Below are 72089 nucleotides of genomic sequence, written 5' to 3'. Positions count from 1 at the left end.
AAAATACACTTTAAAGACTTTTATTACAATTACATTATGAGCCTGTTTCTTTCTCATTTTTAGGAAGAACAAATAATCTGAATGTTGGAAAACATTCTACCTTCACTGAAATTTGGCTTTCTGAGGAGGCATGTCTTTCCCTACTGTTCTCTTAAGGCAGGATTGTTTTTGCTCTTATTTCATATGTAGGTCAAGGACAAAAAAGTTGGAGTTGATGGTCTCTTTGTTGTTCTAGTGACTTCCAGACCATTACTATCATTACTATTTCTGCTTGAGTTCTTGAGACAACTACCCTATCTATGTCCATACGCCCTTCTTCCCTACTGTAATCTTCAGCACACTTAATTATCCATTACATATTTTATCTTTAACCTCACTGTCTAATTGGAGAAGGGAATGGGAACCTAGTCCCATATTCTTGCCTGGAGAATTCCACGGACACAAGAGCCTGGCAGGCTACTGTCCATGGGTTGCAAAGAGTCAGACACAACTGAGTACCTAATACATTCATTGTCTAATACTATTCCCAAAAGTCTGCTATTGTTCTTGGTGACTTGAAAATCCACAGAGATGAGTACACCAACAGTTTAGAGGTCAAGTTCCTCAGCCTCATCTTCTCTACCTTTTGCTTCATTTTGCCTAAGTAGTTCCCACATTTGTATCTTGCACTTAGCCATAAATAGATACTTAACTTCCAAAATCTGTGTTTCAAAAATTCAATTTCTAGCCCATTTGCTCAAGCACTTTCACTATAACTGTCCCGTTACCTCATGATCCTCCCAATGCTTTCTCACTAGTCTCTGCTTTTCCCCATTCCATATTCACCCCTATTTAGCCTAAATTCTAAGACTTATCATTCTAACGTAACCTTGAAAATACTCTCTACTTCCTGATTTCTCTCCCTTGATTGTTCTTGTCTTGCAAAGCCTCAATTTTGAAAAAAACCTACCATCAACCTTCTCTATGTCTTCATTGGAGCAGCTATACATTGCTATACATTGCAAGGAGATCAAACCAGTCAATCCTAAAGGAAATCAGTCCTGAATATTCTTTGGAAGGGCTGATGCTGAAGCTGAAATTCCAATACTTTGGCCCCTTGATACAAAGAACTGACTCATTGGAAAGGCCTCGATGCTAGGAAAGATTGAAGGCAGGAGGAGAAGGGGACGACAGAGGATGAGATGGTTTGATGGCATCACCGACTCGATGGACATGAGTTTGAGCAAGCTCCAGGAGTTTGTGACGGACAGGGAGGCCTGGCATGCTGCAGTCCATGGGCTCACAAAGAGTCAGACATGATTGAGCAACTGAACTGAACTGATACACTGCTAGAAGAAACCACCCTGTCAAAGCTGGCTGGTTTCACTTTAAAACTCAAAGATCAAAGTGCCATGCAATAACATCCAGTCATCTTATCATGTTTCTACAGAAGGCATACTCTTCCTATACCCTAGGAAGACTACACATTCTCTCCTCTCTTCAAACATTCCTCACCCCTATTCTACTCATTATAGCCTGATAAATTCATCTCATATTTTATTGAGAAAACAGAAGGCATTTGATAGGAAATGCTTCATGTTTTCCCCACCATCTCTAAAATCCCAACTATGCTGAAATCTACCTTCTTTTGTTTCCCTCTTATTTCAGTTGAGGGTGATTGCTCCCTGTCCCCTCAGCATCAAATGAAAACTCTTTCTCTGGACCTCAGTCCCTCTTCTCACAGTATTCGTGACTCTAGCTTATTTAGTTTTCTCTTCCTTTCTACTAGATCATTCCCATCAGCATATAAACACAGTCTAGAATCTTCCATCATAAATAAAAATGCATCCTTTTTCCTTATCTATCATTCCATTTCTCTGGACCCCTTCAAAGTTAAGCTTAAAAGCTGTATACAACAGTTGTTTACATATCTTCACCTCCCACTACAGAGTGATTTTTTTACCCAATAATTCCACTGAAACTGCTTTATCAAGATCACACTGACATTGTGTGACCTATTGTAATAGACCATTTTCTGATTTACATTTCTTAGCCTTTCAGCAATCTTCACCAGAGTCAACCACTCCCTCCTTCTTAAAATATTGCCCTCTTTGAACTTTCCCAACAATGCCTTCCTGGTTTTCCTCAATTCAGTGCCTACTCCCTTTTTCTCTGCTTCTCTTCTTTTTCTTTTTGCTTCAAAATGCTTAAATTCCTTACTGCTCATTATTGAGTGTTTTTTTTTTTTCCTTACATGTTTTTCTTGGAGATTTTACCCATTTTCATGAGTTTAAATGTATCTTCATGCTTATGACACTCTATGATTCATCCTCAGCCCATATTTCTCCTCCAAGGAAGACTGGAGTTTCCCCAGTGGCTCAGTGGTAAAGAATCTGCCTGCAATGCAGGAGATGTAGGAGACACAGTTTCCATCCCCTGGTCAGGAAGATCGCTGGAAGAGGACACGGCAACTCACTCCAGTATTTTTTCCTGGAGAATCCCATGGATAGAGGAGCCTGATGGGTTATGGTCCATGGAGTCACAAAGTCAGACACAGACTGAAGTCACTTAGAACGCATGCGTGCACAATAGCAATATTTCTTGAAAATGCTACCGGCAATGACAGTTGCAAAATGAAGACAACCACAACTTTTGAGGCTTCTTACAAAAATACTCTTAGCTTTAGGATTAAAAAGCCCAAATGAGAATTAAGAATTTTAGAATTCAAATTTCTAGAAACAGAGCAGATGTTTCCGGCACAGTTCCTAAGAGTGACACCAGGCAAGACTACAGGGCAAGACCCCTTTTTCTCTTACATTTAAGAAAAATGGCTGGATATTAGGATAACTGTGGCTGACTGCAATACCCAGTGCCCAAGGGTTTGGAGCACTGGCTGGCACTTCAGCAATAATGACAATGATGGAATCACAGTGGCAAGAAGTTGGAGGTGAGTCATGACCTGCAGTATCCCCCTTATTAATAAAAGTATAGAAATACCAAATATGATTTGGTGCTGTAATAGACAAAAGATTTATATTTGAAAAAACTTTCCACCAATTTTGGGTAGGGTGGAGGTTAAAGTAAAACAGGAGGCAAAGAAATTGGAGATGAATTTGATACAACAAATTAGCTAAATTCCACTTGGAAAAACATTTATTTAAACTTTAGTATAAACTACAAATATATTTAATTGACAATTCAGTTACATATTTGATAGCTGAGGTCCAAAACAGATTTTCTACAATCTATGTCTAAGGAAAAGACATGAGTAATGTATCTGTCATCATTTCTTTGGTGTTTGTTTAGTCACATTCATAAAAGGGCAGAAGTATCCCTATTTATTTAGAATCTTTTGTTCAAAGTCATTTTTCCATAAAATATCTTTATATTAAAAGATAACTAAAGTTGAAAAAGACACATTAAGTATATAATAATTTTAGAAAATATTATTTATCTTTTTCTGACCTCCTTAAAAATGGATTCTACTACACAAAGGAGAATAGCAACTATATTTAGCAAGGAAAGATTCATCACTTTATGCTCAGTAACAGATTCAATATTCTCTTTTCCCAGATTAAAAATTAATCTTTTTCACTTTTATGACCTGCACATTACAGATTGCATAGTATTTTAAAATACTGTGCAATACTAGTGAAAGTTTTTATTTTTTATGTTTGGAATTATGTCTTAAATTACAAAGTACAACATTATTTATTAAAGGAATAGTTTCCATAAATGTGGCTATGACTCTTTTGCAACAGTAATTTTGAAGCAATAATTTTTAGCTGTTCTAAAGTAAGAATATTTTTAATAGAATGCTTTATTGCTAATGCATTATATTGTATGTTGATTGATAAATTAATGTGCCAAATCCATAAATTCAAACTTTTCTGAAGATAAAATTTTAGGGTAAATTATATAATCAAAATGTTTTTTTATCCAGAATAATGTCCAGAAAATAAATCTGTTAGAGGGGAAAGAAGATTGGATTTTGCTTCTCTTTTTTTAAACTCCAGCTCTTACCAACAATATATGTGAAGATGTATTATCCAATATAATAGAAGGTTAATGTACTAAACCACAGAGCCAACATATTAATTTACCAGTGGGGCCAAAGTTATCTGCAGAAAATGAGCACCCCTCATTTGTATGCCACAATCCACCTCATAGTTTCCAGCCATGCTTGTGAATTTGGAATTAGGGCTAAGAAATTTGTGTCATCCCAATGTCAATTTTTTACAAAGCCTCAGGGGTCTGTTGTCCTTTTTTACTATGGCGATTTTGCTGTTTAAATGACTCAATCTAAGATCTGAGATCATTTTTCACAAGCACTTTTTGTGTTCTCCAACACTTGCATTTCTGGATTCCTCTCCCTTGGAAGCATTATTTTGCCTGCGTTTTTTTTCTTCATGGCACAAAATAATCCCCCAAATTACAAAGTACTTTGTTTTATTATATTTTATAGACATTGTTTATTGATGTCTTCAAATGTATTGAACATTTATTCAAGTCGCAAAATAGGTAGGGTGCAACAGCCAATTCTGTTCAAGATGTGTTGATGTGAATATAGAATAGCTATTTTGGAATAAATGGAGTAAAATCAAAGCTAGGTAATGAGGTAGTAAGTCTATTATATTAAACTTATTATTTAAAAATTATAGTTAATTCTCAGACATCCTGCAATATATGTGATAGTCACTCAGTCATGTCCAACTCTTTGCGACCCCATGGGCTGTAGCCCACCAGGCTCCTCTGTCCATGGAATTCTCCAGGCAAGTATACTGGAAAGGGTAGCCATTCCCTTTTCCAGGAGATCTTATTGTCAGTGATCAAACCCGAGTCTCCTATATTATGGGTGGATTCTTTACCATCTGAGCCATCAGGGAAGCCCATACTACAAGCATCCCCCTTAATTTCTTTCTGAAAAGAAAACTTAAAGCCTCATATCTAGAGTGACATCTAGCTGCAAATGTGATCTTAGAGGCTCAGTGTATAATCTCTAAGATGTTTCAGTAACAGAAGAAAGGGATAGGTATCAAAAGATGAAAAATGTCACAATATTTTAAAAATTAGACAAGTTTAAATGATAGAATTTTATGCTGTTTGTTAATACATTTATTCCCATGTGTGCTTGCTAAGTTGTTTCAGTCATGTCCAACTCTTTGTGACCCTATGGACCATAGCATGCTAGGCTCCTCTGTCTATGGGATTCTCCAGGCAAAAACATTGGACTGGGTTGCCAGGCCATCCTCCAAGGGATGTTTACTTTCAATCCACTATTAAATTAACACCTAGTTCATCTTTTCCTCCCATTTTTGGTGTTGTCTTTCTTCTGACAGTACCTCCATGATGCCTTCATACTTCCCAGCCCCTCAGTTCTACCACCTCATGTTCCCCTTCCTTACTTAAGTCTGTGAGACTTTTAGTCTTATCTGTTTCCAAGGATGAGTCTGTATCTCCTTTAACATGGTTGTTGTCTCTCACCAAAATGTATTCAAGCTGAGGATATGGCATTGCAAATGAGTGAGTTTGTGTGCATGCTCATTCATGTCGAACTGTAGCCCACCAGATTCTCTGTCTGTGGAGTCTTCCAGGCAAGAATACTGGAGTGGGTTGCCATTTCTTTCTTCAGGGTATCTTGCTGACCCTGGGATAGAACCTGCATCACTTATATTTCCTACATTGGCAAGCAGGTTCTTTACCAGCTGAGCCCCACCTCTGAGGGCCTGGCACCACGAATCAAAATGTAAGGCTAAAATTTAAATAAGAGGTGAGGCTAAATATACAGAGCTATGATACAGCAATTATGAAGGTAATGATTGAAGCACTAAATCATGATAATTTCCTAAGTGAGAAACAGAGATGAGCCTATAAGTTAAGTATGGAGGTTTAAGTAATTCTTACATTTATGGGCACATTTAAATTTCCTCTAAAACGATCTTGAATGAATTTGCTAGGAAAAGAAGAAAATGAGCTTATCATGTTCTAGCTAAGGAAGAAAAATATTTCTGCAAAACTTATTCCAGTAGTGCAGCAAATATAGTGGAAATATTCAACCACAGTGGTAATCCAAGAAAAATTAAAAAAAATAGATATATACTATACTGACATATTCAGATATTTTTTTCACTTTATTTTTACTTATTTTATTTTTGGCTGTGCTGGGTCTTTGTCTCTGTGCATGGGTTTTCTCTAGTTGTGGGGAGCAGGTGCTACTCTTTGTTGATGTGTGTGGGCTCATCATGGTAGTTGCTTCATAGGTGTGTGGGCTCAGTAGTTGTGGCACTTGGGTTTTGTTCCTCCGAAGCACTTGAGCTCTTCCCAGAGCAGGGTTGAAACCCCTGTTCTCTGCATTTTCAGGGGGATTCTTAACCAGTGACCCACCAGGGAAGTCACCAGTTGTTTATTAAAGGAGATTTTCTAATGTTGGTAAAGGGGAGAGATATATTTATTAGAAAAAAAATCACTGGGGATTATATTCTTAAAACAGATATTAATATCTATGAAGAGTTCATATTCTTTGGTCAAACCTAAAAGAACACTTAAATTTTTTGATAAGTTATTAATAAAGTTATTCATAACTTTGTTATTTAAAATAGCCCTAAACTGGGAAAAATCTAGTTTCCACCAAAAGTGAATTTTTAAAGATTGTATCACTATAATGATAAATACAAAAAAGATCTTCAATATCCAGATTACCATGATTGTGTGATCACCCACCTAGAGCCAGACATCCTGGAATGCGAAGTCAAGAGACCTTGGGAAGCATCAATATGAACAAAGTTAGTGGAAGTAATGGAATTCCAGTTGAACTATTTCAAATCCTAAACAATGATGCTGTGAAAGTGCTGTACTCAAAATCCCAGCAAATTTGGAAAACTCAGCAGTGACCACAGAACTGGAAAATGTCAGTTTTCATTCCAATCACAAAGACAGGCAATGACAAAGAATGTTCAAACCACCGCACAATTACACTCATCTCACATGCTAGCAAATTAATGCTCAAAATTCTCCAAGCCAGGCTTCAACAGTATGTGAACTGTGAACTTCCAGATGTTCAAGCTGGATTTAGAAAAGACAGAGAAGCCAGAGATCAGATTGCCAACATCCGTTGGATCATTGCAAAAGCAAGAAAGTTCCAGAAAACATCTACTTTCGCTTTACTGACTATGCCAAAGCCTTTGACCATGTGTATCACAATAAACTGCAGAAAATTCTTACAGAGATGGGAATTCCAGACCACCTTACCTGCCTCCTGAGAAATCTGTATGCAGGTCAAGAAGCAACAGTTATAACTAGACATGGAACGAAAGACTGGTTGCAAATTGGGAAACGAGTACATCAAGGCTGTATATTGTCACCCTGCTTATTTAACTTATATGCAGAGTACAGCATGCAAAATGCCAGGCTGGATGATTCACAAGCTGGAATCAAGATTTCTGGGAGAAATATCAATAAGCTCAGATATGCAGATGACACCACCCTGATGACAGAAAGCAAAGAACTCAAGTGCCTCTTGATGAAAGTGAAAGAAGAGAGTGAAAAAGTTGGCTTAAAGCTCAACATGAAGAAAACTAAGATCATGGCATCTGGTCCCATCACTTCATGGCAAATAGATGGAGAAACAGTGGAAACAGTGGCTGACTTCATTTTTTTGGGCTCCAAAAATCACTGCAGATGATGACTGCAGCCATGAAATTAAAAGACGCTTGCACCTTGGGAGAAAAGCTATGACAAACCTAGACAGCATATTAAAAAGCAGAGACATTACTTTGTCAACAAGGTCCCATCTAGTCAAAGCTATGGTTTTTCCAGTAGTTATGTATGGATGTGAAAGTTGGAGTATAAAGAAAGCTGATTGCCAAAGAATTGATGCTTTTGAACTGTGATGTTGGAGAAGAATCTTGAGAGTCCCTCAGACTGCAAGGAGATCCAACCAATCTATCCTAAAGGAAATCAGTCCTGAATATTCATTGAAAGGATTGATGATGAAGCTGAAACTCCAATACTTTGGCCACTTAATGTGAAGAACTGACTCAGTGGAAAAGACCCTGGTGCTAGGAAAGATTGAAGGCAGGAGGAGAAGGGAATGACAGAGGATGAGATGGTTGGATATCATCACCGACTTGATAGACATGAGGTTGAGCAAGCTCTGGGGGTTGGTGAAGGACAGGGAAGCCTGGCATGCTGCAGCCCATGGGGTCACAAAGAGTCAGACATGACTGAGCGACTGAACTGAACTGAATCAGAAATTACATAGTCTAAAACTATGCTTAAAATAACAACAATTAGAAGCCTATTTAACCATAATCCTTGATTGCTACACATTATCACACAAGTGGACACATTACAAACCATGTAAACATGCCATCTCCCACCTGTTCTGGGTTTTCTCCAATGCCTGGCAGTATTTCTCTCTCATGTTACCCTCAGTGACTGTATAGCAATTCTTAAATGTCTTGACAGTTCTGACCTACAGCCTCTCAGAACCTTCCCACACAATTTGCTTGCTTTCTGTTTCACGAAGCAAATGGAAGCAGTCAGATTTCTTCAACTTGTTTTCCCAAAGCATCCACAATTTTTCAGCGGCTGTACTGGATCTTTTCCTTCTTATTTCAAGTTAGTCTAGAAAAGAATCCCACTGTCTAGCCTAAAGTTAGTCCTTTCCCAACTCTGAATTTTGCCACTTCCTTTCTATTTAGCATCCTCACTTCTCTTCTTCTCATCCTCCTTCCTCCAATTGTTTTCTCCAATAACACAATGCTATCAGTTTTAAAAATGCTCATCTCTCCAATTTTAAAAACGGTAAAAAAAAAATTTGAAGATTCTTAAAATTTCTTTATAGTCAGACTTGAAAGAATTGAACATTCCTTCAACTCCCAACCTGCTGCAATCTGGCATCCAGTCTTTCTTTTTGCATCTCAGTAGCACTAAGAGCTCCCACCTCCCTCTTGGGTTGCTCTTTCCCTGGTTCCTATGATAATGCTCAATTCTACCTTCCCTCCTCTCATTCTAACCACCCCTGTTAATTGTCTCTGTTTCCTCCTCTTCCTATGATTGGCCCTTAACAAAAGCAGAGACATCATTTTGCCCATAAAGGTCTGTATAATCAAAGGTATGGTTTTTCCCGTAGCTGTGTATGGATGTGAGAACTGGACCATAAAGAAGGCTGAATGCCAAAGAATTCATGCTTTTGAATTGTGCTGGTGAAGGTTCTTGAGAGTCCCTTGGACTGTAAGGAGATCAAACCAGTCAATCCTAAAGGAAATCAACCCTGAATATTCATTGAAAGGACTGATGCTGAAGGTGAAACTCCAATACTCTGGCCACCTGATGCGAAGAGTCAACTCATTGGAAAGGATCCTGATGGTGGGAAAGACTGAGAGCAAGAGAAGGGGGTGAAAGAAGATGAGATGAGATGGTTGGATGGCATCATCGATCCAGAGGACATAAGTTTGAGTAAACTCCTGGAAATAGTGAAGGATAAGGAAGCCTGGTGTGCTGCAGTCTATTGGGTCGCAAAGAGTCGGACATAACTTGGCCACTGAACAACAATAAAGTGTTTCTCTGGGGCTTTCTGGAACACCTTCTTCTCTTACTCTGTGTACTCTGCCTAGGTGATCTTTTCTATTGCATTCACTTCAAACATAATTTGTAAAAAGATGAGACTCAGGTCACTACCTCCAGCCCCAATCTCTTTCTCCTGTTAAGATGATATCTAAGTAGTTAGCAGACATTTCCAAATAGATATTCCACAGGCACTTCAGACTCAGTATATTACAACTTCTCTTCCTACTTCCTCTCTGTTCAGTTCAGTTGCTCAGTCGTGTCAGATTCTTTGCAACCCCATGAACTGCAGCACTCCAGGCCTCCCTGTCCATCACCAACTCCCAGAGTTCACCCAAACCCATGTCCATCGAGTTGGTGATGCCATCCAACCATCTCATCCACCGTTGTCCCCTTCTCCTCCTGCCCTCAATCTTTCCCAGCATCAGGGTGTTTTCAAATGAGTCAGCTCTATGCATCAGGTGGCCAAAGTATTGGAGTTTCAGCTTCAATATCAGTTCTTCCAATGAACACCCAGGACTGATTTTCTTTAGGATGGACTGGTTGGATCTCCTTGCAGTCCAAGGGCCTCTGAAGAGTCTTCTCCAACACCACAGTTCGAAAGCATCAATTCTTCGGTGCTCAGCTTTCTTTATAGTCCAACTCTCACATCCATACATGACTACTGGAAAAACCTTTACTTCCAGCTAAATGAGCTTCTTTTTTCATGTGTTTGTTGTTATAATAACACTGTGCATTGGGTTATCCAAGTCAAAAGTTTGAGAGTAGTTTTAACTTCTTTCATTCCCTTAATCCAATATCCTTTCAATCACCAAATTCTGTGTCTCTGTAACCTAAATATTTCACATGCCTCTTCATCTTTAGTCTGACTAAAGTCAGATCTAACTGGCTTCTCTACATTAGTCCTTTCTCCTTTTTCTATCAGTGCTGTGCAAGTTAATGTCTTACAATCACTTCTGAAGAAAGAATAAAAGCCTTTATGTGTAGGCCAGTTTCCATGTGGTAGATAGTCACAGCACAACTAGTTCTAAACCGCTAAAGTGATGTCAGTGAATACTGAGTTAAGTTAAACTACTCTTTGACTCTCTTGAGACTATGAGTTAGTTTTAGCACTCAACACTTTCTTTTGTTTTGTTTTAATTAATTTATTTTAATTTTAGGATAATTGCTTTACAATATTGTGATGTTTTTGACATACATTGACATGAATCAGCCACAGGTGCACGTGCGTCCCCCCATCCTGAACCCTCCACCCTCCCCACCCTATCCCTCTGGGTTGTCCAAGAGCACCAGCTTTGAGTGCCCTGCTTCATGAATCAAACTTGCACTGGTCGTCTGTTTTACATATGGTAATATACAAGTTTCAATGCCAATCTTTCAAATCAACACACCTTGCCTTCTCCCACAGAGTCCACAGATGTTATTTACATCTATGTCTCTTTTGCTACCTTGCAAATAAGATTCTTGTTACTGTCTTTAAATTCCATATATATGTGTTAATATACAGTATTGGTATTTCCCTTTCTGACTTATCAGTTTCATCCACCTCATTAGAACTGACTCAAATGTATTGCTTTTTATAGCTGAGTAATATTCTATAGTGTGTATGTCCCATAAACTTCCTTATCTGTTCATCTGCCGATGGACATTAAGGTTGCTTCCATGTCCTAGCTATTGTAAACAGTGTTGCAATGAACATTGAGGTACATGTTCCTCTTTCAATTCTGGTTTCGTCAATGTGTATGCCCAGCAGTGGAATTGCTGGGTCATATGGCAATTCTAATCCCAGTTTTTTAAGGAATCTCCACACTGTTCTCCATAGAGCACACAACTCTTTCTCATCAAGTGTTTCTCCATCTTGGCTGCATAAAAATAACCCAGTATTTACTTCCCAGGTGGCACTGGTGATAAAGAATCTGCCTGTAAATGCAAAATCCCCAGGTCAGGAAGGTCCCTTGGATGAGGGGCATGGCAACCTACTCTAGCATTCTTGCCTGGAGAATCCCATGGACAGAGCCTGGTGGGCTACAGTCCATGGGGTTGCAAAATGTCAGATATGACTGAAGCGTCTCAGCATATGCATTTGCATATATAGTATATGTGTATGTAAACACACAAACAAACACACAGATCTTGTTCCAGAGTTGAATCAGTTTGACTCCCAATCAGTGTGGAGCCAAAATATATAAATACTGATATATATAAAACTTCCACAAGTCTTTGAATGTGCAACTGTTAGTGTCAATTCTGTGCACCTAAGTAATATTCCTAAAATCAAATATGATTATGACCTTTAATCATTCCACCACTGTATGTGCATACATATTCAGTCACATCAGACTCTTTGAGACTCCATGAACTACAGCCCACCAGGCTCCTCTGTACATGGGATTTCCCAGGCAAGAATACTGGAGTGGGTGCCATTTCCTCCTCAGGGGATCTTCCCAACCCGGGAATCGAACCTAGGTCTCCTGCATTGGCAGGCAGACTCTTTGCCACTGAGTCACCTTGGAAGCTGATGCCCACTTAAATCAATTAATTGCCTTCAAAATAGCAGATTCTTAATAAAACTTTTAACACCATATGATCTGGCCATATTTTTGTTTTCTATGCCTAAAAGTATCCCCTCCTTCCACCTGGTTGACTTTCCCTAAGTTGTCGAGCCTAAATTTCAATAACACTTCTTTCAGGGTGCCAATCGAGGCTGGATTTGGTTCTCTCGTTGCACCACAGTACTTCAGATCCTTTGCTAGTTCCATGAAGGCCATGACCAGGTGTGTTTTATTTATCACTGTATCCTCAGAGAAGAACCTCATACTTAAATGAAATTTCAATAATAGATTTTGAGTGAAATAATTAAGTCTTATTTTCTCATTTACCTATTAGTGTATTTATTAAAAATAATATAACATAAAAATTAGAATATGTAGAAAGTCTGAAAGAAGGTTACCTGTAGACCTACCTTCTACAAATCTATCCACTCAAAGATATATTAGTATATATTTCTTCAATTTTTTTTCTTGCCATTGATAATTTATCAATATTTATCTCTAACGTGCATGCATGCTAAGTCACTTCAGTCATATCTGACTCTTTGTGACACTTTGGACTGGCACTTTGGACTGTAGCCCACCAGACTCCTCTGTCCATGGGATTCTCCAGGTAAGAATACTGAAAGGGTTGCCATCCCTTCCTCCAAAGGATCTTCCCAACCCAGGGATCATATTATCTCTAATATATCTTAACAAAGATTATCATCAATACTTACATCCAGTGTGTTTAGGTTAACTTCTAACTTTATAGAAATAAAATAATCAGAATGGAATACATACACTAAATCTCCCCTATTCTTTGCTTTTGTAGGGAAGCTATGATTCTTTGCTTTTGAAAATTAAAGTGACCTAGTAGAAAAAGTTGAATTCAAATGTGGTCCCACTTCTTCTGTGCTGTCATTTAATTCCTGTGAACGTCACTTTTCAGAAGTGAATAAATGGGGTTAATAACACAAACTTTAAAAGTTTATTGTGAGACTTATAAGAAATGACAACTGTACAAGATATAGTTTTATGGTTTGATAATGTTGAATGCTACAAAAGTTTGGGGAGAATCAGGATTGAGAAAAAATGAGTGTACCAGAAGAGGATCAGTCACTGCAGTCCTTCTAGAGTGTGGTTCCATGAGGGGGTGGAGGTCAAAGCCAGGCTGTTAGTTCAGTTCAGTTGCTCAGTCGTGTCCTACTCTTTGAGACCCCATGGACTGCAGCACGACAGGCTTCCCTGTCCATCACCAGCTCCTGGAGCTTGCTCAAACCTCATGTCCGTCCAGTCAGTGATGCCATCCAACCATTTCATCCTCTGTCATCCCCTTCACCTCCTGCCTTCAATCTTTCCCAGCATCAGGGTCTTTTCAAATGAGTCAGTTCTTCCCATCAGGTGGCCAAAGTATTGGAGCTTCAGCTTCAGCATCAGTCCTTCCAACGAATATTCAGGACTGATTTCCTTTAGGATTGGATCTCCTTGCTGTCCAAGGGGCTCTCAAGAGTCTTCTTGAACACCACAGTTAAAAAGCATCAATTCTTCGATGCTCAGCTTTCTTTATGGTCCAACTGTCACATCCATACATGACTACTGGAAAAACCATAGCTCTGAAAAGACGGACCTTTGTCAGTAAAGCAATGTCTCTGCTTTTTAATGTGCTGTCTAGGTTTGTCATAGTTTTTCCTCCAAGGAACAAGCATCTTTTAATTTCATGTCTGCAGTCACCATCTGCAGTGATTTTGGAGCCCGACAAAATAAAGTCTGCCACTGTTTCCATTGTTCCCCCATCTCTTTGCCATGAAGTGATGGAACTGGATGTCATGTTGTGAGGACTAATAAAGTAAATACGGGCCATCACGGTGGACCACTCTTTAGAGCACTTTGACAAAGAAAGAGAGAGAGAAATATGTGATATCTAGAGGGGGCAGCAGAGTCAAGTGAAAGATTTTCAAGTTATATGACAGTAAAGAAATCAGTGGCAGGGAAGAATGCGAGGAAGAAGGAGAAACTCACCTCAAGCAGGAGGTTGGAAAGGTCCCAGTATGGGAGCCAGTGTTAGGCTTGGTACCCAAACTTCATCATGGGAAGGATAACTTTCCTTTAGACTTGAGGAAATTCAGATTAAAATCAGTACAATTGATATTATTTTTAAAACCTGCGTTTCATCTCAGAAAAAGAAATACTTATATTAAAATGTACCACAAAGCAATTGTTGATTATTTAAAAACATTTGATGGCATAGATGCTAATGTTTCCAGTTACTGGCAATTAGCTGCTATATCATCTCAGCAGTTATTGATCATTGGTCAAGTTTAAGCACACAAACACTTGGCAGCCAGATTTCATATCCTCAAAATCATTGTTATTGTTTTTGCTCAAAATAAGTTTGAGAAATCAAACAGTAATTTATATTAAAAGATTTGACATAAGGGAGACCTGGAAAACATCACACTTCAAACCTAAGTGTTTTGGTGACTTTTTGTTTACCTTCACTCAGCTTGCTTTTCATGGCAAGTGGACAAGGTTTCTGCTCTCATGGAATTTATTTGTTTATTTTTTTTTATTTTTTAACTTTTTGGTTTTATGTTGACGTATAGTTGATTTATTTTGGTTGTGAGTTCTAAAAGATCTTGTAAGTCTTCATAGAACCATTCAACTTCAGCTTCTTCAGCGTTACCGATTGGGGCATAGACTTGGATTACTGTGATATTAAATGGTTTGCCTTGGAAACAAACAGAGATCATTCGGTCATTTTTCAGATTGCATCCAAGTATGGCATTTCGGACTCTTTTGTTGACCATGATGGCTACTCCATTTCTTCTGAGGGATTCCTGCCCGCAGTAGTAGATATAATGGTCATCTGAGTTAAATTCACCCATTCCAGTCCATTTTAGTTTGCTGATTCCTAGAATGTCGACGTTCACTATTGCCATCTCTTGTTTGACCACTTCCAATTTGCCTTGATTCATGGACCTGACATTCCAGGTTCCTATGCAATATTGCTCTTTACAGCATCAGACCTTGCTTCTATCACCAGTCACATCCACAACTGGGTATTGTTTTTGCTTTGGCTCCATCCCTTCATTCTTTCTGGAGTTATTTCTCCACTGATCTCCAGTAGTGTGTTGGGCACCTACTGACCTGGGGAATTCCTCTTTCAGTATCATATCATTTTGCCTTTTCATACTGTTCATGGGGTTCTCAAGGCAAGAATACTGAAGTGGTTTGCTATTCCCTTCTCCAGTGGACCATATTCTGTCAGACCTCTCCACCATGACCCACCCGTCTTGGATTGCCCTGGGGGCATGGCTTAGTTTTACTGAGTTAGACAAGGCTGTGGTCCTAGTATGATAGAATTGACTAGTTTTCTGTGAGTATGGTTTCAGTATGTCTGCCCTCTGATGCCCTCTTGCAATACCTACCATCTTACTTGGGTTTCTCTTACCTTGGGCATGGGGTATCGCTTCACGGCTGCTCCAGGAAAGCGCAGCTGCTGCTCCTTACCTTGGATGAAGGGTATCTCCTCACCGCCACCCTTCCTGACCCTCAACGTGGGATAGCTCTTCTAGGCCCTCCTGTGCCCACACAGCCACCGCCCAAAAAAGATGTCTTTTTCATTATAGGGGACTGGAATGCAAAAGTAGGAAGTCAAGAAACATCTGGAGTAACAGGCAAATTTGGTTTTGGAGTGAGGAATGAAGCAGGGCAAAGACTAATAGAGTTTTGCCAAGAAAATGCACTGGTTGTAGCAAACACCCTCTTCCAACAACACAAGAGAAGACTCTACACATGGACATCACCAGATGGTCAACACCGAAATCAGATTGATTATATTCTTTGCAGCCAAAGATGGAGAAGCTCTATACAGTCAACAAAAACAAGACCAGGAGCTGACTGTGGCTCAGATCATGAACTCCTTATTACCAAATTCAGACTCAAATTGAAGAAAGTAGGGAAAACCGCTAGACCATTCAGGTATGACCTAAATCAAATCCGTTATGATTATACAGTGGAAGTGAGAAATAGATTTAAGGGCCTAGATCTGATAGATAGAGTGCCTGATGAACTATGGAATGAGGTACGTGACACTGTACAGGAGACAGGGATCAAGATCATCCCCATGGAAAAGAAATGCAAAAAAGCAAAATGGCTGTCTGGGAAGGCCTTACAAATAGCTGTGAAAAGAAGAGAGGCAAAAAGCAAAGGAGAAAAGGAAAGATATAAGCATCTGAATCCAGAGTTCCAAAGAATAGCAAGAAGAGATAAGAAAGCCTTCTTCAGCTATCAATGCAAAGAAATAGAGGAAAAGAACATAATGGGAAAGACTAGAGATCTCTTCAAGAAAATTAGAGATACCAAGGGAACATTTCATGCAAAGCTGGGCTCGATAAAGGACAGAAATGGTATGGACTTAACAGAAGCAGAAGATATTAAGAAGAGGTGGTAAGAATACATGGAAGAACTGTACAAAAAAGATCTTCATGACCCAGATAATCACGATGGTGTGATCACTCATCTACAGCCAGACATCCTGGAATGTGAAGTCAAGTGGGCCTTAGAAAGCATCACTATGAACAAAGCTAGTGGAGGTGATGGAATTCCAGTTGAGCTGTTTCAAATCCTGAAAGATGATGCTGTGAAAGTGCTGCACTCAATATGCCAACAAATTTGGAAAACTCAGCAGGGGCCACAGGACTGAAAAGATTAATTTTCATTCCAATTCCAAAGAAAGACAATGCCAAAGAATGCTCAAACGACCACACAATTGCACTCATCTCACATGCTAGTAAAGTAATGCTCAAAATTCTCCAAGCCAGGCTTCAGCAATACGTGAACTGTTAACTTCCTGATGTTCAAGCTGGTCTTAGAAAAGGCAGAGGAACCAGAGATCAAATTGCCAACATCTACTGGATCATGGAAAAAGCAAGAGAGTTCCAGAAAAACATCTATTTCTACTTTATTGACTATGCCAAAGCCTTTGACTGTGTGGATCATAATAAACTGTGGAAAATTCTGAAAGAGATGGGAATACCAGACCACCTAACCTGCCTCTTGAGACATCTGTATGCAGGTCAAGAAGCAACAGTTAGAACTGGACATGGAAGAACAGACTGGTTCCAAATAGGAAAAGGAGTACGTCAAGGCTGTATATTGTCACCCTGCTTATTTAACATATGCAGAGTACATCAAGAGAAACGCTGGACTGGAATAAACACAAGCTGGAATCAAGATTACCGGGAGAAATATCAATAACCTCAGATACGCAGATGACACCACCCTTATGGCAGAAAGTGAAGAGAATCTAAAAAGCCTCTTGATGAGAGTGAAAGAGGAGAGTGAAAAAGTTGGCTTAAAGCTCAACATTCAGAAAACGAAGATCATGGCATCTGGTCCCATCACTTCATGGGAAATAGATAGGGAAACAGTGGAAACAGTGTCAGACTTTATTTTTTGGGCTCCAAAATCACTGTAGATGGTGACTGTAGCCATGAAATTAAAAGACGCTTACCCCTTGGAAGAAAAGTTACGACCAACCTAGATAGTATATTCAAAAGCAGAGACATTACTTTGCCGACTAAGGTCTGTCTAGTCAAGGCTATGGTTTTTCCTGTGGTCATGTATGGATGTGAGGGTTGGACTGTGAAGAAGGCTGAGTGCTGAAGAATTGATGCGTTTGAACTGTGGTGTTGGAGAAGACTCTTGAGGGTCCCTTGGACTGCAAGGAGATCCAACCAGTCCATTCTGAAGGAGATCAGCCCTGGGATCTCTTTGGAAGGAATGATGCTGAAGCTGAAACTCCAGTACTTTGGCCACCTCATGAGAAGATTTGACTCATTGGAAAAGACTCTGATGCTGGCAGGGATTGGGGGCAGGAGGAGAAGGGGACAACAGAGGATGAGATGGCTGGATGGCATCACTGACTGGATGGACGTGAGTCTGAGTGAACTCCGGGAGTTGGTGATGGACAGGGAGGCCTGGTGCTGCGATTCATGGGGTCGCAAAGAGACACGACTGAGCGACTGAACTGAGGTGATAGTTGATTTACAATGCTGTGTTTGTTTCAGGTGTTCAGGAAAGTGATTTGTCATGGAGTTTACTTCTGAACAAGGGAGCTGATGAGACAGAAGTAAATAAGAAACTGCCGCGTCACAGTGTGATAAGTGCCCTGAGGAAAGCAATGCTGGCAAATGCAGTAGAGGCTGAAGGGTGAGTTGCATTACTATAGTCAGCTGGGTCAGGATGGCCCTGCCTGACAACATGACATTTGAAATGAGACCTGACTGGCATGAAGCAGAGCCATGGGAAGGTCTGAGAATAAGGTATTCTGAGTTCAGCAAAGTCCACTGTCTTAAAGTGGAAAAGTCAAACATGAAATGAAGGTCAGTTGCAGATGGAAGGTCAGGATAGTAAGTGAAGGCCAAGGAGAGAGCAACAAGGTGAGTCTTGGACTTAGGCAGGTGACCTGCAGAGCATGTCTGCAAGGAGTTTAGACTGGAGTTTAGACTGATTGTTAGTCATTGCAGGGTTAACCAGAAATAGGATCTGACTTCTATGTTGTAAAAACCCTCAGGATACTGTGTGAAGAATAAAGAATGCAACTTGATTATATTACTACTTACTACTACTGGTTACAGTAGGAGTAAATCTCAATTCATTGGTAACCTGTTCAGAAAACAATCTCACAATATTTTGGTGAAAAGAGTTTTAAGAACTCTCTAGCAGTTTCTTTAATTTCTTCATTTTACAGATGAAGATCTTAAGTCCTATCTGTGAAATAATGGACCCAGGGTCATCCAATCAGTAGCTAGTTGAACCAGGATTAGAACAGGATTCCCTACCTAGTGCTCTTTCCACAGTGACTGACTTTCTCTTAGTTCTACCACACTTCATACACAAAGTGCTCACTTCCTAGATGTGGCACTACAGAGAACACCAGCTTTGGGTCATTTCAGTGACTCTTCCAGAAAGCCTGGAGAGTGCTGTCTAGAGTTACACACTATTGACATCAGCCACCTAGGTTACTTGTTACATATGCAGCTATTGAGGCTGAATGTCTGTGAATGAGACCTAGTTATTGTTCCCAGAAGAAAGAAAAACTGGATAAGTCTGGGAGTTGTTCAGTTTTCAAGATGGAACACTGGTCAGATTAAAGCAATGTGATTCTGTTCTCTCTACCAGACATTCTTCCAGTGAATGAGAAAAATCCACTTCATTTCATTTCTTTTCTCACCCCACCTCTCAATACAGTTTTAACAGATTGTCTTAAAAAAAAAATCATCTTGTGAATGAAAATAGCCCTTAAACCCTATATAGTCCTATGGGCAAATCTGCAAGTCTAGGACAATGGCTAATCAAATTACTAACAATCTGGTATCATTCATATAAAGGGATTTGGATATGGTGTATACTGGTTAGGAAGGAGGGGCTTCCCTGATGGTTCAAGTGGTAAAGAGTCCATTTGCAGTGAAGGAGATGCAGGAGACACAGGTTCGGGTTGGGAAGGAGGGAAACTGCAATATATTTTAGCAATATGTCCATCAAAATGGTTATTTAAGCAGTAGGATTTGACATATGGAAAATTCATTTATATTAAGCATTCCATCTGTCTGATGAGGTATAAAGGGTTGTTAATAATGTTTGTCTTTTATCATTTTGGGAAACATTTCTAGTTGAACTGTACTTGATTGTGTGTGTGTGTGTGTGTGTGTGTGTGTGTGTGTGTGTGCATGTGGGTTCAGTCATGTCCATCTCTTTGTGACCCCATGAACTGTAGCCTGCCAGGATCCTCTGTCTGTAGAATTTTCCGGGCATGAATACTTAAGTTGATTACCATTTCCTCCTCCAGGGGCTCTTCCCCACTCAGGGATTGAATCCACGTCTCTTGTGTTTTCTGCATTGGCAGGCAGATTCTTTACCACTGTGTCACCTAGGAAGCCCAACTGCTTCTTATAATTTTCTTGCTTGTGAGTCAGAAATCTTGTTTTGTACATTTTAAAGTTTAAGTTTCACTTGCTTTCCACACCAATGGGCTTCCAGGTGACTCAGTAGTAAAGAATTCTCCTGCCAAGCAGGAGATGAGGGTTCAACCCCTGGGTTAGGAAGGTCCCCAGGAGAAGGAAATGGCAATTCACCCCAGTTTTCTTGCTTGGGAAATTTCAAGGACAGAGGAGCCTGGTGGGTGACAATCCATGGGGTCACAAAAGAGTTGGACACCAGTTAGTGACTAAACCACCAGCTAATGGGAGGTAAACTTAAGGATAGGCAACAGCTCCTGAAGGACATTAAGACATTAATAGTAAAAATGGCTGCCACTGGTTGAACTTTTACTTCATCCTAAGGGCTTAGTACCAACTTTACGTGTATTATCTTAAATAATCCTCTCAAAACCCTAGTGAGTGTGTGTTAGATCCATTTTATAAGAAAAAATAGAAACTCACTACTATTTCACTCAGTGTTCATTCACACTGAGGAGTTAATATCAGTCTCCTGAGTAGCATAGGAATTGTCCCTGGTTTTTAGGTGAGGACTTGATCTATGAGTATTGCCAAAGTTGAGGAGAGTTGCTCCAACCTTGCAAAGTGACAAAACAGGCTGTAGCATATATTACAGATTCGTTCATTTTCTATATTTTTAGAAAGTTTTCATAAGAAGAAATTGGAAAAAATCATATAACTTTCCTGATAGACACAAACAAAGCAATTAATGAAACTCGATTGATTTTTTAAAATATTACTAGAACTACTATCAAATTAGTAACAGAAGTTACTAATAGGTAACTAGGTAAACTCTAACTATGTAAACTGTATTTAACAAAAAAAACTTCACCTGACTTCCCAGTTGTGACAAAATATTGGAAACACTTCCAAATTAAAATCAGAAACAAAAAGAGAATGGCTACAAAATTAAAACTCTTAAGGTGAAGAGAAAATAAAGAAATAACATATGTAAAATTTGACAAGGAAGAAACAATGCTATTATTACTTGCTGGCACTGAATTTTCTATCATAGAACACCTAAAATAGTATATAATCTAATAAGACAAGGTCACCATAGGTAACAGAACCCCAAATATTCTTATATTACATAAGAAATGTTATATTCTTATATAACATCAATAACCAATAGAAAAATGCAATGAAAAATGACTTCCTATTCAGAATAGCAACAAAACCTGTACACTTCCTTGGAATAAATACAACAAAAGAGGTCTAAGGCTTGTATTAAAAAATGGCAAAATGTTATTGAAGGAAATAAAATAGATCTGAATAAATGGAGACAAACTATATTCATAGATGAAGAAATTCCCAACATTTTTATAAATGTTCAATACAGTTTTAATCAAGACTTCAATGTAGTTTTTGCTGAAATTGAACAAACAGATTCTAAAATTCATTTTAAAGGATAAATAGCCAAGATAACCAAGACAAGTATAAAAAAGGAAGAATAAAGACAAGCGATCTGTCATATAGATATTAAGGCTTCTTATGAATAAATACTTAAATAAAACCATGTAAGTTTGATGTTGCAATAGATAAGAAGATCTACATAAAGAGTTGAATAGACTCTAACATATATAAGAATTTATATACCATAGAAATAGGGCGAAAGATGGACTAAACAAATAATGCTGGAACAACTGACTTTCTACATGGGAAGAGATAAGTTTGATCCTTATATAAAATTGTAAAATAAAATAAATTCCAAATGGACTCAATTTCAAAATGTCGAAAAGAATCTTAAAAAACTGATAAACATTCAGAAGAACATGTTTTGAAACTTGGGATAAGAAAGGATGTCTTAAGAACTATACAAGAGGTCTGACTTCTAAGTAAGTAGGTTATTATATTTGCTTATATTGAAATTTGAACTGCAACAAATGAAACTATAGACAAAATTTAAAACAAGGCACATACTGAGAGAAGAATTTTAGAGGCTATTACAACAAATCGCTGACAATTACAAAGAAAGAGGAGGATGTGGGAGGAAGGAATGGAAGGAGGAAAGCAAGAAAAAGAGAAAGAGAAACGAAGAAGGGAGGGAGGATGGAGAGAGAGGAAGAAGGAAAGAAAGCAGCTCAAAAGAAAAATGAGCAAGGGTCAAGAACAGTACCCTCTGAAGAGAGAAAAAAGTGAATGAGCAACAAGGAAATGAAAGACACAGGATTTAACTAATGACAATCAGAGAACTATAAATTGAAACCAAACTGACTATGAAAAATAATATATATGCTCAGTTATTTTGCTATACAGAATAAATTACCACCATATTGAAAATCAACTGTATTTTGATACAATTAAGAAATAAAACTATACTGCAAAATCATTCTGAAAAGAAAGTGAAAGTGAAGTCGCTCAGTCATTTCCAACTCTTTGCAACCCTATGGACTGTAGCCCACCATTCTCCGTCTATGGGATTTTCCAGGCAAGAATACTGCATTGGGTTATCATGTCCTTCTGCAGGGGGTCTTTGGACCCAGAGATCAAACCCAGGTTTCTTGCATCGCAGGCAGACTCTTTACCATCTGAGCCACCAGGGAATCGCTGTAAGATCATTCTATAGCCATCATACTGGCAAAAAGAAAAGTGAAGCCTGACAAAGTCAAGCACTGATAAGGGCATGGTACTATGGAAACAGGCATATTCTGCCTACAAGACATACATTGGTACAACTACTTTAGAAAATATCTTGACACTATTTATTGAAGCTGAGTATGTACACATCCTATGGCTTGTGTACCAGAACATTCTTTGCAGCACTGTTATAACAGAGAAACAATGACAACATAAATGAGTGTCAGTAATAAAGTGGGTAAATAAGTTGTGATATATTTGTACCATGACTAGCAATGATAACTTAATCTATCAGAGGAGTTACAAAAATATATACTGCCAGGTAATTTGCTGAATTATACACAGACTTTAATGAAAAAAACATTTAAAACACAGAAAACAATACAATATATTGTTGGTGGAGATATACACAGGTAAAAAACATGGATTCTAATTAGAACATAGATGCTGGAGAAGGGATAGGCTACCCACTCCAGTATTCTTGGGCTTCCCAAATAGCTCAGCTGGTAAATAATCTGCCTGCAATACAGGGAATCTGGGTTCGATCCCTGGGTTGAAAAGATCCCCTGGAGAAGGGAACAGCTATCCACTCCAGTATTCTGGCCTAGAGAATTCCATTGACTGTATAGTCCATGGGGTTGCAAAGAGTGGGACACAACAGAGCAACTTTCACTTTCACTAGAACATAGATACAAAAACATTAAAACATAGATTGACTTAAGAGATCCAAGCAATCTCTTGGCACTGGTTTGGGGAGAGAAGAGTGGGTAATGGATTCAAGGAAAGCAGCAAAGGGGAACCCTTATTTATGCTATATTATTTTATATAAAATATAGACCATTGTGTGTAAGTGTCCATGTGCATGTATCCATGTGAATGTACTTGTCTCTATAATCTGAGTTTAAAATGACAAAAATTAACATTTGCAATGTTGAATGACAGTACTTTTACATCAAATTTTGCATTTTCATACTTTTTAATGTTAAAAAAGAAAAACCTAACTGCAAATCTAATACTAAATTACGATAATCTGGGGTCAAAGGACTACCAGAGGCATTAGAATCTTAAGACAATAACTGCAAAACACTAAGCATCAAAAATGGTAATTTAGCTGCCCCCTTCAGGGAAAGTCAAATTGCAGTGGCAGGTTCCAGCTGTGCTAACATGTTAACATCAGGCTTTAAGAGTCAGGCTCTGAGTGTTTTATTGGAGGAAATCCTTGAAGACATAAAGGCAGTTGTCATTGTTGTTCAGTTGCTAAGTCATGTCCAACTCTTTGCAACCCCATGGACTGCAGCATGCCAGACTCTGCTGTCCTTCACTACCTCAATTCATGCCTGTTGAGTCGGTTATACTATCTAAAGGCTTTCCTGGTGGCTCAACTAGTAAAGAATCCTCCTGCAAAGTGGGAGATGTGGGTTCAGTCCCTGGGTTGGGAAGATCCCCTGGAGATGGGAACAGCTACCCACTCCAGTATTCTGGCCTGGGGAACACCATCTCATCCTCTGTTGTCCCCTTCTCTTCCTGCCCTCAATCTTTCCCAGCATCAGTGTCTTTTCTGATAAGTCAGCACTTCCCATCAGGGTGCTAAAGTATTGGAAGTTCTGGGGAAATGAGACCAGAGAAAGCGGAATTCAAAAGTGTATTTTCACATGGCCAGGGGAGGTCAGCAAAGCAAAACAAAACAACTGCATGAAATCCCGAAAGGTTGACTACAGAACAAATATTTTCTTTTCGGAGGTTTCCCTAGGTCACTACAGTTCTCTCTTTAGACCCATCTCTTTGCTCTCTCCTCCTCCCTTCTTTCATACTATTTCTCCCTCTCCTTCCTCAGCCTCCTCTTCTTCTTCCCACCCCTAATTTCTCTCTCTCTCATTTACTCCTTCCTCCTTTTTCTTAGATTTTGTGCTCTGGGTCTACATAGCAGTCAAATGTTACTGATCATAGGGCATTGAATTGAAGGCTTCTTGTCGCTCTTCACGGCCAGATCAAAGGATTTTGAAAGATTGTCTTTGGCTGTCAAGTTTTCATTTCTAGTGCTTCTGTATACCTTAGGTATAAAATTTATACCTACGGTTGCTTGTAGAAAAATCATTCACCACAGATGAGAAATGATATTTGTGTGTATGTTGGGGTGGGGGATTATGTCACCTGTGTTCAAGAATAGATGATCTTCTGATTATTTCCAATTCTCTTGAATAGAAAGCATAGTTGTATATATACAAAAAGAAGCCAAAACAATGTGGAAGCTAAAGTGTGAGAGAAGGTCACTCAAGCAATTTATATTTCATGTTTTGATTTTTGTACTTCCCCAAAATACTCCACTTGCTATTACTATTCTTTCTTTCCCCAAAGCAAAAATTACTGAGTACTTCTAAATCTTTGTAACTTGAAGTCAAAGCAAACTGGGTTTTGTGGCTTGGAAGATAGCATTTATTTATTTACTTTTTTTTGACCATGCAGCAGGAAGGGTCTTAGTTTCTTCCTGACTGGGAATAGAACCTATGCCCCTGCAGTGGAAGTGTGGCATCTTAGCCATTGGACTGCCAGGGACTTCCCAGTAACAATTTTATATCTATGTAAAATATTTATGTGACCCTGAACAAAACTGTTTCCAAGTAAAAGTAGTTGTCCCAACTTTAGATATAATATACAGTACTAAGAACAGCATGTTCCTCTTCAAAGTGTAAAATGGAATGTACATTTTTTTTTTTTCTGAATACATCCCTGAGTTGTCGGAAAGTTCCTTTAAAAATCACTAGCCTCAACACCAGTAATCACCGGGGGAATGTAAATCAAACCCACAATGAGACAGTACCTCACACTTGTCAGAATGTCTGTTATCAAAAAAACAACAAATAAGAAGTGAAGTGAGGATATGGAAAAAAGAACACCCTGCTGCACTGTTGGTGAGAGTGTTAATTGGTGCAGTCACTATGGAAAACAGTACAGAGATTCTCAAAAAATTCAAAATAGAACTACTATATGATCCAGCTATTCTGAAAAAAATGAAAACAATTATTGGAAAGATATATAAAGCCCTACGTTCATTGGAGCACTATTTACAACAACCAAAATATGGAAGCAGCTTAAGTGTTCACTGATAGATGAATATATAAAGAAAATGTGGTATACACATACAATGAAATATCACTCAGCCGCAGAAAATAATGAAATCTTGCATTTGTGACAGCATGGATGGACCTAGCTGCTATTTTGCTAAGTGGAATAAGTCAGACAGAAAAAGACAAATACTGTATAGTTTCACTCACATGTGGAATGTAAAAAACAAAAAAAGAAAAACAAAACAGAAACAGACTCACAGTGATAGAGGGGGGGTAACTGGTAGGATGACAGAAAAAGGTGAGGGAGATTAAGAGGTACAGCCTTCCAGTTACACATAAAGGAGTCATGGAATTGTAGCATACAGTGTGGGAAATATCATCAGTAATATAATAACTTTATATAGAGACAGAGGGGTACTAAACTTATTGTGATGATTATTTTGTAAGGCATAGAAATACTGAATCACTTTGTTGTGCATCTGGAATTAACATAGGGTTGTAAGTCAGTTATGGGCTTCCCTGATGGCTTTGTGGTAAAGAATCCGCCTGCAATGAATGAGATATAGAAGATAGGGGTTTGATCCCTGAGTCGGTAAGATCCCCAGGAGAAGGAAATGTCAATCCACTCCAGTACTCTTGCCTGGAGAATCCCATGAACAGAGGAGCTTGGCTACAGTCCAAATGGTTGCAATGAATCAGACATGACTGAAGTGACTTAGCCCCAGTAAGTCAGTTATACTTCAATGATAAGCAACAAATAAAATCTACCTTTCTAAATAAATAAACATTTAAAAATAAATAAGTAAAAATAAGTAAGTAAAAATCACTAGCAATATATGGTCAAAAGTGACAGAAAGTATTTTTGCTTTTTGTAGAAACTTTTGCTATATAGTTGACCACTGAACAAGAGGGTTAGGATTGTTATCCTCTTGCACAGTCAGAAATCTGAGTACAGTTTTACAGTTGACCCTCCTTAAATGTGGTTCCACATCCCTGGGAACCAACCACGGATTGTGTAGTACTGCAGTAGGTGTTTAGTGAAAAAAGAATTAGCACGTAAGTAAACTCATGCAGTTCAAACCCTTTGAGTTAACACCAAACTTTAGTCGACAATGACCTTTGTGTTGTTCAAGGTTGCTTTTGACCCATGAAGACTCTCTGGGTTTGCCTCATAATCTTCTTGGTTCTGATAAGAGCTTAGAATTTCAGGAGGAGATTTCAAGAGAACTGTTATTCTTCATGAAGTTCAAGTTTTCTAACTGAAATGGACAAAGAGAATTCTCTGAGTCTGGGCTCTTGCAGCAGGTGGGTAATGAGCATCTCTTGGACTATGCTAGGCTTCTGGTCCTCATCTGCGCAGCCTTTCTCTGCTCACAATTCCTTTACTGCCACAGTGATATCTATGCCATTTTTCTACCTACTAAATTTTACTAGAAGTGATCCATCTAGTGCCAGAATTCCTTCAAAACATATGGTTGCAATTTGCAGATTGAAATGACTGGGTCACAGTTTGCAAATTCTAGAATAAACACATATGTGGCCTACACCTGCCAATAAGAATAAAACTATTTTTTCTATTCCCTAATGAAAACATTTACAAGCAAGATATAAATTTGGAAATCTGCCATTTGACTGAAGTAAATACACACACACTCACACATATGGAGCCAACACTAACTTGTGTGACACAGGATAAAAATATTTGCTTACAAAAACTGACAACTGCATGCCCTGGTGCTCTGAGATGGCCACACTCTGTGGAGTGTGTTTCTGTCTAAATGAATCCGCTTCTTACCTAAAAAAAACCTGCTTAACACCTGAGATAGAATGTTGAATTATTATGATCACATTTATTAAGAATATGAAAGAAAAAAATGAATTCTTAACAATTTGTGTGGAGTCTTTTGTAATAACTGATGTTAATGATCTAAGGAAGTTCTTCAATTCATTCAGAATATAAACCTGTTACTGTCTATAGATTAGTTAAGGATGGTTCAAAGCCATAAGCAGGTACTTAGTGGAGTTTAAGTGAAAGTGAAAGTAGCTCAGTCGTGTCTGACTCTTTGCGACCCCATGGACTAGACAGTCCATGGAATTCTTGAGGATAGAATACTGGAGTGAGTAGCCTTTCCCTTCTCCAGGGGATCTTCCTAACCCATGGATCAAACCCAGGTCTCCTGCATTGCAGGTGGGTTCTTTACCAGCTGAGCCAGAAGGGAAGCCCACAAGTAGAGTTTAAAATGTCTGCTAAAGCAAAAAAAAATTTTTTTTATGAATTAATTAAACAAGTTGGTTTGGTAATGATTCTTATGCAAAGAAGCATCAGTAATGTTTTGACTTGTTCTGTCATTTAAATTCCAGGAACATCAGTAGTGGAGTTGAAACCTAAACCTGCATTTGTTTGATCTTAAAATCTATACTCTATTACCTGGAAGGGTGAAGAAGGGGAGAAAGAATCCCTTAGGTAAAGAGAATGGTGCTAGCAAACTCCTGAAGACTTGAACCACTGTAGTGTGTGCAGAGAAATCCAAGTGGCTAACATGTAGCTATAGGTTTACTCCTGGGACACAAACCTCACTTGCCATGCTAATGAAGAAACCATGAATTCATGAGTGGTAGACAGCCAAGAATGAGTTTTAAGCAGATAGGATACACTGTAATATTTGCCTTTCAAATAACAGCAGTCAAAATAAAAAGGATGAATTTTAGGAGATTATTGAAATAATCTTGGTTCTCATCTAAAATTCTGCAGGATATGAGGTTGGTAGAATGACTTTGAAGAGAGAATTTCAGAAGCATTTAGAAGGTGACATGAGAAGGAGCTGGTGGTAGGCTAGTTGTGGGGAAAAACAGTAAAAGAGGAGGATGAGCTACTCGCCACTTTCAAAGGTTAGGCTTGGGGGACAGGAAGCTGGAGATGCCAATCATGAAGAGCAGGGGTTTAAGAGGAGAAGGAACCAAGGGTGGACAGCAACAAGTTCAGTCGGGGAAATCATGCTCCCTGTCCAAGGGCGAGCTGGATATGGTGTTTAGGGAAAGTGGGCTGGTGTTTTCTAGATAAAGCCATCAATAGGAATACAATTGAACAGAGGCAAGCTGTGGAGTAGGAACTTCCCAGGTGGCTCAGTGGTAAAGAATCTGCCTGCCAAGACAGGAGGGGTGAGTTTGATCCTTGGGTCTCGAAGATCCCCTGAAGAAGGAAATGGCAACCTACTCCAGTATTCTTACCTGGAAAATCCCATGGACAGAGGAGCCTGGCAGGCTACAGTCCATGGTGTTGCAAAAGAGATAGACACAACTTAGTGACTAAACAACAATCTATTTATCGAGAGAGACAGAGATACGTTTACCCAACTACGCTGCTGCTGCTGGTGTTCAGTTGCTCAGTTGTGTCCAACTCTTTGCGACCCCATGGACTGCAGCACACCAGCCTTCCCTGTCCTTCACCATATCCTGGAGCTTGCTCAAACTCATGTCCATTGAGTTGGAGGTGCCATCAAACCATCTTATCTTCTGTCCTCCTCCTCCTGCCTTCAATCGTTCCTAGCATCAGGGTCTTTTCCAATGAGTTGGCTCTTCCCACTAGGTGGCCAAAGTATTGGAGCTTCAGCTTTAGCATCAGTCCTTCCAATGAATATTCAGGATTGATTTCCTTTAGGATTAACTGGTTTGATCTCCTTGCAGTCCAAGGGACTCTTAAGAGTGTTCTCTAACACTGTAGTACAAAAACATTAATTCTTTGGCACTCAGCCTTCTTTATGGTCCAAGTCTTACATTCATACGTGACTACTGGAAAAACCATGCATCTTATTATAACTGTAGTCTGCTACACCACACACACACATACACACAACAAAGAGCAAGAATTGAGTTGAATTCTTGGATGAATGCTAATAGCCACAAGAAATAGACTAAATGAGAATTTGTTTAAGACTGGGAATTCTTTCAGCAGATTATCTGAGTCTTCAGCTTTCACCATTAGCAAAAAAGTGGCATGTTGTTAAAAAGATGAATAAATTACATTCTGATTTCAAGAGTTACTATCTTTTTCATTTCTTTTTAGACATCAATTTAATCTAATAGACTTACTTACAGGCATACTATTCCATAGACATTCTAATTTTGCTGAGATAAACAATACTATAGTAAGATACAGATCACGCATTAAAAGAGTATATTGTTCACTGTGAATAGCACACATGAAATGCAAATAAACAGTGATAAAAACAATACTAGAAATATATGCAATATTGAGTAAGAACTTAGAGGGAAGGTGAATTTATTAGTTAATTTCACTAGTTCATTTATTCCTCATTTATTTAAAAATGGATTTTAAGTGGTCTGAAACAAGATGAAATAAAAGGCAACACAAATAATGAAGTGGATTTGGAGGGGGAAAAAAAAGTTTTAATGGATAATTTGAAGTCAACAACAAATGGCTATACAGAATAGTATAGCTAAGATCTAGAAAACTCTAGAACAAGCCACCAGTTGGCCTTTCTGCTTTCTGAAGAGGATAGAAAAATGAGAAAATTAATAAGATTATTCATATTACCTCCATAGAAAATTAAAACAAAGCTACTCTTGGTGCCAAAACTAAAGCGTTTTTCCTCATAGATGCTGAGACAACAATACACCACTCTTAACAAACTTGCATACTAAATGGATTGATTTCATGGCTGACTTTCTTACAGTGGCTTTAAGCATGGGTCAATGATGATATGATGGCAAATTACATTTAATAAAAGCCGTTTTACAAGAGAATAAACCATGTGGTCCAGATGTACGAAGATCTGCTTGTGTGGCTCATTCCAAAGATGAATTGTTTTGGATCTATAGAAACACATGGATTGTATTTCACTCAGGCACTCTTTCACAAATTTATATTGTCTGACCATGTATTTCAATATTAAACTGCAGTGAGTTCAAGATTAGCCTTCTTGACATTCACTTAGGTGCAGCTATTTTAACACACTGATTAAATAATGGAAATGCATAACTCACCCTGGGAATGGCAAGGGTACAGAGAAAAGGAGACTGGAATTTCAGTTTTTTTTTTTTTGAATTTTGGCAAAATACACATAAGATGAAATTTACCTCCTTAACTAATTTTAAGTATACAGTTTAGTGGCAGTAGGTATATTTACACTGCTACCATCACCATCATCCCTCCACAGAATGTTTCATTTTGCAAAACTGATATTCCACCTATTAAACAATAACTACCCTCTCCTCCTCCAACCTAACCACTTTTCTACTCTCTGTCTTCATGATTTTGACTATTGCATGTACCTCCTATGAGTGGAATCACACAGTATGAAAGCACAGATTTGCATGCCATCTTTGTCTGGGGGCCTTGCTCATCTCCTCTGTGTGGTTCTAATGTTACTCTTTGTGCTGCTGAAGTGAGCACTTTAGCTGGTGTTTGAAGGAAGAACAGGAACTCATCAGACTTAACATGGGGGTAACAACTCACATATGAAAGCGGAGTACCTAAAATTGTTTTCTGTGTTGTTGAACACTGAGGTAAGGAGGGAGGCTGAAAAAGATAAGGAAAAAGAGATAGGAAGGAACAAGAAGCCAAAGGGCATTCTAAGCCCCTTTTAAGAGCTTGATTTTTATAAGCCGCTTTTGACAGCTTCCTTGGTGGCTCAGATGATAACGAGTTTTCCTGCAATGCAGGAGACGTGAGTTAGACCCCTGGGTTGGGAAGATCCCCTGGAGGAGGGCATGGCAACCCACTCCAGTATTCTTGCCTGGAGAACTCCATGGACAGAGAAGTCTGACAGGCTACAGCCCATGGAGACACGAAGAGTCGAACACGGCACAGCAACTAACACTTTCACAAGAGCTTGGACTTACCTATAATGAGATGGGAATAGAGAAGTAAAATTCATATTTAAAAAAATTAATTCTGGAAAAAAGGGGGCCTGGAAGAAGATAAAATCTGACATAGACTCGTTAGAAGGTAGTGACAACTATGTAGGTAAGGGTTTTCTTTTTATTGTTTTTTGCAGATTTTTGGAGTCTTACAGAGAGTATTCAGAATTGTAGACCATGAGGAAATAGATGTCTACACTCTGGATCTAGTGTCCACACAGTCTTCCTCTCCCAGCTTAGGATAAAACTCTTCACGTTTTAGAAAATTTTCTACTTTAGCAAAGCATCCAGACAACTCAAAGTCTAAATTCACATTTTAATCCATGAAGAATTTTTTCCCTCACTGATCTCTCCTTTCTCTCCTTTTCCTCTTCACGTGTTTTAGAGGAAGAGTACATTCAGAGGGAAAGATTAGTAGAGGGTGTATTGAGACTGGCAGACAGAAGTGCTAACATAACTGGAAAGGTTTGGAAGAAAAAATTGCATTCTAGATGTCTAATTTTGGCTTGGTTAGCAGGGGTGTTTCTTCCTATTGTAATACAGAATTGTTCTTACAATAGCAAGAAACTGAACTATAAGAAGGCATAATTAAACTCGAAACAAGGATAATTTATTAGAGATTATCTACATAGAAATGTGTTGCTTTGTAAACATAAAGAAAGGGACCATGATTATCTAAAAACAACACAATAATCTCAGTTCCTGTCCAAGGCAAACCATTTGACATTACAGTAATCCAAGTCTATGCCACAATCACTGATGCCAAAAAATTGACTCTTTCTGTGAAGACCTACAACATCTTCTAGAATTAACACCAAAAAAAGATGTCCTTTTCATCATAGGGACTTGGAATGCAGAAGTAGGGAGTTAAGAGAAACCCAGAGTAACAGGCAAGTTAATAATAGGGCAAAACTTAAGAGAGCGTTGTCAAGAGAAGACATTGGTCATAGCAAACATCCTTTCCAACAACCCAAGAGACAGCTCTATACATGGACATCACCAGATGGTCAAAATCAAAATCTGATTGAATATGTTCTTTGCAGTCAGAGAAATTTTACGCAGTCAGCAAAAACAAGACTCGGAGTTGACTGTGGCTCAGATTATGAACTCCTTATGGCAAAATTCAAACTTTATTTTAAGACAGTAGGGAAACCACTAGACCATTCAAGTATGACCTAAATCAAACTCCTTCTAATTATACAGTGGAGGTAACAAATAGATTCAAGGAATTAGACCTGGTAGACAGAGCGCCTAAAGAACTATGGATGGAGGGTCTTAATACTGAACAGGAGGCAGTGACCAAAATCATCCCCAAGAAAAAGAATGTAAGAAGACAAAGTGGTTGTCTGAGGAGGCTTTACTCCTCCTTCCTGAGGAGCTGAAGAAAGAAGAGAAGCGAAAAGCAAGGGAGAAAGGGAAAGAAAAACCCAACTGAATGCAGAGTTCCAGAGAATGGCAAGGAGAGACAAGAAGGCTTTCTTAAATGAACAATGCAAAGAAGTAGAGGAACATTAATAGAATGGAAAGACTGGAGATCTCCTCAATAAAACTGGAGATATCAAGGGACACTTCATGCAAGGATGGGCACGATAAAGGACAGAAACAGTAAGACCTTACAGAAGCAAAAATGATCAAGAAGAGGTGGTAAGAATACAGAAAAGAACTATACAAAAAAGATCTTAATGACCCAGATAACCATGATGGTTTGGTCAGTCACCTAAAGCTGGATATCCTGGAGTGTGAAGTTCAGTGGGCCTTAGGAAGTGAAGCATTACTATGAACAAAGCTAGCAGAGATGATGGAATTCCAGTTGAGCTATTTATAATTCTAAATAATGATGCTGTTAAAGTGCTGCACTCAATACGCCAGCAAATTTGGAAAACTCAGTTGCAGTCACAGGGCTGGAAAACATCAGTTTTCATTTCAATCCCAAAGAAGGGCAATGACAAAGAATGTTCAAACTACTGTACAGTTGCACTCAATTCATGTGCTAGCAAGGTTATTCTCTAAATCCTTCTAGAAAGGATTCAGCAGTATATTAACCAAGAACTTCCAGATGTAGAAGTTGAGTTGCAGAGGAACCAGAGATCAAATTGCCAAAATTTGATGGATCATGGAGAAAGCAAGGGAGTTCCAGAAAAATATCCACCTCTGCCTCATTGACTATGCTAAAGTCTTTAATTGTGTGGATCACAGCAAAGTGTGGAAAATTAAAACTCTTTTAAAGAGATGGGAGTACCAGACCACCTTATCTGTCTCTTGAGAAACCTGTATGCATGTCAAGAAGCAACAGTTAGAACTGTACATGGAAAAAAATGACTGGTTCCAAATTGGGAAGGGAGTACATCAAGGTTGTATATTGTCACCCTGCTTAGAGTACTGGAGTGGGTTGCCATTTCCTTCTCCAATGTATGAAAGTGAAAAGTGAAAGTGAAGTCGCTCAGCTGTGTCTGACTCGTAGCGATCCCATGGACTGCAGCCAACCAGGCTCCTCTGCCCATGGGGTTTTCCAGGCAAGAGTACTGGAGTGGGTTGCCATTGCCTTCTCCGTCTATGTAGAGTACATCATGCAAAATGCTGGGCTGGATGAATCATAACCTGAAATCAAGATTGCCAGGAGAAATATCAACTTCACATATGCCGATTATACACTCTAATGGAAGAAAGTGAAGAGTAAGTAAAGAGTCTCTTAATGAGGTTGAAAGAGGAGAGTGAGAAAGCTGGCTTAAAACTCAACATAAAAGAAAACAAACAAACAAAAAAAAGAAATTAAGATCATGGAATCCAGTTTCATCATTTCATGGCAAATAGGAGGGGAAAAAGGGGAAAAGGCGACAGATTTAATTTTCTTGGGCTCCAAAATCATTGCAGATGGTGACTGCAGCCATGAAATTAAAAGACACTTTCTCCTTGGAAGGAAAGCTATAACAAACTTAGCATGTTAAAAAGCACAGACATCACTTTGCCAACAAAGGTCTGTAACGTCAAAGCTGTGGTTTTTTTTTAGCAATCCAATACTTTGGCCACCTGATACAAAGAACTGACTCATTGGAAAAGACCCTGATGCTGGGAAAGATTGAAGGCAGGAGGAGAAGAGGACAACAGAGAATGAGATGGTTGGATGGCATCTTCGACTGGATGGACATGAGTTTGAGCAAGCTCTGGGGGTTGGTGATGGACAGGGAAGCCTGGTGTACTGCAGTCCATGGGGTCGCAAAGAGTCAGACACGGCTGAGCGACTGAACTGAACTGATGTATAACTGAAGTCTCAGAAAGAGAAGAAAGGAAGAGAGAGAGAATGAGAAAAGACCCTGATACTGTGGCTCATGAGGTTGCCAAGATATGGACACGACTTAGCAATTGAACAAGAACCTACTGTATGGCACAGGGGAACTCTACCCAGTGCTTTGTGGTGAACTAAACAGGAAGGAAATCGAACAAAGAGTGAATACATGTATAGGTGATTCACTTTGCTATACAGCAGAAACTAACACAACATTGTAAACAACTATACTCCAATAAAAATTAATAAAATAAAATAAAAATATATCAAAAGTGAAAAAAAGTGAAGATTCCACTTATTTAATAATTAAAACTCCCAATTCACACTCCTTTTTCTCCCTAGTCTTAAATGTCTTTCTGTCCTCTCTTCATCTCATCTAACCTGTGATTCAAGACCTAATCATGAACTCTTGGATCACGGTGGTCTCCATGTTCTTCCTTGTATCTCTGAAATCATATCATCAAACACACATATTTTTTAAAACACAGATCTGGTCTTTTAATCAAGCTCTTTTACAATCATTTTCTTGGGAAGGAAGCTACAGTTTATGGAGCTTAAATGAATGCTCAGGATCCTAGAGCTCTGAGGATCAGGCTGACTAGAGTTCAGGTCTCTCGGATTCCCCTCTAGAGACCTTTCACTACAGGTCACAGTTGTTCTCCATACTGCAAGTATATCTCAGATACTAGCAAAATTATGCTGCCCTCAATACAGTAAAGTTTGAACAGAATACTGGGATTCCATTTTTACCTTTAAGACTTTTACCTTGAAATCTTATTTATGAACTACATAAAGCCTGTTCTTGTCAGTTGACAAATTTCAGTTTGGCAGAGCAATTGCTCCTTATGTGTAAGTTGCCAGGTTTTTGTAAGTTGCCAATTTAAAAAATCATTTCCCTCTATTTGATAGTCTGTGTATTTAACTCTCTCTTAAATATGCAGCAAGAAACATTATATTTTGTTTTCCTTTTGTTAACACTTTCATAGTAAACATATATAACTCCTATATATTAAAGTAAATACTTTCATTATGATTATATTAACTGTTAATACTTTCTTGCTAAGTGCTAAGTTGCTTCAGTCATGTCTGACTCTGTGCGACCCCATAGACGGCAGCCCACCAGGCTCCCCGTCCCTGGGATTCTCCAGGCAAGAACACTGGAGTGGGTTGCCATTTCCTTCTCCAATGCAGGAAAGTGAAAAGTGAAAGTGAAGTCACTCAGTCGTGTCCGACTTTTAGCGACCCCATGGACTGTAGCCTACCAGGCTCCTCTGGGATTTTCCAGGCAAGAGACTTTATTAATACTGTGTAAAATTTACAGTTATAAAGAAAACAGGTATATCATGTGTATTCATTTTCTACACTTCACTCTAATTCCCATTTGATTTTCAAGTTAAAAATTTCCAAATTCTTCATTTAAAAATTCATGATTTAAGGCAATGAATTTGAGCTACTTTGCTACAATGTTTATACACGTGAAATTATAATAAGACATGGGATGGATAAATATTTTGTTTTTAATATTAATCAGGTCTACAAGATATTCTCATATAATTTATCAAATTATTAGACTTACTGCAAATATAATTAGAATAAAATAAACATTACTGAATTTTACAATTATGACTTTAACTTTCATTTTCAAGTTATTTCTGCTTTAAAAATATATTTAAAAATTAAAAGTGAAATTTCCTGATAGAAAGTTAAAGTAAGCATAATTTTAAAAAATCCTGTCTTTTTGTATATCGAGACAGCTAAGCTTTGTTAATATTTAGTTTTCTCCTTGTTTTTCTATGATAATATAAGTGTTAAAGTACAACACAAGAATGTTCAAACTTGTTTTTTAAGTGGTGTGGTACTTTATAGTGAATAATATATGATTAAGTTTTGAGTTATACAAATATCTGCTCACTAATAACAAAATGTGTTTACACATGGATATACCATGAGTCACTTTATTTCCTATTAATTTCAAAGTAAAATGATCACAACATGGTCTTAGAAATCCTAGCTATCACTTTTAAAACTACCTAGCAGCAAGAAATAAAAACCTGCCATTGATGTGGACTACATTCATTATTTTAAAAAACTGAATTAAATCCAACACACATTGTGAATTGTTTTTGCTTCTTCTTTTTAGAATTGTTACAAGTAAAATAACCAGGCAGCGTTATCTTAGGTGAGACTGCTTCGGCTTGGAAACAAACAAGGCTTTCTTTCGATGAGCTAGGTTCATTTCATATTTGTGTAATACCCTGGAAGAAATTGGGTTTCAATAAAGCCCATTTTTGTCACTGCATGTAGCAATGAATATCACACCCAGCAGGGCACAGTGGCACCTGGCTGTCCAGACCCCAGTGAGCACAAACCATCTGGGGGTAATTACAACAAGGTATTCTTTAAGGACCAGATGGGACTAAGGAACAGAAGCCCCGACCCCTCCCAGCCATTTACAACATAATTCCTTTCAATGATATACTTAATCCTCCCACCAGCTATGCTTTTCAGCTTGCTGTTGTCACTGTTCCTTTATGTTAATTCAGTTTCAAGACCGAGAAAAAGAGGAGGAGAGAGAGAGAGTTCAAGAAAAAAGGAGAGAGGGGGAGAGGGAGAGAGAGAGGGAGGGAGAGAGAGAGCCTCTAGGGACCGAAAGAAATTATTCATCCCTAAATTGTTTCCACCACAGCAAGTACAGTAACAATTTTTTTTTTTAAAGAGGGCTGAAATTATCCTAAAGAAGGTCAATGCGACAGCCCTGTGTGGCACCAGCTGAGGTTTACTCAGCCACCTGTTAGCTAGAAAGCTCTCTGCACACACGCTTATGAGGCATTTAACCAGTTTCAAGGGTCTTTATTGTCAGACCAGCCACCTCCATTCAGCTGGCCAGAGCCATAGGCCTGCTTTGTGGTCATATGTGGTGCACAAGCCTTAATTGAATTATGCTGTAAGCCTATCCAATCTGCATCACTGCCCTTTCACTTTTGTGCCATTTGTCTTGCATGTTGTAAAGAATTTTACTTTAAAGAGGGGAAGGCACCCTGCAACCCACTTGTCTTTATTTCTCATTTAAGGTTTGTGCCGCAGGTGCGCTCCCACCTTTCAGTTCCCAAAATGGATTCATCTTTGAGTGATACTGTAGATGGAAGCGTTATTTATTGTTTGGTGACAATGCTTTTCTGGTGTTGCTGAGTTTTATTTTTTTTTAATTAGGTGCTTTTTCAAACTCTCCACCAGATCGGCAGTCTCTGAACTTGAGGACTGTAAATTCAATCAGAAAAACATAAACGATAGATGAAAATGACAATTAGCCGTGTTTACCATTTGTTTTCAAGAAATGCTTTTTGTACAATGAAAAAATACCAAATTTAGAATTTTTGGTTTCCCTTAAGTTTCTGACACCCCATATACCAGTTTATATGAATGAGGCTCAGTGAAGCTCTGTTATTGAAAAACTGCTCATTTTGTTTGTATTCTGGGGCTTCCAGATTTCCTTAGCATTAAAGTAGTGCATATCATTTTTAAATGCTTCGCATTTTCATAATAATTGATTGGCAAATTGATTGGCATAAAAAAGATTTCTCAAATCAGGGATTCAGGTTTATTTCCATATCAAATTTTTCTAAAATGGAAAATTTGTCCCTTTAAAGCACGCTCTACCTAACATTCTTATAACCATCTAAATCCTACTCCCTGGTTTCAGTGTGCATATGAGGGTATAGATCATTTCTAATCAATATTCCCTCAAATCAGTAAGGGACTTGTCATGGGAGATTGAAGGGATTTCAAAGGAAGGAGAGAATCTTCTTTGCTAATTCATATCTATTCCTCACCCAAGTCAAGGAAAGAATAATACTACTAAGTTACTAACCAGTGTTACTCACGTGTACACTGAATTGCGTGCATCAGTTCTCACTGTGACTCAATTGTGTCCAGCTCTTTGCGACCCCGTGGACTGTAGCCCACCAGACTCCTCTGTCCATGGAATTCTCCAGCCAAGAATACAGGAGTGGGTTTTCACTTCCTTCTCTAGGGGATCTTCCCAACTCAGGGATCAAACATGCATCTCTTGTGACTCCTGCACTGACAAGTGAATTCTTTGCAACTGAGCCACTTGGAAAGCCCCAATTTTTACTATAGCAACCTCTGTATGTCTTTTGTATGGAAGTCTTATCTCTAACTTAAACTACTGAATCAAAACCACAAATATGAAACACGCAAAATGGACTAAAATATTCTAGCTGGCAAGAAAAAGAATAAAGATATTTGCACATAATCTTCAAAATAAATAAGATTTCAAAAACTGGTTTCTGTATTTTTAACCTGTGTGTTTCTCCCAACAATTCTTTGCTCATTTACTCTGTGTTTTCCTATAGGTTCCCATTTTATAAACAAGAAAACTAAGGGTTAACAGAGAAACTAAGTGACTCACCTAGGGGTCCAATTCTTCTGATTTCTTATTGAAGTCTTCTTCTATTACATCATAAAATCTTCATATAATTATTTCATAAACATGATTTGGACCCATGCACAACTCCCTGTAGTTATATGTATTAGAGTAGCTTATTAATATTCTGTGAAGTAGGAATAACAACTGAAATTGCAAAAATCTAGACAAAAGCAGAAAATAAATGAGACCTAATTAAACTTATAAGCTTTTTTCACAGTAAAGGAAATCATAAACAAAAGAAAAAGACAATCTATAGACTGGGGGAAAATATTTGCAAATGATGCAACCAGCAAGGGATTAATCTCCAAAATATTCAAATAGCTCAGATAGCTCAATATCAAAAAAATCATCCAATCAAAATGTGGACAGGAGACCTAACTAGACATTTCTTCAAAGAAGACATACAGATGGCCAAGAGGCATATGAAAAGGTGCTCAATGTTGATAATAAATAGAGAAATACAAATAAAAGAGAAACAAATACAGTACTAATCAGTGAGGTATTGCCAGTCAGAATGGCCATCATGAAAAAATCTACAAATAATAAATGCTGGAGAAGATGTGAAGAAAAAGAACTCCACCTACAATGTTGGTAGGAATGTAAATTCATGCAGCCACTATGGAAAAGAATATGGAGGTTTCTTAAATATTACTATATTACCCAGAAATCCCACTTCTGGTCATATATCCAGAAAGAGATGAAAACTCTAATTTTAAAAGATATATACACACTGATATTCACAGCAGCACTATTTACAATAGCCAAGACATGAAAACTAAATGTTCATTGACAGGTACATGAATAAAGAAGATGTGGTATATATAGATAGAGATATACAATGGAATATTACATAGTCATGAAAATAATGAAATATTGCTGTTTGCAACAACATGGATAGACTTAGAGACTGTCATACTGAGTGAAGTAAGTAAGATAGAGAAAGAGAAATACCATGATATTACTCATATGCGGAATCTAAAAAAGTGATACAAATAAACAATTACAAAATAGACAGAGATTCACAGATATATGAAACAAACTTACGGTTACCAAAGGAGAAAGGGGGAAGTTGGGGGATACAGTAGGCACTTGGGATTAACAGATACACACTATTATATAAAATAGATACACAACAAGGACCTTCCATATAGCACAGGGAACTATATTCAATCTTATAATAACCTATAATGGAAAAGAATCTGATAGATGTGTATATATATACGGACTTCCCTGGTGGCTCAGAAGGTAGAGACCTGGGTTCGATCCCTGGGTTGGGAAGAATCCCTGGAGAAGGAAATGGCAACCCACTCCAGTACCGTTGCCTAGAAAATCCCACAGACGTTATGTATATATATATTACTGAATCACTTTGCTGTACCCCTGAAACCAACAAAATATTGTCAAACAACTACAACAACAATGGCAAAAGTCTAGAATTACACCCAAACAATGAAAAATGTCCCAGCTTTGTTTCTTTTTTTTTTTAAGCCCTATTAACTTATAAGAATGGGGCTTTCCAGGTGGCTCAGTTGTAAAGAATCCTTCTGCCAATGCAAGCGACATGGTGGGTTTGATCCCTGGGTTGGGAAAATCCCCTGAAGAAGGAAATAGCAATGCAATCCAGTTCTTGCCTGGATAATTCCATGGACAGAGGAGACAGATGGGCTATATAGTTCACAGGGTTGCAAGAGTTGAACATGACTTAGGGACTAAATAACAACAACAACAAAGGTATAAGAATATATCTTTAGCAACTTTTAAATTCTTTCATAGGATTTGGAAGAAAACAGTTGGCAATGAAATGTGTACAGCTTCACAATTTTCTGTGTGAATCACTTAAACTGCTTGCATTTTGTACCTCTGTATTTTAATACTAAAAATATTTAAAACTTTATTTTTTAAGGACATTGGCATCATAAAATTCTAGAATATCTAAAGGCATCCTTGGTCCAGAATGTTAGATCCCATCCATGCATGCTTTAAGAACATTTTAGAAGAAAAAAATATAGAATGTTGGTTTAATTGTAGAAACTTATCTTTTTATCAGCATTTTACTATCTACATTATTTTTTCCAAATTTCAAATATATCATATTGCCTTTGAAGTAATGGAATCTCTAATAACCCCATTAATAAAATCATTATATACACCAAAGGAATAGCTATTAAAATTTAACTGTCCATTATACTTTTGTTACTAGCTCACTTTACACAAAAGTAGGCAATTTTATAAAATTCATTTGTATTCTTAGTTTCCAATAAAAATCATAAATATAACTCTTTCAGAAAATACCTTATTTAAGGAAATGTTGAAGAAAAATAAAACCAGGTAGAAAAGCCAAAACAATTACTAGTAGCCATGATGGCAATCCTATATATATATGTATGTGGTGTGTGTATCTCTATAATATCTACATACATAAAAATACATGGTTTATGTAATTTATATACATATTAAATACATATATAGTATTTGAGAATTCAAACAGTACAGCTCACTAAATCAATGGAAGGACTAAAGAATAATCTTGTTATTCAGCAGCTAATATTCTCAAAAAAGTTCAAAGCTGAAATTTGAAAACAGATTATAATATCAAATTTAGAATACTGTAGGAATGTTATTCATTGTTTACAAACTCTCTCCCAGGAATCAAACCCAAGTCTCCTGCATTCCCTGCAGACTCTGTACTATCTGAGCCACTGGGGAAGACCTATGTTAAGAATAGTTGTAAGGGGAAAAAAAAAAACTCAGATAAAAGGAAACTGATGACCTTCACACAGTAGTGGAACACAGTTTTAGCTTTCCACACAAATTCTGTCCAACAGTGGTGCCTCCTGAGAGTCAAATGTGCTTTGAAAAAAACTATTACTTCACATTGAGGACCTGTTCCTATGGACCTCCTTTCCCTTTCAATGGGATTTTCAAACACATTTAATGAACACAGAATGAAGCATATTTGATGTCTCTTGGGAAATAGATGGGGAAACAGTGGAGATGGTGTCAGACTTAATTTTTTTGGGCTCCAGAATCACTGCAGATGGTGACTGCAGCCATGAAATAAAAAGACACTTACTCCTTGGAAGAAAAGTTATGACCAACCTAGATAGCATATTCAAAAGCAGAGACATCTCTTTGCCGACTAACGTCCGTCTAGTCAAGGCTATGGTTTTTCCTGTGGACATGTATGGATGTGAGAGTTGGACTGTGAAGAAGGCTGAGCGCTGAAGAATTGATGCTTTTGAACTGTAGTGCTGGAGAAGACTCTTGAGAGTCCCTTGGACTGCAAGGAGATCCAACCAGTCCATTCTGAAGGAGATCAGCCCTAGGATTTCTTTGGAAGGAATGATGCTAAAGCTGAAACTCCAGTACTTTGGCCACCGCTTGAGAAGAGTTGACTCATTGGAAAAGACTTTGATGCTGGGAGGGATTGGGGGCAGGAGGAGAAGGGGGCGACAGAGGATGAGATGGCTGGATGGTATCACGGACTCGATGGACGTGAGTCTGAGTGGACTCTGGGAGATGGTGATGAACAGGGAGGCCTGGCGTGCTGCGATTCATGGGGTCGCAAAGAGTCGGACACGACTGAGCGACTGAACTGAACTGAACTGAAGTCAATCATACAGTTTAAATTTAATAAACATACACTTTACCAGATTTTCTGCTTCATAAACTTGCCTGAAACTATTCACCTATCTTGAATTTCCAAAATTTGTCTAAAAAATTCATGAGCAGACTTGTGTGTGTCATTTTGTCATCATAAATTCTAATATCAAGGAATGCTCACAGGACATCATATGTCTAGAGGAAAAGTGAAAAATCAAGTCAACTGGTTTTTTTTCCCTATGTGCAGAATGCCAAATCAGTCAGTGGTATGACTTTCTCCTTGAACTTACCATTTAAACATTGTTTGGCAAAGTTATATGAACATTTTTGTTGCTACAGCCAACACTTCTTAGTTTGGTATGGTAGCTAGAAACAGGAAATAATATATGGCTTCAGGCTAAACTGAAGAATGATGACAAGCAAATTCTCATTAATCCAAAGGGAGATGAAAATACTAGAATGAAAGCTAGAAGATGGATGAAATAATCTCATAATTACCTTTTATTCTTATTTTTCTACCATTCTAGCTATCTGAAAGAGAAATATGCTAGGTCAATGGCAAATTTTCATCTTTAGGGAAAAAATCTCCTGGGTATCCTCTATTCATTCCTAAAATGGATTATAGATATCTGTTACTTCAACTTCAGCCTGTAACAATTTCTCAAGTAATATTTGATTCTGAGATTACATCAGAAGGCAGACAGTACTGAATGGGCTGTTGCTTTTTTTTCCCCATTGAGAAAGAGGGGAAAGAATAAAATGTAGATGTATTATCTGAGTAAGATGCTAAAATACAGATGACTGTGAGAGTAGGGAATAGGGTTTTATGAGATAATGCATTTATTGGTTTTGGTACTAAGAAGAGTGTTTATGGATGTTGAGTGTATGCCTGAATGTCAGAAACACATTTATCCACAAGATACAGGAGAAATTAGCATCAATTGGGCAATTGCAGATTTCAATGACATACTTTTTACTTATTTTACCCAAACAAACATATTGAGAACTATTCAAACCAAACCATTTAATCTTTAACAATCCCATACCTTCACTATACAAATAAGGGAACAGAACCTAGAAAACAGTGTAATTTACCAGGTTTATATTGCTAATAAAAATGAAAGCTGGGGTTTGAACCCAAAGATATCTGAGTCATGAATCTTTGCTATTAACCACTGTATATCAAGAATTAAACATAGGTAGTAGCTATATGATACGTCTACAGTACTAATATATTTGCAAGCTCTCCTTCCCTTCCTGTTATTCTGACCATCCTTAGAAGTAGTCATAAAACCTGGAAATTATTACTGGAGTTGCATTAGGGTAGTTGATCATCCATATTACAGAGGCTTCCCAGTATCTCTCCCATACTCTCTGAAATGCTCCTTACCATAAATTGATTAATCAGCTACTTCTTTTGAAACAAAAAATGTTTCTTGGAGTAAGGTTCTCAATTTCCCTATGCCTGGAACAAAAATAGAGTCCCCCTAACTATTTGCATAAATGTTTGAATGGATTCATGAGGTATTTTATTTAATTATATTGTTCTTTAAGAATTTTCCACAGTTTGTTGTGATCTACACAACAAAGGCTTTGGTGTAGTCAATAAAGCAGGGGCAGATGTTTTTTCTGGAACTCTCTTGCTTTTTCGATGATCCAGCGGATGTTGGCAATTTGATCTCTGGTTCCTCTGCTTTTTCTAAATCCAGCTTGAACATCTGCAAGTTCACAGTTCTGGCTTGAACAATTTTGAGCATTACTTTACTGGTGTGTGAGATGAGTGCAATTGTGCAGTAGTTTGAGCATTCTTTGGCATTGCCTTTCTTAGGGATTAGAATGAAAACTGACCTTTTCCAGTCCTGTGGCCACTGCTGAGTTTTCCAAACCTGATGGCATATTGAGTACAGCACTTTCATGGCATTATCTTTTAGGATTTGAAATAGCTCAACTGGAATTCCATCACCTCCACTAGCTTTGTTCGTAGTGATGCTTCCTAAGGCCCACTTGACTTCACATTCCAGGATGTCTGGCTCTAGGTGAATGATCACACCATTGTGGTTATCTGGGTCATGAAGATCTTTTGTTGTACAATTCTTCTGCACATTCTTGTCACCTCTTAATATCTTCTGCTTCTGTTAGGTCCATACCACTTCTGTCCTTTATTGTGCCCATCTTTGCATGAAATGTTCCCCTGGTATCTCTAATTTTCTTGAAGAGATCTCTAGTCTTTCCCATTCTATTGTTTTCCTGTTTCTTTGCATTGATCACTGAGGAACGCTTTCTCTCCTTGCTATTCTTTGGAACTCTGCATTCAAATGGGTATATCTTTCCTTTTCTCTTTTGCCTTTAGCATCTCTTCTTTTCTCAGCCATTTGTAAGGCCTCCTCAAACAACCATTTTGCCTTTTTGTCTTTCTTTTTCTTGGGAATTGTCTTGATCACTACCTCCTGTACAATGTCATGAACTTCCATCCATAGTTATTCTGGCATTCTGTCTATCAGATCTAATCCCTTGAATCCATTTGTCACTTCCACTGTATAATCCCACTGTAAGGGATATGATTTAGGTCATAACTGTATGGTCTACTGGTTTTCCCTACTTTCTTCAATTTAAGTCTGAATTTTGCAATAAGGAGTTCATGATCTGAGCCACAGTCAGCTCCTGGTCTTGTTTTTGCTGAGTATATAGAGCTTCTCCATCCTTGGCTGCAAAGAATATATCAATCTGATTTGGTATTGACCATCTGGTGATGTCCATGTGCAGTCTTCTCCTATGTGGTTGGAAGAGGGTATTTGCTATCATCAGTGTGGAAAATTCTTAAAGAGATGGGAATTCCAGACCACCTTACCTGCCTCTTGAGAAATCTGTATGTAGGTCAAGAAGCAACAGTTAGAACTGGACATGGAACAGACTGGTTCCAAACTGGGAAGGGAGTACATCAAGGCTGTATATTGTCACCTTGCTTATTTAACTTATAAGCAGAATACATCATGTGAAATGCCTGACTGGATGATTCACAAGCTGGAATCAAAACTGCAGGGAAAAATATTAATAACCTCAGACATGCAGATGACACCACCCTTATGGCAGAAAGGGAAGAAGAACTAAATAGCCTCTTGATGAAAGTGAAAGAGGAGAGTGAAAAAGTTGGCTTAAATCTCAACACTCAGAAAACTAAGATCATGGCATCTGGTCCCATCAGTTCAGTTCAGTCACTCAGTCGTGTCCGACTCTTTGTGACCCCATGAATCGTAGCATGCCAGGCCTCCCTGTCCATCACCAACTCCCGGAGTTCACTCAGACTCACGTCCATTGAGTCAGTGATGCCATCCAGCCATCTCACCCTTTGTCGTCCCCTTCTCCTCCTACCCCCAATCCCTCCCAGCGTCAAAGTCTTTTCCAATCAGTCAACTCTTCACATGAGGTGGCCAAAGTACTGGAGTTTCAGCTTCAGCATCATTCCCTCCAAAGAAATCCCAGGGCTGATTTCCTTCAGAATGGACTGGTTGGCTCTCCATGCAGTCCAAGGGACTCTCAAGAGTCTTCTCCAACACCACAGTTCAAAAGAATCAATTTTGGGGCGCTCAGCTTTCTTCACAGTCCAACTCTTACATCCATACATGACCACAGGAAAAACCATAGTTTGGCTAGACAGACCTTTGTTGGCAAAGCAATGTCTCTGCTTTTCAATACGCTATCTAGGTTGGTCATAACTTTTCTCCCAAGGAGTAAGCGTCTTTTAATTTCACGGCTGCAGTCACCATCTGCAGTGATTTTGGAGCCTCCAAAAATAAAGTCTGACACTGTTTCCACTGTTTCCCTATCTACTTCCCATGAAGTGATGGGACCAGATGCCATGATCTTCGTTTTCTGAATGTTGAGCTTTAAGCCAACTTTTTCACTCTCCTCTTTCACTTTCATCAAGAGGCTTTTCAGTTCCTCTTCACTTTCTGCCATAAGGGTGGTGTCATCTGCATATCTGAGATTATTGATATTTCTCCCGGCAATCTTGATTCCAGCTTGTGTTTCTTCCAGCCCAGCGTTTCTCATGATGTCCTCTGCATATCAGTTAAATAAGCAGGGTGGCAATATACAGCCTTGACGTACTCCTTTTCCTATTTGGAACCAGTCTGTTGTTCCATGTCCAGTTCTGACTGTTGCTTCCTGACCTGCATATAGGTTTCTCAAGAGGCAGGTCAGGTGGTCTGGTAGTCCCATCTCTTTCAGAATTTTCCACAGTTTACTGTCATCCACACTGTCAAAGGCTTTGGCATAGTCAATAAAGCAGAAATAGATGTTTTTCTGGAACTCTCTTGCTTTTTTCGATCATCCAGAGGATGTTGACAATTTGATCTCTGGTTCCTGTGCCTTTTGGGGGAAACAGTGGAAACAGTGATAGACTTCATTATTATTATTATTATTATTATTATTATTATTATTATTGGTCTCCAAATTCACTACAGATGGTAACTGTAGCCATGAAATCAAAAGACATTTGCTTCTTGGAAGAAAAGCTATGACCAACCTAGACTGCATATTGAAAAGCAGAGACATTACTTTGCCAACAAAGGTCTATATAGTCAAAACTGTGGTTTTTTCATAGCCATGTATGGATGTGAGAGTTGGACTATAAAGAAAGCTGAGCAATGAAAAATGATATTTTTGAACTGCGATGTTGGAGAAGACTCCTGAGAGTCTCTTGGACTGCAAGGAAATCAAACCCGTCAATCTTAAAGGAAATCAGTCCTGAATATTCATTGGAAGGACTGATGCTGAAGCTGAAGATCCAAAACTTTTGCCACCTGATGAGAAGAACTGACTCATTTGAAAAGACCCTGATTCTGGGAAAGACTGAAGGCAGGAGGAGAAGGGGACAACAGAGGATGAGATGGTTGGATGGCATCACTGACTCGATGGACATGAGTTTGAGCAAGCTTGGAGTGTTGATGATGGACAGGGAAGCCTGGTGTGCTGCAGTCCATGGGGTTGCAAAGAGTCAGACACGGCTGAGTGACTGAACTGAACTGATATTGTTCTTTACTACTTAGATGTGAATGAACCCACCTATGGCAATGGAATTTTGATTAGATTTTTTGGAGAAGGAGGCAAGGCAGGGAGAAGATGTTAAAAACCTGGGGAAAGGTGGTCCATGTGGAATGCCAGAGTAGAGAATTCAGGATGACCTGAAGGAACATGTGAACACACAATGGGGGCAGGGCAGAAAGCTTCAGAAGACCTCAGCTTAGAAGAACATGGGGGACTGACGATGACTTTATATACATATATATATTTTGTTTTTGCAAAGCTTCTCTGGCTCAGTCAATGCTAGAGAACATTTGCAAAATATTTTATATATATACACTGTCTTTGATGTTGACTCATTCTCTTCTGAACTGTGGTGATCTGCACCCAGGATGTACATTAGCTTCTGGTACTAAGAACAGACTTGTCTAACCATGCTGTCATCAAACAGAGCAGACTGCCACATAAGCACGACTGTAATACTCTACCTTCATTTTCATTTGACTAAGTCAAGAAACATTCTGCTCTTTGTCTGAAGGCTTTTTCATCCAGTTTCCAGTGTTTGAATATTTTCCCTATATTTTTGTCATCCATATGCACAGCATGAGAGAGATGGTAGTATAATATCAACCCTCTCAGCAACGAACACGTGTTGCTTAATCACTAGGTGCAGGCACTCTGCCGAATACTCCACAATTTTTTCTTCCACGGACTCTAGAGAAGATTTTATTACTATACCCACCTGACAAATAAAGGAGCTGAGTTTGAAATCATTGAGCCAAGACACATATAGAACTTAACCCAACTGGAATTTGAATGCAAACAGTCTGACTCTGGAACCACACTCCTAACCACTGTACCAGACTCTTGCCATAGGTTTGCTCAGTAAAAAACTAATTGACTCATCAAAACCACTAAAGGTTCTTGGATCTATGCTAAGCCCCGGAAGGTACAAAAATGAATGGAACAATAGCTGCAGCAGCACAGCTACCTTTTGCTGGCCTGGACATCATGGAGAATGTAACCACATGAATTCTGAAGAAAGAATAAGAGGAAAGCGAAAAGAATGTGAGCCTGGGAGACATGGTCTAGGCAGGAAAATACCGCTTAAAGCAAACAGGGCAACAAGTATTTGCCCTGGCCTGACTCGAGCATTTCTCTGGAACATGTGCCCTTTCCTCCACTTTTGCTGATTGAAACTTCATTCTCCAAGACTCATCTAAAATCATCCCCCTCCCAAAGTCTGAGATTCTCTCTGCCAAGATGGAGTCTCACCTTTGCTTTCTAAGTTAATTTTTATTCCAGTACTCTTGCTTGGAAAATCTCATGGACAGAAGAGCCTGGTAGGCTACAGTCTGTGGGGTCACAAAGAATCAGACATGACTGAGCGACTTCACTTTACCTTGTCTTATAGTTGCTTTACAATGTTGTGTTACGCTTCTATGAGTCTCACCTTCCTTGAATTCTCTCTGGCCCTTGTCTTAATCCAGATGATACTCTGATTATTTTTGGACCTGTTTTATTTTCCATCCTAACCCAACTGAAGTCATACATACTATCCTTCTCATCTCCCTTCTTCTCACTATAGGTCACAAATTCTTTGCCAGATCTTCTCCCCAAATATTCCCTCTGCCTGGTACACTTCCACCCCAGCTCCTTTTCATTCCTCACACTCTGCTTTCAAAACTCCCTTCCTTCAGTGAGCTCTCTCTAATTCTCCAGGGTTTTGTTAGAGGCTCCTCTTATGTGTACCCACTATGTCCCCCACAATGACAGGGGACACACTGTTTCATAATGGCCATTTTACAGTTCTATACCCTCCACCACACTCTCCCCTCCGTGGAGATAGAATCAGTGTGTCATGTTTATGTAAAGTGGGTTTAGTGATTATCTGTTGAATGAACAAAACAACATATGGCTGTTGAAGTTGACTGCTCTCTTATTCCAGGAGGGAGGCCCGGTGTGAGTGGGAGAAGCACGGTGACAGGGTGGAGATGGGGTACGATCCGATCAAGGATACTATTGGATTAAGACATTGTACCTCACTGATAGATGTCAATTCATGTGTCCCATTTATGACCATTTTCACACTTAAATTTCATGACATCTAAGAAGGCCAGCCAGGACCCTAACAAACGAGTGACTTCCCAGATATCTTTACATACCCATCAGCATTTCCGAACTGAAATCCTCATGAAATCCTTGAGGATTTCAGTTCTAGCCTCTCCTATTGTTGAGGAAGTATCTATTTGACTAGGGGAGCAAACAACTGGTCCAGTTCTCCCTGGTCTGTGTGCCCTGCAGAAGCAGGCAGTATCTTTAAACTTCAAGGCTTGTGACGCAACAGGTACATAAAAATATCTCCCATCCCCATAGCCTGGTTTTATCTCTACAGTACAGTGGACATCTGTGAAATTTGCCTAATTTCCTCCAGTAACAGTCCCTTCTTAAGGAACTATCCATCCCTCATCTGCAGTCCAGAACATGACCCCAATTAGGTCCTCTGTACCTGAATCTTGAGGGAAATGTCACAAAAATGAAAACATTTCAGAACTCAGTCATTATTTTGGTGGCACGTTGAAGGCAGCGGTGAGACTGGGCAAGTTGCTTAACCTCTCTGTGCCTTAATTGCTTCATCTACTAAAATAACAACAATAGTAATACCTTATTGTGCTGTAGTGTGGATTCAAGGTGTTAATAGGTGTAGAACACTTAGAACAAGACCAGACACTGAAAAAGTGCTAAATAAGTGGTACCTATTATAGCATAGTTGTTAGAATTTTGAAGTTGCTCTATTTTTGTCCATTATGAGGCCTGGCTGTAGGATATTTTTTCCTTCAGATTTTTAGGTTTCTCCAATTTCCTTCCAAAGAGAATTTTTTCGCTTAAGTTGGCAGTGTTGTATTGAGTCGGTTTGTGTTGCTTGCTGCCAGAAAACCTTAATGATTGCTTCTCTCACATACTATAGGTCTTTTCTTCTAAAGTGTTTATTAGACCCTGGAGGACAATAATCATATATTATTAATCACTGCATCATCTAGAACACCAAGAGTAGTGCTCCCTATGTAAAAATATGCATTTTGGTAACTGGGAGACCAACTACATGAATACTACTAGAGACCTCTTTCTTTAGAGCTTTATCATGCCTTTTCTTAGCAATAAAAATCAGAACTAACAGCATCATAATTGATTTCAGGATGATAAAAGTGACCACCACAAAATATTTAACTTATCAGAGAGACAGCTGGTGCAAGGAAAGGAAAGCTAGAGTCAGTTCAGGGGAGCTGTGTTCCAATTCCTATCTCATTGATTCTTACCTGGGTGGCCTTGTGTGAATAACCAAGGCTCTCTGAGGCTCAGTTTCCTCATATGAAGAACTGAGATATTAAAATGTATTATTATCAGGGACTTAGAAACCAACAGAATGGATGATATGGCCCATGATGATACTCAGTTCAGTCACTTATATACTGAAAGTGCTCTTTGAGATTGTTAGTTCATTATGAGAAGGAAAAAGAAATTAAACTTTTAATAAAAAGTTTACAGGAGTATATAACGATCTATAACTAAAAAGTAAACAACTCTTGCCAATTAAAGAAAAAACAATTAAGGGAACAGGAAAAGTGTAAGACTATTCATTTGGGGCTTTAAAATGATGCCATTTTACCATGAATAAAAAGTTAAAGGCACATTCATTTTTACTATTATTACTGATTAAGAATCTGACAGATTCTATTTTTATGCCATTCTATATTTTGTATCACACTCATTTAATATGAAACTTGTCTAAAAATTACTATAGAATGACCATTGTTTTTTGAGAACCCTACTCTTTCTGTGTAGTGTTACGAACACATTTCAATAATGCAGACATTTTGTGTTAAACTATTTATCATTTGTTTATCCTTTAAAATCATTTATATTCATTTTAAATGATAAATAATATCAGTCAGTCAGTCCAGCTGCTATGTTGTGTCAGACTCTTTGCGACCCCATGAACTGAAGCATGACAGGCCTCCCTGTCCATCACCAACTTCCGGAGTTTATCCAACTCATGTCCATTGAGTCGGTGATGCTATCCAACCACCTCATCCTCTGTCATCCCCTTCTCCTCTTGCCTTCAATCTTTCCCTTTCAATCAGGGTCCTTTCAAATGAGTCAGTTCTTCATATCAGGTGGCCAAAGTATTGGAGTTTCAGCTTCAACAACAGTCCTTCCAATAAACACCCAGGACTGATCTCCTTTAGGATGGACTGGTTGGATCTCCTTGCAGTCCAAGGGACTCTCAAGAGTCTTCTCCAACTCCACAGTTCAAAAGCATAAATTCTTCAGCACTCAGCTTTCTTTATAGTCCAACTCTCACATCCATACATGGCCACTGGAAAAACCATAGCTTTGACTAGATGGACCTTTGTTGGCAAAGTAGTGTCTCTGCTTTTAAATATGCTGTCTAGGTTGGTCACAGCTTTTCTTTCAAGAAGCAGGTGTCTTTTAATTTCATGGCTGCAGTCACCATCTGTAGTGATTTTAGAGCCCTAAAAAATAAAGTCTATCATTGTTTCCATTGCTTCCCTATCTATTTGCCATGAAGTGATGGGACCAGATGCCATGATCTTCGTTTTCTGAATATTGAACTTTAAGCCAACTTTTTCACTCTCCTCTTTCATTTTCATCAAGAGGCTCCTTAACTCCTCTTCACTTTCTGCCATAAGGGTGGTATCACCTGCATATCTGAGGTTATTGATATTTCTACCAGCAGCAACCATGTGAAAAACAATTTGGAAAATTAAAAATAAAAAAATATTACTTATAATGTCACTATTCTTTTTGTTTTACATAGTTTTTTTCACATTTTATAGGGTTGAATATATTCTATCCTGTTTAAATTTAACACACCATAAGCATTCATGGATCACAACCTTGTCATGGCAAATGGGCTTGCATAACTCAGTGAAGTTATGAGCCAAGCCATGCAGGGCCACCCAAGAGGGGTCATAGTGAAGAGTTCTGACAAACTGTGGTCCATTGGAGGAGTAAACGACAGCTCATTCAAGTTTTCTTGCCTGAAGAACCCCATGAACAGTATGAAAATGCAAAAAGATATGACACTGGAGGACGAGACCCCCAGTTTGGAAGGTATCAAATATGCTACTGGGAGGAGCAGAGGGCAATTAGTAATAGCTCCAGAAAGAATGAAGTACCTGGACCAAAGTGAAACAATGCTCAGTTGTGTCTGCTGGTGAAAGTAAAGTCTGATGCTGTAATGAACAAGACTACATGGGAAGCTGGAATGTTAGGTCCATGATACAAGGTAAACTGGAAGAGGTTAAGCAGGAGATGGCAAGATTAAATATTGACATCTTAGGAATCAGTGAACTAAAATGGATAGGAATGGGGGAATTTAATTCAGATGACCATTACACCTACTACTGTGGGCAAGAAACCCTTAGAAGAAGTGGAGCAGTCCTCATAAACAACAAAAGAGTCCAAAATGTAGTACCTGGGTGCAGCCTCAAAAATGACAGAATGATCTCAGTTCATTTCCAAGGTAAACCATTCAATAGTACAGTAATCTAAGACTATGCCTCAACCACTGATGCCAAAGAAGCTGAAGCTGAACCATTCTATGAAGACCTATGAGACATTCTAGAACTAATACTAAAAAAGATATCCTTTTCATCATAGGGAATAAGAATGCAAAAGTAGGAAGTTAAGAGATACCTGGAATAACAGTCAAGTTTGGCCTTGGAATATAAAATAGACCAGGGGAAATGGTAACAGAGCTCTGTAAAGAGAACACATTGGTCATAGCAAACACTCTTTTCCAACAACCTGAGACAACTTTAAACCTGTACATCACCGGATGGTCAATACTGGAATCAGATTGATCCTGTTCTTTGCAGCTGAAGATAGAGAAGCTCAATACAGTCTGCAAAAACAAGACCTGGAGCTGACTGTGGCTCAGATCATGAGCTCCTTATTGCAAAATTCAGGATTAAATTGAAGGCCATTCAGGTAGGACTTAAATCAGATCCCTTATGATTACACAGGTGGAGGTAATGCATAGATTCAAGGGATTAGATCTTGTAGACAGAGTGTCTGAATAATGATGGATGGAGGTTTGTAACATACAGAAGACAGTGACCAAAACCATCCCCAAGAAAAAGAAATGCAAGAAGGCAAAGTGGTTGTCTGAGGAGGGATTATAGATAGCTGAGGAAAGATGAGAAATGAAAGGCAAGGAAGAAAGGGAAAGGTATACCCAACTGAATGCAGAGTTATAGAGAATAGCAAGGCGAGACTGAAGGCCTTCTTAAATGAACAATGAAAATAAAGAGAAAATAATAGAATGGGGAAGACTAGGGATCTCTTCAACAAAACTGGATATACAAAGGAACATTTCATGCAGGATGGGCACAATAAAAGACAGAAATGGCATGGACCTAACAGAAGCAGAAGAGATTAAAAAGAGGTGGCCATAATACACAAAAGAACTATACTAAAAAGTCCTTAATGACCCAGGTAATCAAGATGGTGTGGTCACTCACTAGAGCTGGATATCCTGGAGTGTGAAGTCAAATGGGCCTTAAGAAGCATTGCTATGATCAAAGCTAGTAGAGGTGAGGGAATTTCAGCAGAGCTATTTAAAATGTTAAGAGAAGATGCTGTTAAAGTGCTGCACTCAATATGTCAGCAAATTTAGAAAGCTCAGCAGTGGCCACAGGACTGGAAAAGGTCAATTTTCATTCCAATCCCAAAGAAGGGAAATGTCAAAGAATGTTCAAGCTAACATACAATTGCACTCACTTCATGTTCTAGTAAGGCTATGTTCAAAATCCTTCAAGCTAGGCTTCAGCAATACATGAACCGAGAATTTCCAGATGTTCAAGCTCAGTTTTGAAGAGGCAGAGGAGCCAGAGATCAAATTCCCAACATCAGCTGAATCATGGAGAAAGCAAAGCAGTTCCAGAAAAACACTGACTCCTGCTTGATTGACTATGCTAAAGCCTTTGACTGTGTATCACAAACAACTGTGGAAAATTCTTAAAGCGATGGGAGTACCAGAGCACCTTACCTGTCTCCTGAGAAAACTGTATGCAGGTCAAGAAGCAACAGTTAGAACTGGACATGGGACAACTAACTGGTTCCAAATTGGGAAAGGAGTATGACAAGGCTATAGTGTCATTCTGCTTATTTAACTTCTATGCAGAGTACACTATGTGAAATGCTGGACTGGATAAACCACAAGCTGGAGTCAAGACTGCCAGGACAGAAATATCAACAACCTCAGTTATGCAGATGATACCACTCTATGGCAGAAATCAAAATGGAACTAAAGAGCCTCTTGATAAAAGTGAAAGAGATGAGGGAAAAAGCTAGCTTGAAACTCAACATTTAAAAAATGAAGATCATTGCATCTGATCCCATCACTTCGTGGCAAATAGAAGGGGGAAAATGGAAGCAGTGACAGATTTTATTTTCTTGGGCTCTAAAATCACTGCAGATGGTAAGTACAGCCATGAAATTAAAAGATACTTGCTCCTTGGAAGAAAAGCTATGAGAAACCTAGACAGAATATTCAAAAGCAGAGACATCACTTTGGTCCGTATAGTCAAAGTGATAAGTTTTTCCAGTAGTCGTGTATGGATGTGAAAGTTGGATCATAAAGAAGGCTGATCACTGAAGAACTGATGCTCTCAAGTTGTGGTACTGGAGAAGCCTCTTCAGAGTCTCTTGGACTGCAAGGAGATCAAATAAGTCAATACTAAATGAAATCAACCCTGAATATTCAATGGAAGGAGTATATTCATCAGAAGGACTGATGCTGAAATTGACACTCCAATACTTTGGTCACCTGATGTGAAAAGCTAACCTATTGCAAAAGACCCTGAAGCTGAGAAAAACTGAAGGCAAAGGAGAAGGTGGCAGCAGAGGAAGAAATGGTTAGAAAGCATCACTGACTTGATGGACATGAATCTGAGCAAACTCAGGAGACAGTGGAGGACAGAGGAGCCTCGCATGCTGCAGTCCATGGGGTCGCAAAAGAATCTGACACAACCTAGTGGCTAAATAAGAACAACAACCAGAACATTTTCTTTTCTATAGTTTTCTAATAGTCATTTTTTCCTAGCTACAGATTTTAATATTGGATACACATTTGAGCCATCTAAATTTAAAAAAAAAATCATCTTGCTTTATTTTTGTTTTTATAAGTATACTTGCATCTTGACTTAAACATGCCTCTTTTTCAAAATTATATATATATATAGGTAATATATAGCTCAAACTTTGTTGGCAATCATATATACTCAGCTGCAGACCTAGATACACTTCATAACTTAATCGTGTTTATATCAGTGTGATAAAACATCTCGGAGTACTATAAAAGCCCCTTTGATGATTATGGTCACATCCAACTTTAAGATACTGCTAATTACAGTATATATACTGTTTCTCCTAGTTCTCTGTGCTCTTCATTTCTCCATTGGTGAAGGTGGACCTGTGGGAGGAAGTCTGAGAAAGAACAGGCTTTAGTGAACCAGTCTTGAAATTATGTCATAACTAGAATCTAGCTTTTATTTAAATTATTAAGCATGATTTGGAGGAGGAGTTGATAGAGCCCATGAATTGCTTAAAAGCCCTTGCCTTTCACCCCTCATAATGTACTCTAGACAGACAGGTACATTCTGTGGTGTATGTGGTCTTATATGGAGGCAGACTGGGAGAATATAATGTGGCACCAGATCCACTCACTGGGGGCAGGGAATCTCAGCAGAGATTAAATTAAAAATAAGAGTGGAGCCTGAGTACAAGGAAATGTTCAAGAAAACATGAACAGCAAGTATAAAAGCCTAGACATAGGAGAGGGCGGAGCATTTGAAAGTGCAGATATCTCCTAGGGGATAAAGTATACAGGGTGAGGGCAGGAACGACCAAGACCAGAGAGGCACAGGGAGGAGAGGTCTAAAGGACTTCATACTTTTTTTTATAGTTAGTTCTTTAAATGGGTCAGTGCTGGCTTTATGTTTATTCTCATTTATTTACTCAGGAAATATTTACTGACTGCTTACAATATACCAGGTACACAAAAATAAACAGACAAGAATTCTGTCCTTGTGGAAATTATAACTTGATCAAAAAAAGAGCAGAGACTAATTTATCAAATAACCTCATAAATAAACATCAAATTACACATGAGGTACTCTGAGTGTGTTGAAAGAACTTGACCATTCTGAGAGCTCAGAAAGAATAAAGAATTGTAGAAGAGTAAGTAAGAATTGGTTAAACCATGGGAAAAGAAAAGGCATTCCAAATGAATAAAAATTTCTTACGTGCAGGTCCTGGGGTAAGCATAATGAATGTTAAAGACTGAAAAAGAACCATTGGGCCCAGAGGGCAGAGATAGGGATGGGTCAAAACAATAAGATGGAATCATATTAAGGAGTGTATCAGTATCCTAAAGCAATAGGAAATTAAACAGTTCTAAGTTGAACTGTGACATAACCAGATATGCACTTTATAAAGATTACTCTGGCTACATTGTAGAAAACAGATTCGAAGTTTGAAAGGATATCTTCTGTGGTAACTCACAAGAGTTTAGCATCTCGGGTTTGGGTGGAAGAGACGGTCACAGAGCAATTTGGACATACCAAGAGATATTTAAAAGCTAAACTCCATAGGACTCAATGGATTAAATATGAAGGTTAGAAAGATGTAGGTAATTGATCTATATCTCCGTTCAGTTTCCTTATCATATGATTTTTCATACTTATTTTCTTCTTACTTATTGAAAATTATGTAAGTTCAAAGTATTGTGTATATATAAATATGAGTAAAGAATGTTAATGCAACATGATCAAACTAGATGTTCAAAAATAAAATAAACATTTATTTCACCATAAAGAAATTATTTACCACATTGCAATGATTCTATATGAAATAAATTTGGTATTGTTATGTTTTTTGCTTGGAAATATGGCTGTCATGTTTTTCTTATTTATTTTTGATAATCTTCCTATTAAAAAATGTTTGTAGTATGTTAGTGAATACCTACCTCAGTTTCTCTATACGTGAAGAGAGAGTAAAAAATCCTTAACTAATTAGGAAAAGGAGAAATGGTATTTTTAAAGAATGTGAAAGAAGGTGCTTCAAACAGCTTAGAAGATCTCAGTTTGATTGATACACAAAAATAAATGGGTCATTTTAAAATCAGCAGATGTCTTCCCAGGTGGCTCAGTGATAAAGAATCCACCTGCCAATGCAGGAGACGTGGGTTCGATCTCTGGGTCAGAAAGTTCCACTGGAGAAGGAAATATATTCTTGGAGTGTGTATTCAACTCCAGTATTCTTGCCTGGAGAATCCCATGGATAGAGGAGCCTGGAGGGTATAGTCCATGAGATGTGAGCCTGGAAGGTCACAAACAGGTGGAAACAACATAAGAACTGAGCACAACACAACAACAAAAACAACAATAGCAGGTTTAGAACCATGGCTACAACTTCCCACCTAGCAATTTATGAGGAAGGAAGACTTGTCAGTTTGACTGAAATTTGGGTTAAGCAGGATCTGTCTACTATAAATTGAAAGGGCAAATTAAAACCATAATTAGTTTGAAGCAAGAGCTTGTATAGGATTGGACTCATTTCAGTTTTTAGTATTTTAAGACTTTCAGAAAACAGTTTCATTGTTGTACGCCTGAATTTTCATTAGAATGCACTAATTACAATATTTACATTTAGTTCCTTAAAAACGAATGAAATGTTAAATATTTAAAACAGAAACAAAATAATTCTTCATGAGATTGATTCAGATCTTAGTTCAGTCTTTTAAACAAAAGAATATTTACATATACTACATCTAGGCTAGTGTGGACAAAAATATATTGAAGCACTGAAAACTGGAGAGTCAGTTTGCATCTGAAGAGTAGAAGATAAAAATACTGTTTAACTGCAAAAATGACTAGTGGAGTTTCATTTTAATATCTGCAAAATCAAAAAGGTTAGCCTTTTGCTTTGTATTTACATGCTATCTGGTTATTATTCAAAAGAACTTAAAGGTGATGGATCAGTAGTCAAGAACTTGGAGGATGTTTTCTCAATTTTCATACAAATTTTAGAGACACAGATAACTTCTTCCTATTTGAGAGAAATTTCCCCTGGACTACAGCGGATTCAAATAAACAAAAAATAAGTATAATTTAAAAATCTAATTTCTGAATTTTTGGCCAATAACAACAAAGAGAACATGCTGATGAAGTCAGTTTCCCGAAAAGGGAATTGAACTATATGCTCTGGCAATATTTTCATTAAATTTGATCCCCATACAGTGTTTTCTCTCTCTCTGCCTCTCTCTCCTCCTCCTCTATCTTTATCTCTAAGTATATATATTCAGAAATCTGAATATATGCTTTAATTAAGAGTACTTTCCAGACTTTTAATTGCTTATGTGTTTATGTAAATAGAATGCAAAAAGAAATGCCAACCGAGAAACCCTAATCATTTCTTTCAAATATGCTGCATGCTTATTTCTGATGCAACACTGTATCTGTACCAATTGGTGAATTTGAATTGAAGTACAATTAAGTAGCTGAAATTCATGAATTCATTATGCAAATAAAGTTTTATCTTATCTCTCTCCTGACACTGGGTTCTTAACAAAATTCTCAACTGAATATTTCAAGAGTCCTAACTGCTCTGAGGTCTCTAGCAATTCCTTTCTCAATCCATCCTACAATTTGCTGTTAGGTTCCAACCAGTCACTTCACTCTTCTGTTCAAAATTCTTTAAAGTTTCTCTGCTACATATTAAATTAGAAGCATTCATGAGAAGCAGGAACTAGGTCCTTCATAATCTGGCCCCAGAATCTTTGCTACCTTATACAGATTGTGCTTACTCTCTTCATATACTCTACACTCAGTTAAACTATGCTACAACTTTGTACCGTTATTCTCTTTTGGTGCAATACAAAAAATAAAAACACAAATACAAAAATACTGAATTTTTGTTTCCTGGCTGCTTTTTGTGTGTGTGCTTTTATTGTTGATCCTTTTGCTTGATGCATTCTCTGATACCCACATCGCTATCTCTTGAAATTCTACCTTTTCGTCAAGGCCCGTTTCAAACACCATTCTCTCCATGTATTTGTGTCTGATATTCTCAAATAGGGGTGGAACTCCTCTCCTCTTAATGCATGCTTAGTTTCTTACTGTGTGTGCGTGTGTGTGTTAGTCATTCAGTCATGCCTGACTCTTTGCAACCCTGTGGATTGTAGCCCACTGGGCTCCTCTGTCCATGGGATTTTTCAGGTGAGAATGCATTGCCATTTCTTCCTCCACGGAATCTTGCTGACCCAGGGATCGAATGCACACCTCTTGTGTCTCTGGCACTGCAGGCAGATTCTTTACCCGCTGAGCTATCAGGACACTTTTATTGGATAAATATTTGCATTTTATAGGATAAATATTTACAGGTCTGACCCTATATTCATTTTTGTTTCTGATCACCATAGCATCCAACAGTATTATGATCACTGTAGCACTCTAAAAATATATATTAAATTCCAATTAAAACCTAGAACCACTGAAGTCCCTACTGCTCATCCCAAATTCTACAAACACACTATTACGTTTTTTTTTTTTTGTCTTAAGACTGAGTAGGGAAAGTGAAGTGAAAAATAACTCCAAAACAAAGTTTTAAAAAATATTAATTTTGTCTTTTCAAAGATATTTGGAGTAGAAAAGTATGTTGAGAGAAGATGAAATAGTCCTTAATATCACTCCAGTACGGGCACACGCGCTTTTGAGTGTTTTATGTATGTATGAATCTATCTACCTACTTATTAATCTAAAAAATACTAGAAATGTGCTGCGATCAGTTGGTTTTAAACTGTGTTTTATTCTTAGCATATCACCTTGCATGAAATTTGCTTAGTATAGGAAGTATTTGTTAATTTAGTCTCTCTCAGTAAAACTGGAATACATACTAATGCTGCTTAACTAGTGATATTTAATTATCCACATTAGGTATCAGAATTTCATTCTAATCCTTCAAAATTCTCTCTGTGAAGAATTGTATTAAGAAAGACTATGTTGCTTTTATTATTCAAAAGTAGCTTCTTTAATCAGGGCAAGATTTTTCCAGTGGAAGACACACACACACTCATACAACAACCTGAACTCGGAAGGCAATGCTAACAATATTCTTGAACCACCCCACCCCCACACATGCATATACACAATGCATACTTTAAAAATATTAGAGTGATCACGTGATTAGTCTAATTATTATGACGAAGCTTTTTATACATATTTTGTGCATACTTGGCCCCCAAAAGACTTTTTTTTAAAAAAGTTGATTATGTCTGAAATATATACAACTAGGAAAGATTAAAGATGAATAAGTGAACACTGCTCACAATACTAGCAAACTTCTTTGTCCTAGATACATTTTCAACCTCCCAAAGTATTAGATTTATATAAGGTGTTCTGATTCCCTGTATTTTTCAAATATACTTTTAACTAGTCCCCTGGATAAAGGAAAAAGTTGGAGCACAAATTTATTCTTGTATTCTTTCCTTTGGCTCATTTGTCGGATCGCTCTTCTGTTCATTCTTTCAATAGCTGTATGTTAAGCTCTTGCTGGAAGCTCTGCCCATGCTAGTCAATGGCCTATCGAGATGAGTGAGACACATCCCCGTCATCTGAAACAGAATTGCAACCCAAGATCCCATTCCTTTGACAGTAAGCTTCGGTGGAAAAGTGAAAGTCGTTCAGTTGTGTCTGACTCTTTGTGACCCCATGGACTATACCGCCCATGGAATTCTCCAGGCCAGAATACTGCAGTGAGTAGCCTTTCCCTTTTCCAGGGGATCAAACCCAGGCCTCCTGCATTGCAGGCAGATGCTTTACCAGCTGAGCCACAAGGAAAGCCCTTGAGGAAGATGGTCCTACAGCCATATTCTGTAAAATTAGTTAACACAGAATTTAATGGTCAGAAAGTCATATTTCTATAGATTGGGAAAGAGATGGGGAAATTTACTCCTCAAACCATGCTCTTTTAGGTCAGATCATATACGCAGAATACCACTCTGCTGTGTTTATTTTCCTTGACTTACCTACCTGCTCTGAGGAACTACTAGTTGTCTTTCAGAGTGATCTGACTAGGCCTTTCAAGCAAGGAGGTTTTGACCAAGATAACCCCTTAAAATATTCCAATGCTGTGATCAAAGTCTTGATTCCACTTTTATTTTAATCCATTCAAAAGCGCCATTTCTGTATATTCAAACTATCTCCTTTGTTTCTGTCTGCCTTGGATAATCTAGGTCACTCTTCCATTTCTACATTCTGAGGATACCAGATTAAGGCCACACATGAAGAACCATGGCAGCTCCTCCTCTTTAAACATGTTTTATCTGACAGCTGATTAAAGATTGGGCGTCTAGACAACTCTCCATAAAGAGCTGGTAGAAAACAATGGATTCTGCTTTGTTCCCAACCTAGAAAAACCCTTGTGTATTCACAAGTGCTCCTACTGGAAGAATTCCAGAAGTTCCCCTCACTTATATCAAGTGCTTTTCATCACAGTAAGTGTGCTTTCTTTAGTTTGCCCACATGTGAGATATTTAGGAATGAACCAAAGCACAGTAGAACCTATTCACATAAAGAAACACAGTATTACAACAAAAGTGTTAAAAAACATTGAATCGCACACATAAATCATAAAGATCCATTTAACCTCCATGTATAACAATTACTAAAAATGTCACAAAGAGAAAACATCAGTATGCATCTTTGAATAAAGCTTATTAGTTGTCCTTATTATTACCTGTTTCCTAAGCTGTGAGGACATCCCTTCGAAAATAGGAAAAGCACAATCTGTACGAGAGGAAAACTACAAAGAAGCAATAAATTATTGCTGTAATGACATGCTAATTAAAATTTTGCTTGTAACTCATGTAAGTGTTTGAAGCCCAGCAAATTTCTCTTTTCATTTGTGAAGTGTGAAGGTAAATTGCCCAGTGACAGTGGGACATCACTAACAAGTACAAATTGAATAACATGCTATCTTGCTCTATTAGCCCTGACTAGCATGTCTGAATTAGATATTCAGCACATTCCCCATTGAAGGCCTGATTGATAAATGCTAAGGAGAATTTGTCAAAACAACAGGGGCTACACCCAGTGGGACATCAATATGCTCCATTTAGTCACCCACACAGCACTTCCTACATAGGATTGTCACATAAAATTAAGACTAGCCGCTAACCAGCCATCAAGCTTGTAGCAGACGACAGGCAGCCTGTGTTCTGTATGCATATTAGTCACATGCTTAACAATTTGGGCTGTCAGGACAGAAGCATGCAGTGACCTCTGGAGCAGAGGTTGAATTTTCCAACTATACCGAAACATCATGCTCAGCTGTTCAAGATTTTAGACCATTTCCTGCCAGATCTGTGCACAGATGCAGTGCCCTAAGCTATAATCTGTGGCCGCGTCCAAATGACAAATGGCACTGGGAAGATTATTGCATTATATATTAAGTACCACAAGTCTGTAAATTATAAGTAAACTACTGTTCAGACTGTCTCCTCCAGCTTTCAGGATGCTTTCCCTCTCCATTCTTTTTTTTAAATAAAACTAATAAATATTGGGTGAACCCAGAGATCAAAGCCTAGCGCTTGAATTAGCCATCTCCATTGCTAATTAGCTGCTTGAATATCAAACAGTTTTGGACCAGCTGTAATTTAATAAGCCATGATTGAGGTTGGCCTGATTTTGTTTCCATGCTGAAAATTCTTCTCAGGTGCAAGTTGGTATGATTTTTAGAATTCTTAGTGATAAGTTGTTTTTGGTATTTCCCTTGTAAACAAATTAGCTATAAGTACAGAGTAACAATAAAAAAATTCATTACAAATCCAACTGAATTTTTAATCTGGTCTGGTTATCTTATTTCTACTGCATTTAAAGCTCTTTATATATGAGGTTATCAGCTCAGAGAATAAAGAACTAAAACAAAATAAAGTTAATAGTGTGAAATAAAATGTATTCTCTGCCAAATCAAAAAGCCTGTCATTCTCTAATTTAGATCCTGCCATCAGTCATGAAAGCTAGGAAAACATTTTAAAATAAATTGCTTAAGCTTCATTTTACTAGTCTTATAAAACACATCTGCATGATATATTAAAGAGAATTTGTCAAAAAATTTTTGCTTTTAAAAATCATATATCTGTTGAAATCTGAGGAAAATGATTTTAACTTTAACTTTTAAACATTTAGAACTGATCATTATGGAAAACATGGAATACATTCCATGTATTTTAGAATTCTTGCTTTTTTTCTGAGACCCCAAGCAGAATTACTCAATTAAGATTAGAAATTATATTTCTTGGAGCACTTCTATAGAACACAATTAGAAGAAATTTGTGGCATATGATGAAAAATCACTACTAGACTTGAATAGTATTTTTTCTTTCTAGGACCTAAAGATAAAACATATTTCTTTTTTCTAGGATAGAAAATACAGGTACCTGTATTCTGTATTTTCCATTTTAGAGATAACATTTGAGTAAAATCTTGCCTTCAATATTTTCTGGATTTTATATATTCTGGAGTTTAAAATTTTTCAGGTTTTTGATACATCTCAGTATGTATCTCTGTTTATATGGCATATCTAATCATAAGATTCCTTACATATAGAAATAATTCTCCATGAAAATAAAAGATATCAGCTTCCTTAGTATAAAAAAAATAAACATCTAATTTTAAAAAATTAGTGACCTGTGAAATGCTCATTAATTTATCTTAAACTACAGCAAGCTGTCTGTCAAATCTAAAATGAAAGTTTGCTCAGTGTGGTTCCAGTGACAGATAAAATTGTAACAATGGTCTAACAATGGCTAGGTACTATCACATTGCTGGAAATTATTACCAAGGCATGTTAGGGCAAGGAGGAAATAGTTGAACATTTAATAGTGTTAATCCGATGACTTCCTCTGAGCAGATAGAAACTTTTTCTCTTTCAATATTTTTTAAAATTGAGAACTATCCCTGTGTACAAGTGGGATAGCTCACATTTATTTAATAGAAGCAGCAACCAACTCTTTCTTAAAAAGGGCTCATGTAAAATTCTTCAACAATAGTTTTTGTGTGAAATTTTTATTAAAAATTTTATAAATTCCCATTTCCCACCCCCACCTCTCCTCAATGTTCCAGCAACAACAGAAAAATAAAGGACAGCAGGGTCCTTCTGCCTCAGGCAACAGTCTGCTGATGGATATTGTAGCAGCTGAATTGCTCCCCATTCACATTCTAAACCCTCTCTCCTAATTGTCATCAGTATCATCAATGTCACTAACTGAGACCACTGCCACAATTCTGCGGCCCTTCAGAACATTATTGCTTTTGGGCTTTTTCTCCTGGGGCTTGCTCCTTGCTTGGTGCAATCTGTGGAACCACTTAGCACAGAATCTATGTTGACTTATAACAGGTACCAGATGATGCATCCAGATCTCTAGCCTAGTTTTATGCCCTTATGGTTGGTGCGCCTGCCACTAATGTGTGTGTCCAGATGTCAGGGAATAGAGATTGCTTCTGCTGCCATTTCCATGAAAGATCTTCAGGTTGGTGGGAATGAACTCAACAGCACATGAGAAAACCTGAGTGTAAAAGAAATAGTGTCTCTTTTATTCTTGATGGCTTTGTACATACTTTATTAAACCTAAGGCAGATATTTTACTAAGCATATTTATATGCCTGTATCATGTGATGCTTCAGAAAATAGATGAAATTGCCTCTCTCATCTTGCTGATTTCCTTGATATTTAAATATTCTGCCCTGTTCTTGCAATTTATAAAAATTGAGGAAAAAATATTCAAATTAACAGGTTATCATTGGGAATAAACTACTCTCAAATGGTTTTTTAAAAATAATAACAATATTAGCTAATAGTAATGTTCTCTCAATAAGAAAAAATTTTCTTCTCTCATAAATTCGTGCTGAATATTTCTGCCTAAGGGTCAAATTTGTATTAAAGTTCATCCATAAACATATATCCAAAAACAAAACTTGAGGGAAATTATACTGTCTCTATAATTGTTATATTATAAAACAATATAATTATCAATATAACTGTCTCAGTAAATGATTAGATACTGTATATCAATATATATTAATACTCACTTCTCATGGGGTATATATATAATACATTAGCAATTAAGACTACTGTGTTTATGAAACAGGTCATGATGAATTTACATTTTCTATATCTGAATTTCCATAATTTCAGGAAATAATTGTGCATTCTTACTGAAATTATTTTAATAATTACTGTCTTCTTTTATATGATTGTAAACTACATGAAAGAAGAGTTTGTGTCCCCCTTTTTATGAATACTTATTTTTTCCACAACACCTAATTTAAAAAAATCTGAGTCATCGTAAGAAGATTGTCAAGATTGCTTGAATGAACATGAGTGAATGAATAAATGAGTGGATGAATGAATATATAAAATTACTGGAATGACTAGGAAATTTTTAGAACTTCAAATAAACATTGAACAGGTGGCTTAACATGAATGCAATTAATTCTAAATGTTATTTGGGGGCTCACAGTGCAGAGACATTGCCTCCTATCTCCTCTAAACCATTAAGCAGATCCAAGCCAGAGGAAATTCACTTTAGGTGAGCTGTTGAAATTGGAGAACAAAAAGGGAAAATTTCAGGATAACTTACTCTTTAGAAGGGATTCTGATAACTCCCTCTTTCATTGTCCCTAGGGAATCCCACTTGAGCTGGACTATCTTTTTAAGAGCTTGTGAAATGCATTTATGGGGCTTCCCTGGTAGCTCAGCTGGTAAAGAATCTGCCTTCAGTGTAGGAGACCAGGGTTTGACCCCTGGGTTGGGAAGATCCTCTAGAGAAGGGAATGGCTACCCACTCCAGCATTCTTGCCTGGAGAATCCCCATGGACAGAGGAGCCTGGCGGGCTACCCAGTCCATGGCATCACAAAGAGAAGGACACAACTGAGCGACGAAGCGCAGCACAACACAATGCATTTATCCTCTCAAACTATGGAAGAGAACAGGGAATTGTTAATAAAGTGAATACAGTGAAACAGAGTCATACAGCAGTTCCTTCATTTTTAAGTGGAATATTACTAGTAATGCACTTGATTTCTTTCCCACATTTTGGTTTAGGTGGAGACTTCCGCCATCTCTCTCTTTTCCTGGTTCTATGGTGATTTGCTGTGCAGATTAGATTACAGCAATACTGTTTGCCCAAGGTTTCCCCCGAGGACCACCCAAGTGCTTTCCCTGCCACAAATGGTAACAGCCTGTGACTTTAGAGAATTGTTTGCCTAAAGCATACAGTGCCTATAAAATAGAAGAGACCTCTGTCCTACAGTTCATATAGTTATGAAATAAATCATTTGAAAATGATTTCAAAATCTTTTTGAATAACTCAGTTCAGTATAATATTTCTGACAGATAATCAGCAATGTTTGATCCTAACGAGACATATGTGTCAGTGTGTCCCTGTGTGAGTGTGTATGTGTGTGTTTTTAAAAGTCTTTAGAATACTCCTACTTGTGCAATCAGGGTCCACCACAGCCATCTTCCTACAAAAAGTAACACAACTGGTTAATGCAGGTTTGCCTTATTCTGCATGGAAAAAGAAATTTTTCTAGAGTCATAAATCTAAATTTGATATTCTAATAATACATCTTATATACTAATCCTTTCTTATAAACATGTATCTATAATTTTAAAATCCTTGAGCCAATAAATGGTCTGTAAAGTTAAGAACAATGTAATATATCAGAAGTAGTGTTTTATAATATTTACTATTATGCTATATGTACTTTCAATCATAATACATATTTAAAAATGAAAATATGCTTATGACTATTAAACTTTTATTTTCAATGCAAAAATTATACATTCATACAGATCGATTCTGTACAGAAAAGCATAGTAGATAAATAACTGAGAAATATGGTTTCTGCTATTGACAACAAATTAAGTCATTTAATTCTGAAAATTTAATTAAAAATGGAAATCCATATTATATTTCCATATTGGTCAAAATAATGAAGTAATTATCCCAAATTCACTTCATTCATCGTGTATATGTATCAGTATGACTATGGTAAAGAAAAATTCTTGTTTTCCCCAATATCATTCTAAAATAACCATGCCTAAAATAAACCCTGTGTTTTTACAAATTTCTTCTTATGACTAGATTTTATTCAGTATTGTCACTGTCAGATTTTTAACCACCTAACAGCTTATAGTTAATTTTTGACCCTCCCTCCTTTGTATCTGCTACAGGACTTGGTAATAGTCCTTGGGCAGAAGCACTGTATATATATCCTACCTTAGTGCTCTCAAGCCCTTCCATGCTTGCCAGTTCCAACTGTCACTGCTCTATTCCAGGTCCTTATTACTTCCCCTCTAAACGCCTCTTTCAGCAGCCTCCAAAATGATCTCCTTGAGTTCACACCTCCCGTACTTCTATCTTTATGCACAAACACTAGATCATTCTTTTTAAAAAAATCATAAAGCTCAACATTCAGAAAACGAAGATCATGGCATTTGGTCCCATCACTTCATGGGAAATAGACGGGGAAACAGTGGAAACAGTGTCAGACTTTATTTTTTTGGGCTCCAAAATCACTGCAGATGGTGACTGCAGCCATGAAATTAAAAGACGCTTACTCCTTGGAAGAAAGGTTATGACCAACCTAGATAGCATATTGAAAAGCAGCGGCATTACTTTGCCAACTAACGTCCGTCTAGTCAAGGCTATGGTTTTTCCTGTGGACATGTATGGATGTGAGAGTTGGACTGTGAAGAAGGCTGAGTGCAGAAGAATTGATGCGTTTGAACTGTGGTGTTGGAGAAGACTTTTGAGAGTCCCTTGGACTGCAAGGAGATCCAACCAGTCCATTCTGAAGGAGATCAGCCCTGGGATTTCTTTGGAAGGAATGATGCTAAAGCTGAAACTCCAGTACTTTGGCCACCTCATGCGAAGAGTTGACTCATTGGAAAAGACTCTGTTGCTGGGAGGGATTGGGGGCAGGAGGAGAAGGGGACGACCGAGGATGAGATGGCTGGATGGCATCACTGACTCGATGGACATGAGTCTGAGTGGACTCTGGGAGATGGTGATGGACAGGGAGGCCTGGCGTGCTGCGATTCATGGAGTCACAAAGAGTCAGACGTGACTGAGCGACTGAACTGAACTGATTCATTTTATTATTAATCTCATCAGAAGTATTCGATGGCTGCCCATGGCTAATAAGGTAATTCTGAACTGCTTTGTAGAATTCAGAGCTCTTGATAATTTCACTTCAATCTCACTTTCCGTCATTATCTCCCACTCATCATTCAAGCTGGACAGTTCTACTTGTAGTGCTCTGAATATTTCTCCTTCATTATTTCTGCTGACACTATCATTATTTTTCATACTTGAAATGACCTTCTGACTTCTAACCACCTAGGAACCTGCCTCAGCCTTGATGTCCTGCTTTTTCATAATCACTTAGCCCTTCTGCTACATTATGTTATATTATTATCATGTTCATGATTATATATGTTTTACCTATCAGCCAATCTCATAGCTCTAACAACAATCTCTGTTTCATTTTTCCCCACAGTGTGCATCACACAGGTAGTGTCTCCAAACTACTTACTGATAAAATAAGAAACTCCACACAAAGTTAAGCTGTTATATATGGAATCTAGAAAAATGTTACTGACGAACCTAGTGGACACAGAAGGGGAAAGTAAGGGTGGGACGAATTGAGAAAGTAGCATTGACATGTAAACACTATTAGGTGTAAAATAGATTGTTAGTGGAAAGTTGCTAAACATCACAAAGAGCCCAGTCTGGCCATCTGTGATGACCAGAAGGGTGGGACGGGGAGAGGAGAGGGAAGCTTAGAAGGGAAGGGATATGTATATATATATATGATATATATATATATATGACTAATATGCATTGTATGGCAGAAATAAACAAAAAATTGTAAAGCAATTTTTCACCAATCAATAAATAAATAAAATAAAAAATAATAAAAAGATTAAATTATTTTAACTGTAGAAAAAATTTACCTGATAGAACCAAATGTTTTCCAGCCTATTAGATCATAGTACCTCAAAATGACCATATCAAGCAGACATTTTGTATAAAATGTATTTCTTTTGATGCTGAGGATGTGAAATCTCAGTAAAATTAGGAAAACCGAAGTCAAAATTTAATCAATTTTTATCTTTTTCTTTGAGAAATACCCACATGTCTCTCATAAATAATCAGGTTATTGTTAATATATACATATTTCATATGTATATATTAAAAATATTTAAAATGCAACCCAGGTGAGTCTTATTTACATATTTACTCAGGTACTAGCAGAGTACCCTGCATATTTTTAGGTTCAAAATAACACATATCTGCAAACAAAGTGAAATATAAAAGACCAAGATCTGATGAACTATATCAGCAGCCTCTCCAAGTTCACAACACATGAGTTATTCAGGTTCCTCTCACATAATAGTATTTTAAAAGTCATCACTAACATAATATTGTATTACATTTTAAAATTTAAATATCACTTGTTTCTGTGTGGATGCTCTGCAGGAATTTTTATCTCCAAAGTTTCTTTTTACCCAAAGCTTAGTAGCCATAATAAAGTGCATATACTTGGGGTTGTTTTCCATGAAATTTTTGATAATTCTTAAAAGTTCAAAGTATACTTTCTCATTTTGAAGAATTGGGATGAGAATTACAAATCATTTAGTAGAAGTCCCTATAGAGAAGCTTGATCCCCCAATTCATCAGCTAGACTTCCTCTGTCAGTTAATGACAAATAAAGTTGGCATCCCATTTAACTTGCAAACCAGCACTTCTAATCACAGTAGGATGGAGGATTATTAGTAGGTCTTTTCTGACCACTGAAAAAGAAAAAGTAAATTAATCATTTAATGAGGAGTAGCAGCACCAACTTTAAATATAAGGACAGAGTGGAAAAATATATGAAAAGTAGTAATAAAGAAATCCCATATTTATACTATGAACTTTGCTAAATATGCTTTAAATGAAACTAGTTACTATTAAGTTCAATATTATACACAAATATTTTTGTACTATGTATAATACGATGTAAAGCATATAACCTATGTATGCATGTTTTGTACAGATATATGCTATGCAAATGTGAATATATGATATATATATATCTCCATTTCCTTATCTATCTGTACAATAATTTTCCAGTATCAAACTACAACACATCTGAGTTATTTTTTTATTTAGTCAGATTAAAGCACTTTTGTTAACAGACCTAAACCTTACTTTTCTGGCATATGTGCTAAACTTCTTTGTGAGTAAAATTTTATTGTTCTGAAGTTCTTGTCAATTTTATTCCATTTAATATTATCTAATTAGCTCATATTCTTAATCACTGAATTTATTGTTGAAGGACATTTGGCTCTTATTGACAATAAAATTCATTCTTGGAGAATCAAATTTCACCATTACTTCGAGTAATCAAAAGATGAGTTCCAGAGATATTTGACAACTGACTGCATCATTATTGAAATAAGTGTTCCTCCTCCAAAGATCAATGCTTCCACATTCTTGTCAAGATGAATGTATTTATTGGAAAACCATCTACCATATGCGTGTAGGTAAGTGCGTGCATGCGCACGCGTGTGTGTGTAGACAGAGATTCACTGAAGAAATCCAAAACTAATTTACACTTTATAGGATTAACAGTGCTACTTACATTTTGGGTTTTGTGGGAAAAAGTTGTCATTTTGTAGCCCTACCTAGTAATTAGTTGTCATAAAATATAAGGAGTGTTATTATAAAATAATGGTGGATTCCTCAAGCTATGTCCAAAAATCTATTTTACAATCTATCCCTCATATTTATTTTCTTGGTAACCTAAGGGATATGAAACATGATCTAGACTGAGTCAGCCTTGTATGAGCTATATACTCAAGAACAAGTCTTTGAAGTAGTTAACACATTTGAAAAATAGTTAACATCTAGTTAAATAATTTTAAAACCATAAAGTAATCACTTCACTGGTGAATAAAACGGAGAAGGCAATGGCATCCCACTCCAGTACTCT

At 37.8% G+C, this 72089-nt stretch overlaps 1 non-coding gene across 1 annotated transcript; it reads right to left on the bottom strand.

Moving 5' to 3' along the window:
• Positions 1–31025: 31025 nt before the first annotated feature.
• LOC128066307 (U6 spliceosomal RNA) lies at positions 31026–31132 on the bottom strand. The gene has a single exon (XR_008201208.1). It is a non-coding gene; the product is annotated as a U6 spliceosomal RNA (small nuclear RNA).
• Positions 31133–72089: the final 40957 nt, after the last annotated feature.

Source organism: Budorcas taxicolor, chromosome 20 (assembly GCF_023091745.1).
Source record: "Budorcas taxicolor isolate Tak-1 chromosome 20, Takin1.1, whole genome shotgun sequence".
NCBI classification, from domain to species: domain Eukaryota; kingdom Metazoa; phylum Chordata; class Mammalia; order Artiodactyla; family Bovidae; genus Budorcas; species Budorcas taxicolor.
The sequence above is the reverse complement of the archived record's forward strand: the minus strand, read 5'-3'. Positions and strand labels throughout refer to the sequence as shown.